This window comes from Gossypium raimondii, chromosome 6, assembly GCF_025698545.1.
Source record: "Gossypium raimondii isolate GPD5lz chromosome 6, ASM2569854v1, whole genome shotgun sequence".
Lineage (NCBI taxonomy): Eukaryota > Viridiplantae > Streptophyta > Magnoliopsida > Malvales > Malvaceae > Gossypium > Gossypium raimondii.
In genome coordinates, this window is record NC_068570.1 from 3,661,658 (window position 1) to 3,731,583 (window position 69,926).

The following is a 69,926-nucleotide window of genomic DNA, read 5'->3' on the forward strand; positions in this document are numbered from 1 at the left end:
TAAATTTAAGCTGGCAATTCTAATTTTTATCAAGTAATATTTTTGAGTGGGTTGGTATAAATTTAAGACATTACAAGTGATTGGACTAACATTTCTTGGACTACCATTTTTGGGTTAGTAGCATAACATATATGAAAGAATAGGAAACTATTTGTCTTTCACGGACTATCATGGAGTTTAACAGAAACCATCAATATATTTATTATTTCTCATACGCGATATCCGTCTAAAGATTCAAACAGAAAGTATGAGCAAATCTTAAGAACAATTGTCAAGTCGGTAGATTTAAGCTTTTGAATTTTTTTTAATTTAGCTAGGTATTTCAAAAAACAAATAACGATCAAAAGTAGAATATTATGTTAATGTAAAATATAAAACCATGAGAAATGCAACTACATTGAAACAAGAAATTGAAGAATAAATGAAGGGCATGGAATGGCACATTCTATTACTGAAAGAGGTAATTTAATTTCTCCATTCAACCAACATTCCACCCACATTCTCAAATAAGAGAATCCATATATCCAGTCAATGAATTCATGATAACCGATGTACGGTCCACCTACATTCCGCCCACATTCCCAAATAAGAGATCCAGTCAATGAATTCATGATAACCGACGTACGGTCCACCATCATTTCTCGAGCGCAGCCCCAGCAGATTCTTTAGCTTTGGGAACATGTCTTTAAGGAACAGATGATCAAGTTCCACTTCCAGGCAACCCTCTATATCCAAATGTTCAAGATGAGGACAACCAGAAAGGATATTGAGAACACATTCCGTGCTGATAAAATGAAACTGCAACTCAAGATGCATTAGCCTTGGCATTGTAGCTGCTATTGCATTCGCCTCATCCTCCGGTTCGACCTTGTCTGCTGAATCCAGAAAGTGCATGTTGCGGCAAAAAGTAACAAGAAATTTACAGTGCCTTCCAACGGCCTCTATAGCTTTGGCACCAATTTTGGGACAGTAACTCAAATCCAAGGAAGTGATTGTGGAAAGCCTTTGGGCTGTTTCTTCTACTACTGAACCACTTATTCCAGTTAGGGGCACTCGTAAAACCTGAAGGGAGCCAGCACTTGCAAAAGGAAGGGGAAAAAGGCCATTTCACATCAATGTTTCAATTGAACAATGATCCCTTATAGGAAATGGTTTCGGATCCAATAAAATCATGAAAGCAATTGCAAAAAAACGTAAGAGCAAATGAAACTTACTTCTCTGTGATGAATGAGAAACTGGAATCATTCTGAAGACCTGCAACATGTAGGCTGAGGAGAGATCCACTGCTTCTTGTGACTAGCAGTCGAAGCATCCGATCGAGATGGTGGGGCTGGCAGCGACAGGTCCATTCATCAAGATCTATATCTTGCCAACAATAGGGACCCGTGATTGCCTTACACCAGGATTTGCAGACACAGGGAATGACCACCAGTAACTCTTGTAGCGACAGGTTGGTGAAGATCAACCCCAATACATCAGGAGGTAGTTGATCCCAGTGTCGAAACTCGCTTTGCTCTTCTTCCATCTGATCTTCATTCAAGTCATGAAGGTCATAATCAAATCACAACAGGAAATAATAAAAAAAATCAAAGATTAGGTGTTACCTTGTATCACTTTCCTTGCCACTATGCAAAACCTAAACACAAAATCAAAGGCAACAAAAAAAGAAAAGAGAAAAGTAGGCATAGAATAAGACAACTGAAGTATCTATATATATACACGTAAAAACATGGTGTTTAGTTGGAAAACGAAGACGAATAGGCATGAAAGGCCGCTACTTAATGCGGTAATTAGATATTTTGTGTGCGTTGAGTGTATGAAAGGTTGGAGATGAGTGATTCCAATGTCCAAAATTAGTGTTTAGAATAAATTTTCAACAATTTTTTCTTTCATATGAAGAGATATTTAATATGTTTTTCTTCCCAAAAAAACCATACTTAATCTTCATTGCTTAATTTATTAAACCACATTATTATTTTCACAATTCCAATATAAATTAACAGTTTTTTCTATATAAATGAAAGTCTATTTCCAATATCTCAGATGATTTATAAAATAATATGATGACGAATTTAAAACTATTTTTATTCAAAAATTCCGAAAAGTTCTTTTTAAACAAATCTTAATAATTTAAAATAATACATATTAAAAATATAATTTTAAAATTTCTCATCGGGAATAGTGCAATATTTTCAATGAAAATCATTAAAATCCAATAAATATGACATTTAATCTTAGATTATTGTTATTATACAAATACTTTATTAATATTAAAAAATATTATTTACAAAAAATTAAAATTCAATGGTAAATAATATTGAGAACACTTCCAAGGGTTGCTAAGTTGAAAAGCTCTAGCCTAGGCATTGTAGCAGATACTTTATTAATAGGGACCCGTGACTGCCTTACTCTAGGATTTGCAGACCTAGGGAATGACTGTCAGTAACTCTTGTAGCGACAGGTTGGTGAAGATCAACCCAATACATCTGGAGGTAGTTGATCCCTGTGTCGAAACTCGCTTTGCTCTTCTTCCATCTATCTTCATTCAAGTCATGAAGGTCATAATCAAGTCACAACAGAAAAAAAGGAAAAGTCAAAGATTGAGGGTTACCTTATATCACTTTCCTTGCAACTTGGATTATTATGCAAAACCTAAACACAAAATCAAAGGCAACCAAAAAGAAAAAGGAAAGACGTAATATAGGAAGAGAAAGGTAGGAATAGAATAAAACAACGTAAGTATCTATTGTTGTAACCCAATTTTGTTCGTAACCCAAACAAAGACAAAATAAATAAAACTCAAATTACAAGCCCAAACCAATACAAAATCCCAAAGCCCAATAGGCCACAACCTAAACTTTTTTTAAAAAAACTGAAAACCCTAGATCCCCTATGCGCTGCTGCTCTTGGCCACATCAGTAGATGCGACGCTTGAGGACTGCCTCCCCTATCATCATTTCACCGAAATGGCAAGGGTGCGACTCCCATCGTCGTTGACCACCATCGCGACTTGCAAAGAAGAAAGAAAAAGACAGAAGCAGAAAAAACAAAAACAAATATTTGTAATCACTCGGCTATAAAAGCCGAATAATCAAATTGCAATAGACACGAAGAAAAAGCAAAGAGATATAAAAATTTCCAGTTCTAAAAAGGTCGTTGAATCCTTGGGGATTCGCTGAAAGGCAGCGTCGAAGGAGAGCCAGGAACCTAAATGTCCCTTTTACTTTTTCGAATTCTGGCTAGATTTTAGGGATTTCGGCCTTAGATTCGAGTTCTTCACGAAACTGAGATAAAAAAAGGGGTTTTTTTACAACTCTGGTCACCGAAGGTTACGCCTACCGTCGCTGATGACCGATGGCCATGACGGAGTGCCAACGGCCTAGTGGGCGAATTCAAGGGTGATTTCAGAGAAAAAAAGAAAAGAAGGAAGCTTTTAAAAAAAAATGTGTAGAAATGTTTTTTATTATATTTTTTACTTAAATAGGGCACATAAATAAAGCCGTTTTGTCGTGGCCCTAAATGCCCCAAAATGATGTCGTTTTGGGGTCAACCCGATGACCCGACCCAGATTCCCTTAAGATCCACATGTTTTTAAAGAGGAGGGTCTAATTTATTAAAGGAACCTTTTGTCCTTTTTTCTTCTGTATTGTAATCACAACATGTGAATAAATATATATTAGCACACAACACTAAAGATAAATCGAATAAAAATGGTGCCAAAACCTCTCATTTAAAAAAAAAATACAATTTCACAAAAAATTAAAGAAATAAATAAACTAGGGTCAGATCGAATCGAACTTAGGTATACTACTAATTTTCGATTTTGGGTTTGGAGAGTGTTAAATTTTTTTTTAAAGTCGGGGTTGGGTTGGGTCAAGGTAGGGCATGGCAGTAGAGCATCATGTCGTTGTCAGGGCAAGTAAAAAATTTCTCCACCCCGTTCCCATCACTAGTTAATCAATGGGTTATAAAGGGCTAAAAATGATTTTTTTAAAAATATTTTTAAATTTTTTAGAGTTACAACTAAATTGAAAAATTTTGTAAATGTTGAAAGTTAAATTTATTTAATTTTTTAGAATTAGAACTAAAATGTCAAATTTTGTAAGCATTGAGGGCTAAAAATTGTTGACTTTTTATATTTAGGATCAAATTTATAGAATGTGTAATCATTAGAGGGATAATTTTGTTATTAGACCAATAAGCAAAAGCCCTGCCAACTAAAATGGCTAAAATATTTAATTTGAAAAATTTAGTGATTAAATCAAAAAAATTAATAGTTGGGTGACCAAATAGAACAAAAGCAAAGTTGAATAGCCATTTTCATAGTTTACCCATAAAAAAAATAATTTTCAGCATCTTCCATTGTAAATAAAAAATCAAACCGATGGGCTAATTTACACTTTTCAAAATGTATAAAGATTAATTTACTAATTTTTTTTAGTAAAAAGACTGAAATATAATCCGCCCCTAAGTACAAGAGTTTATAAAACACATTGATCAAGTTGTAAATTGGAAGATAATGCGCCACATCTTCCCACATTAACATCAATACCCATACCAATTATTTAAATTTTGCTTAACTTCAATTATCTATTTGAGTTCCAATGCTTCACAATCCACCCGTAACTTCAGTTATCAGAAAATTAGTCTATATTAAGTAGATAGTTATCAGAAAATAAAACAAATATTAATTATCAAACCATTCAGCATGAAGCATTTCAATGGAACATGGAAGATTAAATGACAACAAAGATTAATATCATCTATCATAACAAAACACATAAAAAGATACAAGTTTGGTTTGAATTGAAACCCTAACTTGGCAAATTATAATAGAAAGAGCCCACCAGAGACTGCTTTGACTATTGTTGTTCTTCTTCCTCGCGCTTCGCTGCTTCTTTAATCTCATCATCATCCTAATTAATGAAAGAATAATCAATTAAATTATTTTAGAAGTATCAATTTTGTTTTGGGCCAGAAGTATAGGTGGAAATTTTATTGACCTGCATGTCGGAGGTCCACAGAGTGAGATTGTCACGTAGCAGTTGCATGATGAGGGTGCTGTCTTTGTATGATTCCTCCCCTAGTGTATCCAACTCAGCTATTGCTTCATCAAACGCCTGTTTTCCAATCACAATCCAACACGTCAGCTACTCGCCATTTCTGAACTTAAAAAAAAAAAACGAGTAGGTAACCGACCTGTTTAGCCAGTTCGCAAGCGCGATCAGGAGAATTGAGAATCTCGTAGTAGAAAACAGAGAAATTGAGGGCTAGACCGAGTCGGATCGGGTGAGTTGGAGCCAACTCGGCGTTGGCAATCTCCTAAGAAACAGAGAAAGAAGGTTCAGCACGGACATTTTCATTAAAAAAAGTAGTTCTCTAAGAGAATGGAGTCGGAAAGTGGAAACCTGAGCGGATTTGTAGGCAGTGAGAGTACTCTCAGCAGCTTCCTTACGTTCGGCGCCAGTTTTGAATTCAGCCAAATACCTGTGATAATCTCCCTTCATCTTAAGATAAAAGACCTTTGAATCTCCACCGGAAGGCGAAGGGATGAGTGTGGTGTCAAGGAGTTTCAAGATCCCGCCACAGATCGAGGAGAGCTCGGACTCGATCTTAGCCCGGTAATCACGTATAACGGCCACGTGATCCTCGTTACCACGGCTCTCCTCTTTCTGCTCAATGGAGGAGATGATGCGCCACGAAGCACGGCGTGCGCCGATCACGTTCTTGTAAGCAACGGAGAGGAGGTTGCGTTCTTCGATGGTGAGTCCCTCGTTGTCGGCGGCGGAAGCCGAGACTTTCTCCATGAAGTCGACCATTTCCTCGTAGCGTTCGGCTTGCTCAGCGAGTTTCGCCATGTAGACATTTTCTTCGCGAGTGGCGGCGGCCATTGTGGATTTTCGAATCAAGTTAGAGGGAAGAGAAGGTTTTTTGAAAATTTTAGAGGGTGAGAAATGTGGCAGTGATGGGGAAGAAGAAATGTGGAGTGATAGATATAGGAGGCAAAAAGGACAGGGATTAAAAAGGTCAAGTTGCCAAACACGGACTTTTCAGTTTTCTGAGCTGTTTTGAGCATATCAACAGCTGCTCTCTGTTACTTTCTTCTTCTTTTTTGTGTTCAAATATCTCATAAGTCCCTCTACTATTTATAAATTTAAATTTTAGTTATTATACTTTTATTTCTAGGATTTAATCCCTCTACTTTTCAGATTTAAAATTCAGGTCCAACAGTTAATAATGGGAAAATTATTTTGTTAAATTCAGTATCATTACATCACCATTTTTTCATTACATTGTTAACACGGAATTTTTTATTCTTTCAAAACATCACACAACCAAATTTAACAATAAAAATTTAAAAGTATTCGCAATTATCAATTAGAATTAAATTTTAAAAATAAAAATATAGGGACTAAATTTTGAATTTATAAAGAGTATAAAGACGTAAAGTATATTTTTTTGTGTTTTTGCTTTTGACGGTGGAAAGATGAGTTTGAATTTTGAAACTAATGGGTTTGTTCTATGCAATAATTATTACAACTGCACGGGATAGATTTACTGTTTGTTTAGTAAGTTCTTTTAGAAGAAAAATATGTTAAATAAATTATTTTTGTTTTTCAAAAGTATTTTGAAATCAGAAATTAGAGATTTAACCGATGGCATGATTGAAAATGTCTAAAATTGTTTCAATTTGATAAAAAAAAAACAGGAAAATTTGGTTAAAATTTGAAAAAAAAAAGATTTTTTTAATTCTAATAAAAAGATAATGGCAGAAATTAGCTTATACTTTACCAAACCTTCCAAATTTGTGGAATGTGATAGCTGAAAAAAGTTTAGGATTTGAATGGTAGGGATGTAGAGGAGGTACACTGTCATGAGCATGTAGTGGTCCAATGGTAGATGGTGACGGATGATGTTTTTTTTTTTTTGAAACTTCGCTTAAATTTCTGTGAATTTCATTTTTTTGTTGTTTTTGAGGAAATTTAAATTAAGAAAGAGAAATGGTAAGATAACTTGTTCGCTTGGCAGTTTAATAGTAACATATAAATGGTCAACTTTAGGTGTCTTCGTAAATATTAATTTTAATAATAAAATTTTTATTTATTTTTTTTACTTAACAGATATCTGAACTTAAAATCCTTCACACTTTAATATTTGTTAACATGCGATAACGTGACATTGACAATCAATAGTATAACATCCTAAAATTATGCTACATGACAAACATTAATTAATAAAATATAAAACTCTAAAAATATTTAAACAAGTGGGTGTCTAAAATAATTAAATGGATGTATTTTTAGTAATTTTATCCATTTTACTTTTTTTTAAAAATTTGATCTCACGGAAGTAAATGCTTTTTACATTTTATAGTTGATTTTTGAGTTTTTTTTTAAATTTACGAAGTGCTCTCATCAATTTAGCCACCAATTTGATTTTGACAAATATGGTTTTAGGAACTTTTCCTTTAGCTCGCCAGATTTAGGGTTTTTACAAAATAATATAAAAAATTAAAATTACTAAAATGTTATAATTTTTTTATTTACCAAAATATATATAAATTTTTTATTTACCAAAATATATAAAAAACAAAAAACCAAAAAAACACTGGTGATTTGACAACTCCCAGGACAAGGAACAACATTATGCACCAAACAAGGAACCTCATTGGCGGCACCAAACAAGGGAACCTCATTGGCGGCACCAAACAAGGGTTCCTGTTGGCACCACTGTGTTATAAACACGAACTCATCTCAAATTGAAACAAGAAAAATCGAAGAAAAGAAAAGAAAGAAGAGTGTCATGGAAAAAAGAGAGAAAGAGAAGAGAGAAAGAAGTTATTTTTTAAAAAATAATTGATTATTTTGTTGTTATTGTTTTGTATAATTTGTATTTTTTTAGTTTAGTTATTAAAATTAAAATCAATAAAACTCAAATTAATAGTTTTAGTTAGGGTTTTATTATCAAAATATTACAAAAAAATACAAACGTGTTAATGTACAAACATGTGCCATGGGATCTGCATCATGCTGGGCCATGGTTATTGTTCAATTTCTTTTTACCAATATAATTATTTTAAAGTTGCATTATATTAAAGCTTAATTTAAGGTTATATGCCTCCATTTTCGATATAATATTAATAATTCCAAACGCCATATACTATTTTATAACTTAATTTGGATACAATGTAATCATAACCATTTGTATAGTTTTTTATCATTACACATAAAAATTTTACAATATTAGGTCAATTACGACCCGATCCGGACGACTGTCCAACATGAAAGTTTCGGTTAGGGCATTTATTCCGACTATGACCACTTAACCTGCATAATCCACAACGCTTTCCGTCAGACTTCTCCCTGATGTCTATTTCATTACGGATTCTGCTTGACTGCGGACGACCTCTCAGATTCCTCCGCAGCCCTCTGTCTGGGAGAAGCTCGAAAGTAGTCAAAGGCACCTCCCACGTTGATAGGTCAGGCAAGACGGGGAACTCATTTTCCCAGACACGCAATGTGCGCTCCAGCGTGTACACATCATCGACATATTGTTCAACATTGACGTTAACTTTAGCACACGCTGCCACGGCATGCGCACAGGGATAATGAAGTGTTTCGAACCTTCTGCACTCGCACCGTCGGTTTCGGAGATCAACTTCGTAAGACCTAGTTGGTATACCAGGTCGACGACTGATGCTCTCAGTAACTTGAAATGTTTCCAGTCGTCGTGAATATATTTCTACATTCATTGACCTTGCCAACCGACGGTTTACGACCATTGTATCCCTGACATGTTCGACAAACACGTATCCCGCCTCAATCTGGTCGACTTGCTGCTGAGCCATTCTTGGTATCAAAGTAGCTAGCCTGTAGAAAGTAGCAGAAAATACAGATGCAATCGGAAGATGACGTGTTTTTAACAAAACAGCGTTGATCCCCTCGACTAAGTTTGTGGTCATTTGGCCATAACGAAAGCCCTCGTCAAAACTTTGAGCCCATTGCCACGGCTCCATTGTGCCCAACCATTGTCGGAAAGATGTGTTTGTCTGCCCCTCCATGTCACTCTCAAGTCGAATCATTTTTGCCGAACATATGTGGCTCTAACTCAGACTGTTGACATACGTATTAAGAAAAATAAGTTCTAGTAACTCCATAACATGAAACATTACAACTTATATTGAAAATATAAGGTTATCATTTACGCATTGCCACGACTTGTCTCTTCCAGTCTGCATTCTTGTAATCTTTGTGGAAGTTAGCCGCAATGTGACGGATGCGAGAACGGATCTCCACTGCACACCGAACGCTCGATTCTTCGCAATTAAACCCTTCCCTCTATCGGAGATGATGCAAATGTTATCGTTGTTAATAACATACCTCCGTAGGTTTGTGAGGAAGAATTCCCAAGACTCCATGTTCTCTTTATCTACGATAGCAAATGCTATCGGGAGCACGTTTCTGTTGCCGTCTTGAGCAACTGCAAGAAGTAGGATCTGTGTATATTTTCCATACAGCCAAGTCCCATCTACCTGCACAAGTGGCTTGCAGTGGGGAAATGCCCGCACACATGGATTGAACGTCCAGAACATCCGATGGAAAATCCTTTTGCTTGGTACCAGAATCGGTCATCCGGCCGTAATATGGTCTTGTCTGCAACTCAATCACAGTCCCCGGTACATACTCCCGCATAGCAGCTATCCAACCTTGAAGCTCGTTATACGATGAATCGTAATCTCCATACAGTTGCTTCATCACCATCTGTTTAGCAATCCATGCCTTTCGATATGAGACTCGATACTGGAATCGTGCTTGCATTTCGATAATCAGTACCGAAACTTTAATGGTCGGCATGTCCTTCACCATTGGCATAATACACGTACAGATTGTTTTTGAATCAAGTTTTCTATGATCTTCTGTCATACGTGTTGATGTGCATGTATGAGGACCAACAAATTTTCGTATCTCCCACATCTGAGAACTTTTAATGAATGCAGCTCGCACCCGCCAATTGCAGTCTTCCGCTGCCTTTCAACACTCCCCAACATATATTGTCGGAGTAGACACTGTGACTTTATAATCAACTGATATATTCATGATGTATCGTTTGATGGCATATACGCACTCTTCTTTACAGCTGAATCTCTGGCCTATGAATAACTCCTCATCATCAGATGTTACGGCCAGCCCGTGACGATGAACTATTTCAGGGTACTCTGGGAACTCAACTACATACGCTGCGTCGGGGTCTATGAGCGACATGTGTGGCCCAGGATTATTGTGTATCAAAATATGCCGCATCTGCTCCCCGATCAAAGAAGCGTTAATGTCTTCATCGTCAATATCATCAAGTACATCGTCCACATCGGGATCACCGTCACTATCGACCTCTTCATCCCAACGATCACCACCACCTTCTTCTTCGCAACCACATTCTTCTTCACCACCAACCATATCAACATCGGATGTAATATTCACGTCGATACCGATCCCACCTATAGTTGATTCACTATCAACGTATGATATTGGAGCCACCATCCGCGGTTCTTCAGCCCCGTCTTCTTCATCAGATGCATTTTGCTCCATACCGACTAACTCAGTAAATAAGTGAATCGGTGCATTCTTGTCACCCTGCTCCCACAGAGAGATCGACCATTGTCTCAACGTCTTCGTCATCTCGCAAGTTCCATTTCATTTAATTTGACTGGATTTGTAAACCGGAAACTTGTAGAAAATTTTACTATCCTTCTCCCACAACGTCTTAAAATTTTTGCATTAATCCTTGCCTTCATTTCATCAAACGAGACATTTCTATTAAATCTCATTGCTATTTGTTGCTGACATTCAAATACACATCCAACACTTGTTGTCAAGATGACTCCGTCGAAATAAACGCATACAAAAACTTAGCATCCATCTTCAATATTTAATCATCAAAAATAAACAAAATCTCGTAAAACATCTCATACGGATAATAAATAACTTAAATAAAAAATTAATGTTTCAATATTCAATTTTGTACATGAAAGCCATTTAACCACTAATCCTAATAACTAACACAATAATAATATTAATAATTTTATATACAAAATAATACTAACTAAAGTTATTAATAACTAACTATAAAAATAATACTAATTTTTACTAACAATAATAGTAAGTAACATCTTAATAATAATAATAATAATAATAATAATAATAATAATAATAATACTATAAAATTTTTATTTTTTGTAATATTTTGATAATAAAACCTAACTAAAACTATTAATTTGAGTTTTATTGATTTTAATCTTAATAACTAAACTAAAACAAAAAATACAAATTATACAAAATAATAACAATAACATAATCAATTATTTTTAAAAAATACCGATTTTCTCTTCTTTTCTCTCTTTTTCTTTTTTCCGAACCACCTCTTCTTTCTTTTCTTTTCTTCGATTTTTCTTGTTTGGTGGATGAGTTCGTGTTTATAACACGAGTGGTGCCGCCAACAGGGAACCCTTGTTTGGTGCCGCCAACAGTGTTCCCTTGTCCCAGGGAGTTGCCAAATCAGTCCATTTTTTTTCTGTTTTTTTTGGTTTTTTTGTTTTTTTTGATATATTTTGGTAAATAAAAAAATTATATATATTTTGGTAAATAAAAAAATTATAACATTTTGGTATTTTTTAAATTTTTTTATATTATTTTTGTAAAAAACCCCAGACTTATTTTGGATGAGCGTCCATGGCATCAATTACTTTAAGTTAGAATTATTTCTATTGCCACAACGGTAACTATATGCATAAAGACTCATGCATCACAGTTTTATTTCTTTAACAGTTGAGAGTGTCGTATGATTGTAATGATCGTGAAAACATCTTGGAGTCTCTTTTGTCACCTACTTATTAACAAATAAGCTGACTTGGTTTTGAATTGGGTCAAATTTACCAATTTAAAATTTCGAATTCAGTCATCAAAGATTAAAAGCATGATTCAAAGCATTACAAGTTATTTGTTTGAATTATTTCATATTTGAGTGATTTTTAAGTACATATAATTCAAATAAAGCAAATTCAAATAGTTAGGCAGTATTTAGAAAAGTCATGCAATAATTAAATTTGGGTGTAATTGTTTGTAATTACACAAATGTAGTATGTGAAGGTAATCATTGTCATTGCAAGGTCCCATCGAACTAGATGCAGTGGAGCATCCAATTACATTTTTCAATTCTTAAGAGTGAGAATTAGAATAATTACACAGGTAAGTACACCCAAATTTAATTTTAAAAAAATATTATTATACAAGTTATAAAAATTACATTATACTCATGGACATGTATGAGTGTTTGGGATAATTATGGTAAAAAAATTTTATATTATATATCCTAGAAAATCAATTATAACAATAATTTGTGTGTTTTACAAAGTTATAACAAAAAATTATTAGATCTTGATAAATTTTAAAGTTATAGCAAAAAAGTTTATTGTAAAAATAATTTACACAACCAAGAAATATGAATATAACTTATTTATGTATCCATGCTATTTATTCATAAAATAATATGCTTATAATTTTTTTATCTTAACTTATTTATAAAAAATAGTTTTCTAAATTTACCGTAAAAATATTATTTATAAGAAATGTTATGAAAGTTTTGGACAATTTATAATTATTTTGTAAAGATTATATATTATTTTTACTTAATATATGTAATGTTAAAAGGACATGACCTAGTATAAGTTTGTCACCAAATTAAGTTTATGTAAGTTATCATAATTAAAGTCGCATATTATTTAAACTATGAATTCAAATATTATAAGGTCAATACGAATTATGCAAATAGAAAATATTTTCTTGCACCATATTGTAAGGTATAATATCATTTGAGAAAATGGGGTCAGGCACAATTACCATAAGCAACTCAGGAAAACTCTTTAGTTTGAGACATTCAAAATTTTAAAATGTGGTTGAGAAGATATTTATTGTTTTAAAAAAAATAGTTTTCGTATTAACAAAATCACCTTAGTATAGCATAAAAAAATGTTGAATCGTACTAGCATATCACATGTTTCACAATTTTATCATATATGGAATTAAAATAATTCATACTTTGAAGAGTACATGGAAGAAAAAGATATTAATAATCTTAACGATACAGATGCAGATGCAAATTCAGATGATGAGGAGTTCGACCAAGGACCAACAAATGATGATAAGGAGCATATGTTAAATATTAAAAAGAGAATAATCCAACAAATACGCATTAAAACAATTAGATAAAATTGCAAATGATTTTTATTTTTCTTGTTATTTTTATCCGTAATTGTATTATCAATTACCTTTTTAAACCAATATAATTGCATATGATGATTTAATTTTAATTTTTATTACTTATTTAAAAATTATTTTTATCATACTAATAATTTTTATAATTTAAAATATAAAATTTGTAACTCTATAATTACAATTCTCAAAGGTCAAAACTCAGCCTACTATTCTTGTCCACGTGTATGGTAATGATAGAAAGGAAAGAATCATTCCAATGATCCAGTGGAACACATTAAAATTGCTCTACCGTGGGGTTTAAATTAGAAAGAGGGAACTCGTTTTTGAAAACCCTAAGCAGAAGGAAGAAATCGAAGTGATTTGAGCCACCGCCTCTGCTCCGCCGCCAGCCATGAAGGTTCTATCTCTCAACCATGAATGTATCTTGCTTACACAAAAAAAAAAAAAAGCTTTTCGAAGTTTAAAATTTAACCGTGCACCCTTTCTTTTTATTGTTGTTTTTTCCTCTTTGCAGTTCAATATCGCCAACCCCACTACGGGATGCCAGAAGAAGCTAGAAATCGACGATGACCAGAAACTGTAAGTTTCCTTGCTTATCTCTTTATATATTATATGCTTATCTTTCAATTTTCTTTAGCTTTATTTTGGAACTTGAAGTTGGCATGCTTTAAGTGAAGGTAGGTGTTGAACCAATAAAGATAATGAAGACCTTTTGTAACATGTTGATATGGTTTATATTGCTTAAATTTTTTTTTGCATAGGCATTTCTTTCCTGGATAATTGAAATGTTTTATTCCAAAATAATCAGCATTTGTAGCCAATTTTTTAGCATACTAGTGTCTTAGGTTATTTCCGTAACTGACACAAAGAACCTTTTTTTTTTTTTGTTTTTCCCATTTGATTTAATTACTATATGAGGAGAACTAGCTTGAACAGCAGAACCAGTTCGCCTAAAAAGCTCATTTGGGTTTCTTTATGCTTTCTAAAGTTCAATAGGTGGCGTAGCTAACAGTTGTAACTCGTGATTTGTTAATTACAATGTTTGAGTTTGAGCTGGGCAATGACATTTTGAATTTAATTTATTATGAACTTGTAATTTGTGTTTAATGTGGTGTAATGGATAATGATATGGTGTGACTAAGACCATTGCAGGTTATGGGGGAAGCAGTTGGTCTTGTTTAAAGTACTTATGCCTCGTTTGGTTACTAGTGTAATTTGTGTTTAAAGTACTTATAACTCATTGGGTTACTTATGCCTCGTTTGTTCACCATGGATTTCTTGTTTTTATACTGTACAGCCGAGCATTTTTTGACAAGAGAATCTCACAAGAGGTCATCGGAGATGCTCTTGGAGAGGTATGCTTTTTCCAAAATTGGATCCAATGGAGTCTTATTGTTTGTTCTTAGTTTCATAAAAGACGTTTTACTTTTTTGGCAGGAATTCAAGGGCTATGTTTTCAAAATCAAGGGAGGATGTGACAAGCAGGGATTCCCAATGAAGCAAGGAGTGTTAACTCCTGGTCGTGTCCGTCTCTTGCTCCACAGAGGTTGGCCCTTACTGTTTAATGCCATCTGAAGGATTGAACTTGTCTGATGGTAGCAATTTTACTGGCATTTATGTTATGGTCTGTAAGTCATAGTTTTTTCTCTCCAGGGACCCCTTGCTTCCGAGGATATGGTAGGCGCAACGGAGAGAGGAGGAGGAAGTCTGTTCGAGGATGCATTGTGAGTCAAGATCTCTCTGTTCTCAACTTGGTAATTGTGAAAAAGGGGGACAATGATCTTCCTGGGCTCACTGATACTGAGAAACCAAGAATGAGGGGTCCCAAGAGGGCATCAAAGATTCGTAAGCTCTTCAATCTCTCAAAGGAGGATGATGTCCGGAAGTACGTCAACACTTACCGTCGATCTTTCACGACAAAATCAGGTAGGGTTTCAAGTATTATCATCTCTTGTACGATTAATGTTGACAGTCGATCTTTAAAGGGGTCGAGCTATTTCAAGCTAAAAATGCATGCGTTGTTTACATTGCCTATTGCAGTGGTGTTTATGCCTATTAGATACTTGATTTTATATTTTTTCTCCCTGCAATACAGGAAAGAAAGCCAGTAAAGCTCCCAAGATCCAGAGATTGGTAACTCCATTAACTTTGCAGAGGAAGAGAGCAAGAATAGCTGAGAAAAAGAAGAGAGTTGCAAAGGCAAAGGCCGATGCTGCGGAGTACCAGAAGCTACTTGCCCAGAGATTGAAGGAACAGAGAGAACGACGTAGCGAAAGTTTAGCCAAGAAAAGATCCAGACTTTCTGCTGCATCTAAACCGTCAATTGCAGCTTAATTTCAGCTCACTTAAAACCCAGTCAGATTATGATATCGTGTTGAAAACAAATCAAAAGGAACATGTTTGATTTTAGATTTTTCATGTTTGAAAGGTTTAACAACTCTGTTTGGAAGTGTGCTCTGACATTGCTGAATTTACACTATTCTTTGATTCAAAATTTGACAATTCACTCAAGGCAGCAATTTACACTAATATTTGATTCAAATATTAAGAGTTCAAATTCTTATTAACAAGCACATTGCACTCTTGAAGGAAAGATTCAAGTTTGAACTTTGGAGATACATTGATGGAAGGGGCAGCCACGGAAATGAAGAATATTAAAAAAATAAAATTTCTTATTATTTGTTAAAATATCAAAAAATAAAATTTCTTATTATTTGTCAAAATAATTGCATTTAACATTTATACTAGGACGTATATATATATAATTGAAATTCAAGGAAAATATGAGAATGGAACAACAAATTTCATAGTGGTAAATAAAATAGAAACAAGTTCCACATGATCATCCCAACTATTCTTCTCTAGAATAGGTCTCCAAAGCTTTAACTTGGGGCACTTTTGTTTAAGGAACTGATGATCAAGTTCCACACCAATGCAACCTACTATATCCAAAAACTCAAGCTGGGGACACCCAGAAAAAATGCTTAGAACAATTTCAGTGCTGATAGGATATAAACCCAACTCGAGTAGGTGCTTTAGCCTAGGGATTGTTGTAGCTATTGCATTCGCCTGATCGTCGGTTGGGAAAGTGATAGCCGAATCCAGTAGGTGCTAGTTGCGGCAGAGTGACAAGAAATTTACAGTCCTTTCCAATGGCCTTTATAGTATAGGCATCTATTTTGCGACAGTAACTCAATTCTAGGAAAGTGATTGTGGAGAGCCTTTGGGCGCTTTGGTCTACTATCCAACCACTCATTTCACTTCGTGGCAGTCGTAAAACCTGAAGGGAGCCAGCACTTGCAGATGCAAGGGCAAGAAAGAAAAGCATCATTTCACATCAAGGTTAATAATTTAATAGCGTAAAAGGGTGTCATTAATGAGCTGAGACTCACTACATTACTGAGAAAAGCAATTGTGAAAAAGGGTAAGAGCAAGTAAAACTTCTTTGTGATGAATGAGAAAATGGTATCATTCTGAAGACCTGAAACATGTAGGCTGCGGAGAGATCCATTGCTTCTTGTGATTAGCATTGGAAGCATCCGATCAAGATGGTGGGACCGGCAGCGACGGCTCCATTTAGCAAGGTCTATATCTTGACGACAATAGGGACCTGTGATTGCCTTTCTCCAGGATTTGCGGACGCAGGGAATGATTGTTGGTAACTCTTGTAAGGACAGGTAACTGAAGATCAGCCCCAATACATCAGGAAGTAGTTCATCCCAGTGTAGAAACTCGCTTGCTCTTCTTCCATCTTATCTTCATTCAAGCCATGAAGGTCATAATCAAATCACAACAAGCAGCCTCAGTCTAGATATTCACACCATGCATTTATGTCTTCTTCAACTAAACGTTTACTGTGAGCTTAAGTCATCAGATGTTTTGTGTGCGTTCAAGGAACAGAGTATTTGAAAGATCATCGTGGATCATTGCTGAAGGTGAAAATGGAAAAGCTGATACGTTGGACATGAGTCATTTGGTATTTTGTGTTTAGAAGGAAAGGTTGAGCTTGGGTTTTTTTTAGAAGTTTGACAAATATAATATACCACAATTACAAGTACAGGTACAAATTATAAATTCAAAACAATGGTATCTAAAATAAACCAATACAATTTAGAGGACAATGAATCGAACAATGTCAGATAAAACCTACCCATAGCATATGCATATGGTGAGAGAGAGACTTACACATTATAAATACAGATGGTGAGACTTAAATTTGGGCCTTCAACCTCAACCTTTGTCAATAATATCAAAACCTCGTTGATAGTTAAATTTATATATATATATATATTTATCTTATAAAGCCTACAAAATTATCATGGGTTTAGGGTTATAAAAATATTTATAAAACAATGATGTAAAAAACAGTTAAGGTGTTGGTTGAAATGGTGAAATGGAAGGTAAGGTATTACAGAGGCTCTTTGTATTAGGAGTTAGATTGCATTTTGTCATTTTTACTAAAAACGGGTAAATTAGTTTTTGTACATTAGATCAAAGAGTAATATGGTCATTCTATTAAAAATTTCATTCATTTCTATTGTTAAAAACTAGTCCTTATACATCAAAATGAGGTAAACGTGACACTATCTGATTATTTTATCAGCTATGCTAGTTTTTGACAGTAGAAATGAATGAAATTTTCAATGAAAAAACTAGTTTACTCTTTGATCTAACATATATAGATTAATTTGCCTACTTATTGAGTAATGGGTGCAAAATGCAACTAGACTCCTAATACATGCGTTTCTGTGGTACTTTTACTTAAAATGGAGATATTGATAATTATAATGTTTTAGAGGTTCAAATCTCATTATGTACATGTATTTTTCTAGATTCTATATAAAAATACAAAACACCCTTATAATAATATTTGTTAATTTATTAATATATTTTTCTTTGTAATTTCTCAACTAAATTGGAGGAACACGATTGATAGGTGACACTAACTTTATCAACCACTTAAAGAATAATATATATATTGTTGATACAAAGTACAACACAGAAGAACAATGAGAAGATTATGGTGGCCTAAATGAGGAGATGAGGAGAAGGCTATGAGGATAGAGGAAGTTTTGTTGTAAAGAGTACTCAAGGACTGATTAAGGGCTAAAAAGATTTTCCTCATTGCTTGGGAGGATATTTATAGGAGATGATCTTTTGTCTGCTAGTGTGACGTGGCGAGTTGTTACAATGAAGATGGTTGTCACGGAGTATGTGAAGTTATTCTTTTAAAAACTATGAGTTGGTTATGCCCAAGTGAATCCCATTGGTTGTTGAAAGAAGTGTTCACACTTGAGAATGTTTACAATGAAAAGCAAGTTGCTAAGGTCAAAAGGAGGAAGTGTCACCCATATTAGCTGATGGTACGTAGTAGGTGATCAGACCAAGAGGTCACTCATTTGGAGGTAGTCGGATGATCGAGGAGTATGAGTCACTCTTTCTTGTCTAGGTTGAGTCTTCAAGGTATGCCACGTGTCTAGCCTGAGTGGTAGGATAATTTTTTTATCCACAATCATACCAAATTAACATAATTCAATTCTTGATTCAAACACATATTTTGGCAACAATTCAAAATATTTAAATTTAAATTTCTAAAAGTATTAAAAAGTGATTTTTGTTGTGAAGGTGTAAGTTTATTAGATGTGACATGATCAATAGACCATAATATTTAAACATTGGGATGAGAGAATGTTGCACAAAAAAAGTTCATACGTATCTCTTAAATGCATTGTGTCAAACTACTTAATCATGATTTAAGAATAAAGATCCATTCCCATACTTATCACGCTATTTAATCACGAATAAAGCCACAGATTCAATCCATGCAAAGACGCAGTTCCTATATAGGTTAAAGGTTGCTCACAATATGAAGATGTTGAAAGCTGATTTACATATCTAAATACTCATCATCATCGGATTCATCAGATTCGAAGAGAATGACCAGATACAGCAGCAGAATCTCTAACTTTGGGTACTTTTCTTTAAGGAACTTATGATCAAGTTTCTCACTCAAGAATTCATCTATTTTCAAATGCACAAGCTGTGGACAGCAAGAGAGGAGGTTGAGAACACATTCAGTGCTGATACAACGATAAGCAAACTCAAGTTGCTTTAGCCTTGGCATTGTAGATGCTATTGCATTCGCCTCATCCTCCGCTTCGACCTTGTCTGCTGAATCCGGAGAGTACATGTTGCGACACAGAACTACAAGATGTTTACAGTGCTTTCCGATGGCCTCTATAGCTTGGGCACCGATTTTGTGACAGTAACTCAAATCCAAGAAAGTGACTATGGAAAGCCTTCGGGCAGTTTGTTTGACTATCGAATCACTTATTAAACTTCTTGGCAGTCGTAAAACCTGAAGGGAGCCAACACTTGCAAACGCAGAAAACAAAAAAACATCATTTTATATCAAGTTAATAATTTAATGACGTAAAAGAGTCTGATTAATGAGTTGAAACTCACTACATTACTCAGAAAAGCAATTGTGAAAAATGGTGATACCAAGTGGAACTTACTTCTCTGTGATGAATGAGAAAATGGAATCATTCTGAAGACCTGAAACATGTAGGCTGCGGAGAGATCCATTGCTTCTTGTGATTAGCATTCGAAGCATTCGATCGAGTTGGTGGGACAGGCGGCGACAGCTCCGTTCATCAAGGTCTATATACTGCCAACAATGGGAACCCGTGACTACCTTACTCCAGGATTTGCAGACGCAGGGAATGACTGTCAGTAACTCTTGTATGGGCAAGTTGGTGAAGATCAGCCCCAATACATCAGGAAGTAGTTCATCCCAGTGTCGAAACTCGCTTTGCTCTTCTTCCATCTGATCTTCATTCAAGTCATGAAGGTCATAATCAAATCACAACAGGAAAGAAAAATAAATCAAAGATTAGGGTTTACCTTATATCACTTTCCTTGCAACTTGGATTATTATGCAAAACCTAAACACAAAATCAAAGGCAACCAAAAAAGAAAAAAGAAAGAGGTAATATTGAAAGAGAAAAGTAGGAATGGAATAAGACAACGTAAGTATTTATATATATACATGTAAAAGCATGGTGTTTAGCTGGAAAAAGAAGACGACGAAAAGGCATGGAAGGCAGGGGTAGCTTTAATTGCGAAAACAGGGCTACTTAATGCCGTAATTAGATATTTTGTGTGAGTTATAAGGAACAGAGTATATGAAAGATCATGGAAAGGTTGAAAGGTTGGACATGTGTCATTCAATTGTCCACAATTAGGCTTTGAGTATCTAAAATCTGAAGTTTACTCTTTATTGTTTAGAATAAATTTTGAACTTTTTCTTTCTTTCATATGAAGAGATATTTAATATGTTCCCCCCCTTAAAAGCTAAATTTATTTTGTTACAAAGGATATTTATAGGAGAGTTCATTTTATTTGGTAGTATGATGTGGTGCATAGTAGGACTCGTTCTGCTTTTTTAGACAATACAAAATTACTATGTCCAAATAAATCTCATTAGTTGCTAAAAGAAGTGTTCACTCTTGGAAATGTTCACAGCAAAGTCTGGTTACTAAGTGATAGTGAACGGTTCGGTGAGTCCAAGGAGAAAGTGTCTCTCATATTAGTTGGTGGTCTTTAGTAGATGATCAGATTTAGAGGTCGCTCATTTGGGGGCAGCAAATGAGTCACTTTTTGTTGTCCATGTGGAGTCTCCATGGTATGCCACATGTCTAGCGTCAGTAATAGGTATATATATTTTGAAGACTTTTTCTTTAATGTCACTGAAATTTAGCTAAATGTTTAAAGTGATACTTATATTAAAAAAAAAAAAAGTGATAAATCAACATTTAGAGTGTGTTTGATAAATTAAAAAATTAAATGAAATTGAAAATTTAAGTTACAAAATCTATTTAGTATATAAATTAAAATTAAATGTGGAATTCATTATCTTATTAATATGTTGTTATTTATTTTATTTTAAATAATTTTGAATCAAGTCCAATATAAAATTAGAATATATTAATTTTCAATTTTAAAAGAGGCGAGACATTCCAATTCCCTAAATTTGCCCTGAGTCTCAATTCAAGTCAAACCACTTTACATACCTCCTAGATATCCAGACATGCTAATTAATCACGAATAAAGCCGCAGATTTAATCCATGCAAAGACCAAGTTCCTATAGAGGATAAAGGTTGCCCACAATATGAAGATATGTTGAAGGTTGAATTACATAGCAAAACACACATCATCATCGGATTCATCATCTTTGCCAAATAAGGTGATCAAATATTTACAATTTAATTCCCGCCTTCAAAGATTAAATCTTCAGAATCTGTCACTGCTTAAGACCGGAGTCATCCACGAAATCTCTAAATTTGGGTACTTTTCTGTAAGGAAGTTACGATCAAGTTTCACACTCACGCATACATTTTTAATCAAACGTTCAAGCTGATGACAGCGAGAGAGGATGTTGAGAACACATTCAGTGCTAATAAGATGAAAACCCAAATCAAGATGCTTTAGCCTTGGCATTGTACCTGCTATTGCATTCGCCTCATCCTCCGCCTCGACTTTGCCTAATACATCCAGAAACATCATGTCGCGACACAAAGTTTCAAGAAGTTTACAGTACTTTCCAATGGCCTCTAAAGCTTGGGCACCGATTTTGGGACAGCAAGTCAAATCCAAGAAAGTGAGTGTGGAAAGCCTTTGTGCAGTTTGTTTGACTATCGAATCACTTATTAAACTTCCTGAAAGTCGTAAAACCTGAAGGGAGCCAGCACTTGCATATGCAAGGGCAATAAAAAACACCATTTCATATCAACTTAATAATATAAAGAGGTAAAAGAGTCTGATTAATGAGCTGGCACTCACTACATTACTCGGAAAAATATTTGCTAAAAAGGATAAGAGGAAGTGAAACTTACTTCTCCGTAATGAATGAGAAAATGGAATCATTCCTAAGACCTGCAACATGTAAGCTGCAGAGAGATCCACTGCTTCTTGTGACTAGCATTCGAAGCATCCGATCGAGTTGATGGGGCTTCCAGCGAATGCTCCATTGAAAAAGATCTATATCTTGCCAACAACGGGAACCCCTAACTACCTTACTCCAGGATTTGCAGATAGGGGGAATGACTGTCAATAACTCTTGTAACGACAGGTTGATGAAGATCAGCCCCAGTACATCAGGAAGTAGTTGGTCCCAGCGTCGAAACTCGCTTTGCTCTTCTTCCATCTGATCCACATTCAAGTAATGAAGGTCACAATCAATTCACAACAGGAAAAAGCAAAAGTCAAAGATTGAGGGTTACCTTATATCACTTTCCTTGTAACTTGGATTATAATGCAAAACCCAAACAAAAAATCGAAGGCAACCAGAAAAGAACCCCCAAAACTAAAAGAAAGATTTAATATAGGAAGAGAAAAATATGAATGGATTAAGACTAGGTAACTATCTATATATACACGTAAAAAGCTGGAAAAAGAAGGAGACGAAAAGGCATGGAAGGCAGGGGGTAGCTTTAACTTCAATTGCGGGAATTAGATAATTTGTGTGCGTTACAAGGAACAGAGTAAATTGAAAGGTTGAAACGTTGGACATTAATTTCAATCTAATTTATAACATTATTTGACAATGAATTTCCAACTATTTTTTATTCATTAGTTTCCAAATATACTTTTCTAAATATTAATAATTTAAAGTAATGCATATTATAAAATTTATTTTAAAATGTCTCATCCAAATCTGCAATATTTTCAATGGAAATAATTAAAATAAAATAATTATGACATTTAATCTTAAATTATTTTTATAAAAATATTTGATTAATATTAAAAATTATAAAACAATTAAAAATCAATGATACCAAAATTTTAAATAAAAATATATTGCTCTATGAATATTTGACATATTCATTATTCATCAACATTTTACGTTGTAAATTTTTTATTAAGAATTTTAACTGGAAAAAACCTTATTAAAAAAATAAAAAGCAATTAAGTCTTAAAAGAAGAAATAGTTCATCTTATTACACTTTTAATGACAAAAAATTAACTAAACCCTTCGTTAATGAAACTATCGTTGATTAGAGATAAAACGAGATAAAAAGTAAAATAATAAAAAAAGACAAATAAAATATTAAGAAATGATAATGAAATATATAAAAAAATTATTATTTTGGTTTTATGATTATAAATTATGTGTATGTTTATGAAACAAAATAAAATGTAAACTCTAGACCCAATTAAGAAAATAATTTAAAATATAATAATTTATATTAATATAAGAATAATATTGATATCTATTGATTCGAAACTAAATTTAAGCCGGCAATTCCAATTTTATCGAGTAATATTTTTGAGTGAGTTGGGATAAATTTAAGATATTACGAGTGGCTGTCATGGGCTAAGGTTTTCTAGACTATTATTTTTGAGTTAGTAGCATAACTTATATGAAAGAATAGAAATCTATTTGTCTTTCAAGGCTTATCATGGAGTTTAACAGAGACTATCAATATATTTATTATTTCTCATACGTGAGATTCGTCTAAAGATTCAAACAAAAAGTCCGAGCAAATCTTAAGAACAGTTGTCGAGTAAGTCGGTAGATTTAGGCTTTTGTATGTTTTTTAATTTAGCTAGCTATTTAAAAAAAAACAAATAACGAGCAAAAGAAGAATATTATATTAATGTAAAATATAAAACCATGTGAAATGCAACTACAGTGAAAGAAGAAATTGAAGAATAAATGAAGGGCATGGAATGGCACATTCTATTACTGAAAGAGGTAATTTAATTTCTCCATTCAACCAACATTCCACCCACATTCTCAAATAAGAGAATCCATATATCCAGTCAATGAACTCATGATAACCGATGTACGGTCCACCTACATTTCTCAAGCGCAGCTCCAGCAGATTCTTCAGCTTTGGGAACTTGTCTTTAAGGAACTGATGATCAAGTTCCACTTCCAGGCAACCCTTTATATCCAAATGCTCAAGATGAGGACAACCAGAAAGGATGTTGAGAACACATTCCGTGCTGATAAAATGACAACGCAACTCAAGATGCTTTAGCCTTGGCATTGTACCTGCTATTGCATTCGCCTCATCCTCCGGTTCGACCTTGCCTGCTGAATCCAGAAAGTGCATGTTGCGGCAAAGAGTTACAAGAAATTTACAGTGCTTTCCAATGGCCTCTATAGCTTTGGCACCAATTTTGGGACAGTGACTCAAATCCAAGAAAGTGATTGTGGAAAGCCTTTGGGCGGTTTCTTCTACTATTGGACCACTTATTTCACTTCGGGGTAGTCGTAAAACCTGAAGGGAGCCAGCACTTGCAAAAGGAAAGGGGAAAAAAGCCATTTCACATCAATGTTTCAATTGAACAATGATCCCTTATAGGAACTGGCTTGGGATCCAATAAAATCGTGAAAGCAATTGCGAAAAAGCGTAAGAGCAAATGAAACTTACTTCTCTGTGATGAATGAGAAATTGGATTCATTCTGAAGACCTGCAACATGTAGGCTGCGGAGAGATCCACTGCTTCTTGCGACTAGCATTCGAAGCATCCGATCGAGTTGATGGGGCTGCCAGCGAATGCTCCATTGAAAAAGATCTATATATTGCCAACAAAGGGGACCCATGACTGCCTTACTCCAGGATTTGCAAACACAGGGAATGACTTCCAGTAACTCTTTTAAGGACAGGTAACTGAAGATCAGCCCCAATACATCAGGAAGTAGTTCATCCCAGTGTCGAAACTCGCTTTGCTCTTCTTCCATCTGATCTTCATTCAAGTCATGAAGGTCATAATCAAATCACAACAGGAAAAAAATAAATAAAAAATCAAAGATTAGGGGTTACCTTGTATCACTTTCCTTGCCACGATGCAAAACCTAAACACAAAATCAAAGGCAACAAAAAAAGAACAGAGAAAAGTAGGCATAGAGTAAGACAACTGAAGTATCTATATATACACAAGTAAAAACATGGTGTTTAGGTGGAAAAAGAAGACGAAAAGGCATGAAAGGCCGCTACTTAATGCGGTAATTAGATATTTTGTGTGCGTTGTAAGGAACAGAGTATATGAAAGGTTGGAGATCAGTCATCATTCCAATGTCCAAAATTAGTGTTTAGAATAAATTTTCAACATTGTTTTTCTTTCATATGAAGAGATACTTAATATGTTTTTCTTCCCAAAAAAACCATACTTAATCTTCATTGCTTAATTTATTAAACCACATTACTATTTTTCAGGATTCCAAAATAAATTAACATTTTTTCCTTTGATTTTTTCTATATAAATGAAAGTCTATTTCCAATATATCATATGATGACGAATTTAAAACTATTTTTATTCAATAATTCCGAAAAGTTCATTATTAAACAAATCTTAATAATTTAAAATAATACATATTAAAAAATGTTATTTTCAAATTTCTCATCGGGAAGTGCAACATTTTCAATGAAAATAATTAAAATCCAATAAATATGACATTTAATCTTAGATTATTGTTATTATACAAATACTTTATTAATATTAAAAAAATTCTATTTACAAAAAATTAAAATTCAATGGTAAATAATATTGATTATTGAGAACACTTCTAGGGGTTGCTAAGTTGAAAAGCTCTAGCCTAGGCATTGTAGCAGATATTAAATTTGCCTACTGCGTCCAGAAAGTAAATAATAGTGCTTCCTAATTTGCTAAGAAAATTAGTATAACAGACTTGCATTTATATAGGAAAGGAATTTAGAAGAGAATTGAAAAAAAGATGTCCAATTAGATTGAAATTGTGAAAAGTGATTTACATAAAACCAGAAATAAGAAAACCTAATAAATGTAGAGAGAAAAAGGGCAATGATACCCTCACAATCCCCAAATCAGAGCTGCTGGAAATAATTCTGCCATTCAACTTCAAATAAACATATATTGCAAAACTCAAATTCCATGCATGAAGCTTTTTAATAGAATCTCCAAACCACAACAACTTCATATTGAAAAAAAAGATGATACTGTAACATAAACATGGTTCAATAGTTGGAAGCATCTTTCTGTGTGAACTACAACAGGAAGATATAGCTGAAGCAGCATGGACACAAAGAAATATACCCATGGAGATGCAGCCAACTAACCAAACATTCCACCATTTTCACGTAATCATTCAGCAAGTTCCATTGCAATTTCTTCCATCATTGATTCGAAGAAATCATCATCGTAGAAGTCCTGATCAATAATTGCTAAGTCTAAGTTCTCATAGTCTTTAAACACCTTCTCTAAATGAGGTCCCACAATCTTTAACTTTGGGTACTTTTCTTTAAAGAACTTAAGATCACGGTTCACAGTCAAGCAACCATTTATATCCAAATGCTCAAGCTGAGGACAGCTAGAGATGATGTTGAGAACACATTCAGTGCTAATATTATGGAAACCCAACTCAAGATGCTTTAGCCTTGGCATTGTAGCTGCTATTGCATTCGCCTCATCCTCCGGTTCATCCTTGCCTGCTGAATCCAGAAAGTACATGTTGCGGCACAGAGTTACAAGAAGTTTACAGTGCTTTCCAATGGCCTCTATAGCTTGGGCACCAATTTTGGGACAGTAACTCAAATCCAAGAAAGTGACGGTGGAAAGCCTTGGGGCGGTTTGTTCTACTATTGAATCATTTATTTTACTATGCGGCACTCGTAAAACCCGAAGGGAGCCAGCACTTGCAAAAGCAAAGGGCAAAAAATGTCATTTCACATCAAGGTTTCCATTGAACAAGGATCCCCTATAGGAACTGGTTTCGGATCCAATAAAATCGTGAAAGCAATTGTGAAAAAGGGTAAGAGCAAGTGAAACTTACTTCTCTGTGATGAATGAGAAAATGGAATCATTCAGAAGACCTGCAACATGTAGGCTGAGGAGAGATCCACTGCTTCTTGTGACTAGCAGTCGAAGCATCCGATCGAGATGGTGGGGCTGGCAGCGACAGGTCCATTCATCAAGATCTATATCTTGCCAACAATAGGGACCCGTGATTGCCTTACACCAGGATTTGCAGACACAGGGAATGACCACCAGTAACTCTTGTAGCGACAGGTTGGTGAAGATCAACCCCAATACATCAGGAGGTAGTTGATCCCAGTGTCGAAACTCGCTTTGCTCTTCTTCCATCTGATCTTCATTCAAGTCATGAAGGTCATAATCAAGTCACAACAGAAAAAAGGAAAAGTCAAAGATTGAGGGTTACCTTTCCTTGCAACTTGGATTATTATGCAAAACCTAAACACAAAATCGAAGGCAACCAAAAAGAAAAAGGAAAGAGGTGGTATAGGAAGAGAAAAGTAGGAATAGAATAGAACCACGTATCTATTGTAGTAACCACCAAACAAAGGCAAAATAAAAACAAAATAAATAAAACTCAAATTACAAGCCCAAACCAATACAAAACCCCAAAGCCCAATAGGCCACAACCTAAACTTTTTTTAGAAAAATTGAAAACCTAGATTCCCTATGGGCCGTTGCTGCTGACCACATCAATGGATGCGATGCCTGAGGACTGCCTCCCCTGCCATCGTTTCACCGAAATGGCAAGGGTCCGACTCCTATCATCGTTGACCACCGTTGCGACCTGCAAAGAAGAAAGAAAAAGACAGAAGCAGAAAAAACAAAAACAAAAACAAATATTTGTAATCACTCGACTATAAAAGCCGAATAAACAGATTGTAATAGACATGAAGAAAAAGTAAAGAGATATAAAAATTTCCAATTCTACAAAGGTATATTTTTACATCGTATACATATAAAAAAACAATAAATAAAACACGAAACTTTTTTTTACCTTTGCCGCCACTGTCGATATCCCCTTTGGCTTGAAAGGCCATCGAATCCTTGGGGATTCGCTGAAAGGCCGCGTCGGAGGAGAATCGGGAATCGAAATGTCCCTTTTGCATTTTCGAATTCTGGCTGAATTTTAGGGATTTCGACCATAGATTCGGGTTCCCTGTGAAACAGAGATAAAAAATGGCTTTTTTTTTACAACTCCGATCACCGGAGGTTACGGCCGCCATCGCTGATGACCGGTGGCCATGACGGAGCACCAACGACCTAGTGGGTGAATTCAAGGGTGATTTCAGAGAAAAAAAAGAAAAGAAGGAAGCTTAAAAAAAAGGTGTAGAAATGTTTTTTTTTTATTATATTTTTTACTCAAATAGGGCACATAAACAACGTTGTTTCATCGTGGCCCTAAATGCCCCAAAACAATGTCATTTTGGGGTCGACCCGATGACCCGACCCAAAACAACGCTATTTTTTATTATATTTTTTATTTATTTTCTTTTTTTGCAATACATACCTTAAATGTTGTTCAAATTTCGATTTAATCCCTCTTTTATTTAATGTTGCCTCTTATTTCACTATATCTTTTATTTTAACATTTTAAAATTTTTGTTATTTATTTATTTATTTATTATGCATTTTTATTTTATCCATTTTATTACTATTATTATTATTTCTATCATTCATATTAATATTATGATAGTAATCATAACATGATATTGCTGTTATTACCATAAATTGATGTTTTTACTTTCATTATATTTGCATTATCATTACTCACTAGCATAACATTTTTATTTTATTATTCATTTATTTATTTATCTATCATGCCAATATTATCATTTTTACCCGCTACTATGTTACTTCATTTTGCTAAAAATCCATGCCGTGTATTATGTTAAAATATATTTATCCATTTTATTACTAGGCCTAGACAAATTAAAATGCATATTGATTTAAAAGACTACATTCATTCTGCCTAAAAAAGGAAAATTTTAAAACTAAGGCAATGTTCTTTGTTTAGGGATTTGAGAAATAATGCCCTAACTCATGGGGTATGGCTTTCTCCTTTAACCAAGATAAACGAGCATCCTTTTAAATTTTAAAATATATAAGACTTCGGTAATAATCAAATAACGAGAATCCTTATTTTCGAGGATTTGAGATATCGTGCCCTAACTTATGAGGCATGATCCTTTTCTCGATTGACTCGAAATAAGGGGGCTCTTTTCATAAAATTCAATTAAATTTGCAATCATGTAAGAAGTGGATCGTATTTTCTTTGAATTTTAATTCTAGACACTAAGACATCAAGTAATCAATCAGGGACCAATTTTGGGCGTTATAAGGGTGCTAATCCTTCCTTATAGGTAACCTACTCCCGAACCCATTTTTTGAATTTGTAAGACCAAATATTAATCTAACGAGTCTTGAGGTGATCCAATCACACCTAAACAAAAAAAGATTAGTGCCAACTCTATTTTCGTTTTTTAAAATAAAAAAAAATTGATTTCCAAAAAGGTTTCGACATCTATATATACACACACGTAAAAAGATGGTGTTTAGTTGGAAAAAGAAGAAGGAAAGGCATGGAAGGCAGGGGTAGCTTTAACTTTACCTGCAAAAAATTAGATAATTTGTGTGGGTTACAAGGAACAGAGTATTTGAAAGGTTGAAACATTGGACATGGTTTACAGTTTAGTGTTTAAAATAAATTTCCAACTTTTCTGTTTCATGTGAAGCTATTTTCCTTTCGTATGAAGAGAGATTTAATATGTTTTCCTTCCCAATAAACCTAACTTAATATGCATTCTTCTTCATTAATCCAATATAAATTAATATTTTAGTCATTTATGTTTAAAATGTTACGTTTTAGTTACTTACATTAATATGTTGTAATATTTTAGTCACTAAGTCATTAACAATATAACGGTAAGCTGACGTTACACGTTAAATCATCATTTCAAACAAAAATTTAGGTTAAATTATACAATGGGTCTCTATATTTTTTCGTTTTGAGCTATTCTCTTCGCTTCTTCATCTCTTTTAACGTAGTTTTTTGTATTTTCATTTGTTAAATCTAACCCTATACTTTTATTTTTTTGAACAATTTATATTTTTCTTTTCTTTTTCTTTTTAATTTTCCTTTTCTTCCCCTCACCCTTATTTTTTCTCTTCTCATATTTTTCAATGTAGAAACATAATCTTTGCCCACAAAACAAAATGTCCTACAATTAAAAAAAAGGTTTTATTTTAACAAATGGAAAATATAGAAAAACTATGTTAAAAGAAATGGAGAAAGGAGGAAAATAGAGGAAAAGAAGAAGAGAATGGAAAATAAAGAACAAAAAGAAAGTTCAAAGAATATAAAAGTAAAAATTGAATTGCTCAAAACAAAAAAAATATAGGGACCAATTCTATAATTTAACTTAAAATTTTCATTTGCAATGATTATTTAACATGTCGCATTAGCTTATCGTTTTACCGTTAACAACAATTAACGTCCAGTGATTAAAATGTTACAGCACGATAACGTAAGTGACTAAAACAGAATATTTCAAACATAAGTGGCTAACATGTAACCTGAGACAAACAAAAATGACTATTTTGATAGTTTACCCTTTATCCAATAGTTTTGAAAAATAGATTTCTAAACAAAATAATTATAAATATTAATAATTTAAAATAATGCATATTAAAAATTATTTTAAAATTTCTCATCCAAGTGCAATATTTTCGATGAAAATAATTAAAATCATATAAATATGACATTTAATCTTAAATATATTTGATTAATATTAAAAATGTCTATTTACAAAATTAAAATTCAATGATACAAAAATTTAAATAAAATTTATTAGTGTAATTGTATTATCCCTAATAAATTATAGGTAAAGCTAAAATATTATATAACAATATAATACGATGTTAACAAAAAATAAAAATATTAACACGATCAAACATTATGCAAAATCCGACTCAATCTAAGTACATATCATATATTAAATAGAAAGGGACTATACAAGCATTGTTGGGTCAAGGACCACAAATTAGAAGTTAAAATCACCTCTTGAAACTTCGAGATCCACCTATACATGCACACAAAATAAATCAATTAACCATGTGTTGAGCGATAAAGCTCAATGGTACTTTCATGATTCAAGATAATACAGTGTTAACATTAGCAAATAATCACAAGCAATTTGTGCTCAATGTCTAACCAATTTACATCCTTTCATGCCAAGTAATTCGAGTACCATTAAAAATATAATATATATGTTTACTATCAACAATAGTTTGAAGGCTTTTCTAATGTCCTATTTGACCTTTGAAATTTAACAAAATGTGGAATGGAATGCTTATATTAAAAATAAAGAATAAATAAACATTTAGGGCATATTTAGTTAAATGATAATTTAAAGTGCTAAAAAATAAAGAATAAATCAACATTTATCCCCATGTCAAATGCTTCAATGTTGAAATCATTTTTCGTAATTTGAGATTCATCTATACCCTCATACGGAATAAACAAATTGTAGGTTAAACGATAAAGTTCAATGGTATTTTTATGATTCAAAATAAACAAAAATTCATGCTCAATGCCTAACTAATTTACATCCTTTCATGCTAATATCATTACCATTAAAGAATAGTTTATATATACACATTTATTTATTTATTTACTGCCAACAATAGTTTGAAGGATTTTCAATGTCACATTTGACCCTTGAAATTTAATAGAATGTGCAATATGATGCTTATATTGAAAAAAGAGGGTAAATTAACATTTAGGGTATGTTTGATAAATTAAAAAATTAAAGTACTAAAAACTAAGTACTGAATTTTCTAAGCAATCGAGTTTATATTATAAAATTGTTTGATATATTAGATATTGTTTGATAAATTAAAAAAATAAGTACTAATTTTTTAACAAAATCAAATACTAAATTTAAATTATAAAATCTATTTGGCATATTAATTAAAATTAAGTACATGAAGATTTTGAAAAATTACTTATCATAATCAACACTTTTTATTTAGAGTTACTGTCCTGGATTTGAGTTACTGTCCCAAAATTGGTGCCCAAGCTATAGAGGCCATTGGAAAGCATTGCAAACTTCTTGTAACTCTGTGCCGCAACATGTACTCTTCGGATTTAGCAGGCAAGGTCGAACCGGAGGATGAGGCGAATGCAATAGCAACCACAATGCCAAGGCTAAAGCATCTTGAGTTGGGTTTTCATCTTATCAGCACTGAATGTGTTCTCAACATCCTCTCTAGCTGTCCTCAGCTTGAGCATTTGGTCATAGATGGTTGCCCCCAGGTGAAACTTGATCGTATGTTCCTTAAAGAAAAGTACCCAAAGTTAAAGGTAGTGGGACCTCATCTCGTGAAGGCTAGACCGGAGAAGCGCTTCATCTTTGGAGTTCAACGGTACCCAGTCAATGACTCCTTTTCTGGAACACTATGGACGAAATTGATAGAATTGTGACGATGGTGGAATGTTTGGTTTTTAGGAAAAGCTACGAGACTAATATTGACACAAAAAAGGTCCAGGTTAATAAAATTTTTCAAGTTCAAGGGTATGTTTAATAAACTATTGAAAATTTTTATTTCACAGAAAATGAAAATTTTCAATGTTTAATTTTTAATTGTGTATAATGATAATAAAATTCTCTAAATAAAAAGTGTTGATTATGATAAGTAATTTTTCAAAATCTTCATGTACTTAATTTTAATTAATATACCAAATAGATTTTATAATTTAGATTTAGTATTTGATTTTTTTTAAAATTAGTACTTATTTTTTAATTTATCAAACAATATCTAATATATCAAACAATTTTATAATATAAACTCAGTGCTTAGAAAATTCAGTACTTAATTTTTAGTACTTTAATTTTTTAATTTATCAAACATACCCTAAATGTTAATTTACCCTCTCTTTTTCAATATAAGCATCATATTGCACATTCTATTAATTTATCAAACATACCCTAAATGTTAATTTACCTCTCTCTTTTCAATATAAGCATCATATTGCACATTCTATTAAATTTCAAGGGTCAAATGTGACCTTGAAAATCCCTTCAAACTCTTGTTGGCAGTAAATAAATAAATAAATGTGTATACATAGACTATTCTTTACTAGTAATGATATTACTTGGCATGAAAGGAAATTGTTAGGCTTTGAGCATGAATTTTTTGTTTATTTTGAATCATAAAATATCATTGAACTTTATCGTTTAACCTATAATTTGTTTATTCCGATGAGGGTATAGATGAATCTTGAAATTACGAAAAATGATTTCAACATTGAAGCATTTGACATGGGGATAAATGCTGATTTATTCTTTATTTTTAGTACTTTAAAATTTCATTTAATTAAATATGCCCTAAATGTTTATTTATTCTTTATTTTAATATAAGCATTCCATTCCACATTTTGTTAAATTTCAAAGGTCAAATAGGACATTAAAAAGCCTTCAAACTATTGTTGATAGTAAACATATATATTATATTTTTAATGGTAATCGGATTACTTGACATGAAAGGATGTAAATTGGTTAGACATTGAGCACAAATTGCTTGTGATTATTTGCTAATGTTAACACTGTATTATCTTGAATCATGAAAGTACCATTGAGCTTTATCGCTCAACACATGATTAATTTATTTATTTTGTGTGCATGTATAGGTGGATCTCGAAGTTTCAAGAGGTGATTTTAACTTCTAATTTGTGGTCCTTGACTCAACAATGTTTGTATAGTCCCTTTTATTTAATATATGATATGTACTTAGATTGAGTCGGATTTTGCATAATGTTTGATCGTGTTAATATTTTTATTTTTGTTAACATCGTATTATATTGTTATATAATATTTTAGCTTTACCTATAATTTATTAGGATAATACAATTACACTAATAAATTTTTATTTAAATTTTTGTATCATTGAATTTTAATTTTGTAAATAGACATTTTTAATATTAATCAAATATTTTTAAGATTAAATGTCATATTTATATGATTTTAATTATTTTCATTGAAAATATTGCACTTGGATGAGAAATTTTAAAATAACTTTTAATATGCATTATTTTAAATTATTAATATTTATAATTATTTTGTTTAGAAATCTATTTTCAAAACTATTGAATAAAGGGTAAACTTTCAAAATAGTCATTTTTGTTTGTCTCAGGTTACATTTTAGCCACTTATGTTTGAAATATTATGTTTTAGTCACTTACGTTATCGTGCTGTAACATTTTAATCACTGAGCGTTAATTGTCGTTAACGGTATAATGATAAGCTAATGTGACATGTTAAATAATTCAATTTGTACTTTTATATTCTTTGAACTTTCTTTTTGTTCTTTATTTTCCATTCTCTTCTTCTTTTCCTCTATTTTCCTCCTTTCTCCATTTCTTTTAACATAGTTTTTCTATATTTTCCATTTGTTAAAATAAAACCTTTTTTTAATTGTAGGACATTTTTTTGTGGGCAAAGATTATGTTTCTACATTGAAAAATATGAGAAGAGAAAAAATAATGGGGAGGGGAAGAAAAGGAAAATTTAAAAAAAGAAAGAAAAATATAAATTGTTAAAAAATGAAAGTATATGGGGTTAGACTTAACAAATGAAAATACGTAAAAACTACGTTAAAAGAGATGAAGAAGGTAAGAGAATAGCTCAAAACGAAAAAAATATAGAGACCGATTGTATAATTTAATCTAAATTTTTGTTTGAAATAATGATTTAACATTTTTTAACATTGTCATCCTTTTTCAATTTCAGTCATTATCACATCAAGTTGTCAAATTTTTCACATTTTCTTTCCTTTGTTTTCATCAATTAGTTTTTTCAATCTGGCCTTGAGTTCAACCACTACCAATGACTTTTTGTGTCAATATTAGTCTCGTAGCTTTTCCTACTAACCAAACATTCCACCATCGCCACAATTTTATCAATTTCGGCCCATAGTGTTCCGTAAAAGAAGTCATTGATCTGGTACCGTTGAACTCCAAAGATGAAGCGCTTCTCCGGTCTAGCCTTCACGAGATGAGGTCCCACTACCTTTAATTTTGGGTATTTTTCTTTAAGGAACTTACGATCAAGTTTCACCTGGGGGCAACCATCTATGACCAAATGCTTAAGCTGAGGACAGCTAGAGAGGATGTTGAGAACACATTCAAGGTCGATAAGATGAAAACCCAACTCAAGATGCTTTAGCCTTGGCATTGTGGTCGCTTATTGCATTCGCCCATCCTCCTGGCTCGACCTTGCTGCTGAATCCAAGAGTACATGTTATGCACGAAGTTACAAGAAGTTTGCAAAAGCTTTCCAATGGCCTCTATAGCTTGGGCACCAATTTTGGGACAAGAACTCAAATCCGTGAAAGTGACGGTGGAAAGTCTTGGGGCGGTTTGTTCTACTATTGAATCACTTATTTTACTATGCGTAGTCGAAACTCAAGGAGCCAAAGACTTGCAAAAGCAAAGGGCAAAAATGCCATTTCACATCAAGGTTTCCATTGAACAAGGATCCCCTATAGGAACTGGTTTCTGATCCAATAAAATCATGAAAGCAATTGTGAAAAAGGGTAAGAGGAAGTGGACTTACTTCTCTGTGACGAATGAGAAAATGGAATCATTCTTAAGACCTGAAACATGTAGCCTGCGGAGAGATCCACTGCTTCTTCTGACTAGCATTCGAAGCATCCGATCGAGTTGGTGGGGCTGCCAGCGACAGCTCCATTCGTCAAGATCTATATCTTGCCAACAATGGGGATCCCCAACTGTCTTTCTCCAGGATTTGCAGACACAAGGAATGATTGTCAGTAACTCTTGTAACGACAGGTTAGTGAAGATCAACCCCAATACATCAGGAAGTAGTTCGTCCCAGTGTCGAAACTCGCTTTGCTCTTCTTCCATCTGATCTTCGTTCAAGTCATGAAGGTCATAATCAAATCACAACAGGAAAGAAGAAAAGTCAAAGATTGGGGGTTACCTCATATCACTTTCTTCCAACTTGGATTATACTGCAAAACCTAAACAAAAAATCAAAGGCATCCAGAAAAAGATAAAAGAACCCCAAAGATTTAATATACTAAAAGAATGATATGATACAAACGGATTATTATAAACAATGAGCTATTGTTAGCTTGGTATAGATTAAGTTATAAATAGACGAGATTGAAGCCTATCTTCAGTTAAAAAGAGATTTGTGTAATCTCGTACATTATAATATCAAATCTGATGAGATTATATATTTTTAAAATTATTATTTTTATTTAATTACCAAAGTAACTTTAATTTTCCGTATTAGGCCAACAATGCTTCAAATAGATAAGTTTCGTGTCAAATGAGTCTCATTTAATAGATTGACTTTCATGAAACGTTTTTTGTACAATGGTCATGGGTTTCGAACCATGTAACTAAAAAAATGACGTTGCAATGGACTTAAATTAATAAAATAATTTTAAAAGTATAAACAATTGGACCTAAATATTGAAATATGAAAAATAGATGGATTCCTAAAAAAAATAAAATTACAAATACTAAATTTTAAATTTATAAAGAATTCAATGAGTTATATGGTATATTTTAACTAAAACAATTGTGGCTGAAAATTGTATTTGAAACAAGGACTTATAAAAAATACAAGGACTTACATTGTATATTTTTATTAAATTCCATGCATGAAGCATTTTAATAGAATCTGCAAGCCACAAACTTGATATTGAAACAAAGATGATAATGTAACAAAAACATGGTTCAATAGTTCCTACATGAACAATCTTTTAATGCGGGAATTAGATATTTTGTGCGAGTTACTTGATCTGTTTAATTTTTTACTAATGTGACATGCCATGTTAGCCGTGTTAGTACCATTTGCGACGTTAACAACGTTAAGCGATGTTAACAATGCAAATTAACATTGTTAACGATCAAATTAATAAACAAACAGTTTTTATTAGGAAAAATGTTTAATTAATTTTTTTTTGTCATTAAGGTTTGATTGCTTTTCTATTTTTTTACTAAGGGATTTTTTTGACTTTTATATCTTTTAAATTTAATATTTATTTATATTAATTTTCTTATTAACATAATTTTAGTATCTCTATAAGATTTATATGATGTGCATGAAATCAAATATAATTCATAATTTTATCTTAAATTTCTTTTAAAGGTCTGTTTGATTGACGGAATTGATTTTCTGGAAAATCATTTCCAACTTTTCCAGCGTTTGATTGGCGGAAAACATTTTCCATTTGGAAAATGAACTCCAAAATAAGGGAAAATGGGTTACATTTTAGGGAAAATGTCTTACCCTTTCAATTTCCGTAAGACATTTTCCGTGTTCTCCTCTCTATCGCCTCCTTCATTCCTTCCTTCATTTCCGTAGAAATCGCTTCGCTTATCGATTTTCCAAGAACTTGTTTTTTAATTATTCAATACTTTTTTAACACAATTACAAATAATTTATTTGATATTAGTTTTTTCAATTTATAACGATTAATATTGTAGCTTAATAATTAAGTATTATTATAAATAAATCATTGCAATATATGTACAAATAATTTAAAATATAAAAATTTATTAATATATATTAATATATGTAAAACAACTTTTCCGAAAAATATTTTTAAAAATCTGCCAAGCAGTAGAAAATATTTTATATGATTCAATCAAACACCAAAAATATTTTCCAAGAAATCATTTTACGTAAAAGTAAAACATTTTCCGAAATCATTTTACGGAAAATATTTTACGGCAATCAAATGACCCTTAGAGATAAATTAGTCCAATTAACAACACTATTAACAATTCATCAATTTATTACTAATGAATTAGCAAAATTAATAATTTGTTGAGCATTCAGTGTTGATGTTACAAAAAGCACTAAAATATTCGATAAAATAAAAGTTCGAGTACCAACTTAAGTCGAATTCATACTTTTGCAATATTAACAAAAATTGAAAAAGGATTTTTATCACTCAACCAGTAACTTTCATAATTTAACCAAAATGAGTCTTCATTTTCTTATTAAATTAAAAAGTAAATTACAGTCGAAAACCAACATGTAAAAGTTTTGAGATGTCAGGTACTCAATCTATCCATTTCCATATTTATCATGCTAATGAATCACAAATAGGTTTATTCGCAGTATGTAAGATATGCAGAAAGCTTAAAAGTATAGAGCAAAAACCTCACCTAAATCAATGCAAAGGGGCAGATAGTCAATAGAGTTGCCATGTTTGATGCAGGAGATCTCACTATGTTCTATGATAACATATCTTAAATTACCCATTTTCCAGTTAGGTTCTGATTTTAATGGTATAGTATGGTATCTAAATATCTTTAACATTCCACAATAAAAAAAAATTATGCACTACTACTTCCCATAAATATATATTGCAAAACATAAGTTCCATGCATTAAGCATTTTAATAAAACCTGTGACCTTTCATCCAAAAAAAAGAAAAAAAAGGAAAAGAGGTGGGGGGTCAGTGACAACACCTGTATAGCTAATTAGAATGGGCAGAAACATCTAAATAAATTCATGGTACTATAGAATGATAATAGGATAATTTTCTAATTCTACAACTGTTGATGAAATCAGGTGGAAAATAGTATTCTCTTGGTTCCACAGCCTGTGTCCATAAAGATGATACCAAGATCATTCCCTGGGAAAATTCATAACAGAAATTAGTTACATGTTTAACATGCTTACCCTGTTAATTATAACCATAATGTTATAGCAGCGCAATACAGTGTCACGAAAACAAATCTAATACCAATAGCACCTATCTTAAATACAAGCAAAGCATAAACAACATGCCAGAATTATTTCATAGTAGTGGTGAACCCAAAATGAATGGAAGGTTTACTTGAAGGCGACCCAAAGCTTTGATAAATCAGTTTAACAGAGTTCAACAGATAAGCTTTATCATGAATACTAATCATTTTATAGAGGTTCATGCATATCAGCTTCACCGCAATATGAAGGGCAACCAGAAAGTATAAAGGAAACAAGAATTCAATCTTGAATAGCTTTAGATGAAGACATCCCAAATGAAAATAAATAAATAAATAGGAAGATAGGTCTGAACCAATATTCATCATCTCTTGCATAAGTCTGAAAAGATTATTTCATGTATCACTCTGAGAAAATCTTAAATGAGCTTTCCAAAGCACCTCAATTGAACGAAAAAATTGCACAGAATCGAGTCTTCATCACCCATATCATATGGTAAAAATATGCTATATTATAGTGAGGAAATTTTAAGCTGATATGCATTTATATGGGTGAGAGTAAGGTTTAGTTGTATCACGATCCCAATAGATGGCAGGTTCTTTTCTGGCCTCTCAAAATAGTTCTACTAGGCATGTTAGAGTGCTCAGACAGCGATTCATACTACAGGTAACCGTTTATCATTTTCATGAATACAGAGAATTTATTGGCTTTCAGAACCCAAGAGTAGATGATCTCTATACAGCATAAGTGCATCACGAGATGCATGACATTTTACATTCAACCATATGGCTTAATACATGATGAATATACAGACAAAAAGAAATAAACAAATGCATATTCCTGGATGAGGACAGAAATTGTTTTTACTAGAAGTGTTAAACATACAGTAAAATATTATTACTACAACAATCAAAGATTATCAGAATAATCCAAGCACAAAGTAATTTGTAATCAATTATCAAAATGAACCATGCTAGTTACTTTGTTTTTGTTCCATCATACCCTACAGAAACTAAAGAGGAAAGACTGATCATTGGGCAAATAGTATGATATCAGTTAGTAATGGTATCAACTTGTGAACGGTTCTCTGAGGTGGCTCAAAATAGCTTAGCCATGTGGCCAAAGTATTCACATTGCACAGACCCATACCAAGGCATGGCTTTTGTAAAACATGCAGCTAACAATAATGCCATCTTTCAAAGTCACCAAAGATCGCATGAACTCTTTATAGTAACTTAGGTATTAACAAAGGCATATTAGACACAGAGGGTGTTCTGAGGTGCCATTTCCAAGTAATGGCACCATCCTCATGATAGCAGTCATCAATCATTACATAGCATTTGTAAATGCAGGGGCATTTTTTCTATACAGACTCATGTAAGTTAGCATAACTTAACATCAGACCGGTACTAAAAAACAGAGAATCGTTAACTATGATACTATAAACAATGTCAAAGCTGGCACTGGTATGAATCTTGCATAAAAGGAACATGTCGCAAATTACTATTCTATAAATAAAACAATTAAACCCCCAAAAAACTTACCACTTAATGAGCCAGCCAAAGAGGAAGTGCTGCATAATAGGAACCTTTTCGAGCACCTCAGCTTTATACATTTTAAGCATCCCACTATTCACCTTCTTCCAATTAGGCACTGCACTGATATCATCCAACAGTGGCGAATGCTCTGCAAACGGACCCTTTTTCACCTTCTTTATAAACCCAATACACGAAAGATACATATACTCACTCGAAAAGTTATCCAAAATATCCTCATTGTGAATCGATTTCGGCTTCATATACTTATGATCAATCAACTGCGAACTCCCAAATATAAATGGCAAAAAATGATAATCATCTAAGCCCCATACCCCGTGAGACCCCGCCGGTTCCAAGCAATAAACAAGCTGAAGCTTCCTCATTAAGTCTAAATATTTGACAAAAACCCTAGCCACCACTGCTTGGTAATCTTCTTCCTTGATTATTCCCATTCTGGCTAAGCAATATAACCAGGCTGCGAAATTGGTTTCGTGTCCCGTTCCATAATCGATTCGGCTTGAGTTCCCAAAGCTGTCAGTGAAGTAAGGGACGATTTCAATAGTGGAGGGTTTGAGATCCTCGGGGAGGAACTGTAGCATGAAGGATTCGGCGTTTTCGGTTAAGCGTTCGTGCCAGGTTCGATAAGAGATGTTACCGTAACGAGAGGACTGTTGAACGGGTGGGATCTGATCGACCCAGAGACTCAGGTTTTCGATGATAGAGACGATATTGGACACGGTGGCAGATTCGTGGCAGGGATCGGAGATTTTACGGCCGCGGATAGATTCCGACAAGGCGACGATGAAACCCAGGAAGTTTTTAGAAGTAGGGGAGTCGTGGAATTTGCGGATATCATCAGGGGAAGTGATTTTTTTGGATGGGATTTGGAAATGGAAAGGAGGAGTAATGGTGGGGACTTCTTGGGATTGAGGGACAGGAGTTAGGATTATGGCTTGGGTGTTGTTTGGAGGGAGGTTTAAAGCGGGGGCTCGAATCGGTCGGTATGCAGGGGGAGAGGAAAGGTCAGGCCAGGAAGTTGGGGATTGGGACGGTGGGGCGTGGGTCGTGGCACCACCGCACTTGCAGCAAGTACCAGTGGTGGGGATGGAGGTGGATGAATGAGAGTGAGTATGAGGGTGTTCGTCTCGAGGGGATTGCGGTGGCGGTGGTTCCATTGCGGCGGAGAAAACTGTGCGATGATCGTCAGATAATTACGCCTTTGGGGGTACACAAATCTTTGTTTCGAAATGAAAATGTATTGCTTGCGTTGCGATGGCGAGTTTTCTAGAGCAGAGGCGCGTGGATGATGTAGACATATTGGGCTCTTTTAGGTGGAGTGTTGGGCTTTGACAATGGAACCATTTATGATTTTCTGAGCCCAAAAATCAAGTGTTGGATATTTAATAGGGCTTCGTAAGTAAAATCATCCATGACTATGAGTAGGGGTGAGCATTTGATCGAATCGAATCGAATCGAATCGAAAATTTTTGAGTTAATCGAGTTTTTGAATCTCGTTTTATCATCCTAACTTTATTTTAAGTTTTCTCGAATCGAGTCGAGTGAGATGAAATTCGAATCGAATCGAATATATTTGTTCAAGTTAAATTTTAAAAAATAATTTTGGGTCCTTGTAACCGTTGTCACCCATCGTAATAAAATTTGTCCACCTTAATCAATTTTTTTATTAACTTTCATCACCTCATAATTTATTTATTAATTTTTTATATACTGGTTAGCTTATTTGTTTGCTTAGTTGTTTCAATTATCTTGATTCTTGTCACTATGTATTTTGGAATTAAAAATATATTAAATATAAAAATATGATTTTTAATAAAATTTATTTTAAAAAATGTGAAATTGATACCAATATAAAATTTTAACACGAATATTTTATGGCATAATTAAGAATTCAATTTTAATATAAATATTCAATATGACTAAACAATTCAATAATATAAATAATATAAAATATGAAATTTAATTTAATAATATAAATCGTATATATAAATAAAATTATTACTATTTATGTTTAGTGATTTTTGTTTGGATAATTTTAATTTTTTATTTGAGAGTAAAGGGTGAGAAGTAAAAGTCTAGGGGAAAATAAAAGTTTTGGGAATAAAAGTTTGAGGAAAGTAAATAGGGGAGTAAAATTTTGGAGGGAAAATATTAAAAAAAAATTTGGAGGGGGGAGGGTTTGGGGTAGATGGGAGGTGGGATGGGAAGAGAATAAAAGTTTTAGGGGAAAGTGGGAGGGAGTAAAAGTTTTGAGGGAAAAATAAAAAAGTTTGGGAGTTTAGGGTAAAAATGTAAAATATTATAGTTTGATATTCGAATTATTCGAATTATTCGAGTTATTCGAATTCGAAAACTCAACTCGATTCGAACTCGAAATTCGAAAAAAAAAATTCGAGTTGATTCGAATAACTCAATTAACTCGAATAACTCGATTTGTTTAACTCGAAATTCAAATTTTTTTTCAATTTTTTCGAGTCGAATCGAGTTTTGCTCACCTCTAACTATGAGTGCTAATTTGGAAGATTTTAAGCCTAGTTAATAGGAAGGAGAGGCTGTTGAGACCAATAAAAATAAAATCTACGAAATTTTGTGGTTAATGATGAGTAGGGAAGAACCCACAAAGGACGATAGTAATTTTATTCCTTCAAATAAAACAAAAAAGAAAAACTAAATAAAAAGGGGATTAATCATTGGTACAAAGATAAATTTCAATGTTCTTTAATAAATTGATTATAGTTACAGATGATTACCTAGCAATCTAATCTCTTCTTATCTTCTCGATAACCAATACAATCACCATTAATTACTCCCCTTGTTGACAAATTAATCCTATAACGATCACTTACAATTTAATTTATCAATAGCATTAAGGGCGAAAAGGACTCCATTCTAACCAACAAACACACAATTAGGGTTCATTTAAGTTAGATCGCATGCTTGCACTACACAAACGACGATGTAGCTTGTCACAAATATTAGAAATCAATCAATTGATAAATCCTTAATTGACAAAGCAATTGTTCTAAGTTATCAAATATTGGTCGAATATTTAACAAACCTGAAAACATTCAAATACTAAAGAGCAGTGAAAGATTAAAAACAATTTAATCTCACAAACTTTTTAGAATCAAAACTTTTTAAAAACCTTTTAAAAAAATAAAACTAAGAGTGGCTATATCTTTGTCCACCGCCAAGTCTTAACTTAATAATATTTATTTATAGGGAAAAAAAATAATATAATGGAGAAAATACAAAAGTGCCATTAATTACATAAAGCAAAATTTTTCTAGGCTTTTTGATCATTTTCATGCCGAATTTCTTGGTCATTTTTGGGTTTAATTCATAAATAAATTTAGCTAGATACTTCAATTCTCTTCAAATTGATATATTATAGGCTTCAAACGGAGGTCTGTAACTCAACTTATGACCAGAATACTAAAGTTGCACTGTATTGAAAGTTCAATATGCAAAAAACTTGCCAAAAATAAACTTCAAGCTCACATACATACATTGTTGACTCATCAAATCCTAAGAAATTTGTTGGGTACCACTAGAACGTGAAGACAAAGAGTCTAAGAAGACTCTAGATAGTTGTACTCTCATAAGAGAGAGAATGGAAAAATGGACTCTACCAAGTAAAGGTCGATGGTGTTGAGTGATCGTAAACATCCTTTAAGCTACCTATGTTGGAAAAAAACTTAATTTTCTAAAAAAAAGAGAAAATAAAGGGATGAGATAAAAAAATATAGGAAGGAAATAAAGGAGAAAGGAAAGGGGATAGGATTTAAGTGAGGATAAAAAGGAAATAAGAGGCAAGAAATGAGGAGAATAGAGAAAAGGGACATATTGTTGTAACATGCCATTAGGTCACTTTATAACTTGCTTCAAGCTTAAGGGAGACATATTGTTATACCGGTTAAAAGTAACGCCTCAAGCCCAAAATAATCAATTAATCTTACAACTAAAGCCTCAACAAGTTGACAAGTAGCATAAGGTAATTAGGCAACATTACTCTGAAAAAAATCAGACAGCAGGGCTAACAAAAAGATACATGCTAAGGACCAAAGTAAAGATGTGTCCAATTACTTGTAACACCCCAAAAATACATATGGTTAGAATTAATAAAATCACCAAGAAATGAGCCTTAAAATTCAACCTCATATTCTGCCACAGATTTGTCTTATTGTTTTAGCTCGATAAACTCGATCCTGCGGGTTTCCAAATATCTAATGCCCACGTACTTCTTTTGAAAGGCCTTTTGAAAGTACACCCAGTTTATCCGATCAGACTGTGTACCGCTTACAACAGTCTACCACCAGCGATAGACCTCCTTTCTAAGCAAGGACATAGTGCCCTTCAGTTTTTGCTACGAAGTACATGCTAAGTCCTTCAAAATTCTCTCAGTCAACTCCATCTAGTATTCAGCCATAATGGGAGTCGTTCCAGCAATACCCTTGAATGTTTCTGCCCATTTGATCGGAGTCTCTCTGTAATAGACCCATGACTTCTTAATCTAATTTAGGCTCTAGCAACCATTTGCAACAATCTCAGCATTGCCTACATCACAGCATCATCGTCATTCTCATAGCTTTCACCACCATTGGTGGTAGAATTCTCAACATAGTCCTCCTTAAGGATCATGTTTTCTCTCTGGACAGTGGGCAGCTCTACAGGTGCAACCCCTACATGGCCTACCCTTACCATGTCTACCTTGGGTGTTCATAGCTAATCTCGTGAAAATTTTAGAGTCTAAAGTATATCTACAATTTTCATACAAATGTTCAAGCATTAGTGATCCTCCTAAATGTTCATAATCTAAAGGTTATAGTCTATCTAAAGTTTCAAAAGTAACAATAACTAAAGTAGGACCAGCATCGGAGTCTCGAATTTAATTTCCTACAGAAAGTCATTTTTTTCAAAAACTTGTGGCATGGTTTTTTTCCCAAAATACCCTTTTAAATTCATGCATGCAAGTTTATTCAAATTTTTACAGTCCAAGTTTAAAAAACCTAAGCTTTGATACCATCAAATGTAACCTCCCCAACCCATCCTAAAGGTTAGACCCAACGTCGAAAGATTACATTAGCCACCGAAGTGCCCAAGTAAGCTATCGGTGTTTTGAAAACAATCATTTTAAAACATTTGTTTATCTTTGGAAGAAAACTTAGTTAATTACCAATTTATTTATTACTTGAAATCTTAATTACAATTTAGTAGCGAAAAAATGAAAAATATTTTTTTAATAAAAGTCAGGGTTCAAACATAGTTAATTAATAATCATAACTTGATATCCTAAAATTTAAATTAAATGTCATACAAAATAAAAACAAACCCAAATCCTAATACCCATGTCACAATTCAAAAAAAAAAAAAAACAACAACCTCTGAATGATAAAATATCAAATATTAAGCATAAATATTATAGAAAACAAGCCGATCCGAGACCCTTCAAATGACGTGTTCACATCCTAACCTGGTGAGTTATCTGAAAAGATAGAAAAAAAAGGGAGTAAACTATGAAGTTCAGTGTGAGTTCCATCACAAGATAATCAATGCAACCGATTAGCATATAAAATCACATCACATATAATAATTTACAATAGCATATTTGAAATATCAGATTAACAATCAACATCATACACATATATACCATCTCAAAAATCTTCAAAATCATTTACACATACTTTGCAAATGCAATACAACTTCAAAATTTACAGAAAAGATCCTACCCACCACTACACACCATAATAAGAGTTTTGTAGAACTCGTCCATCCCTACACACCAGGTTGTGGATAAACCATAAAGTTGTAGGATAATACCTTGCTAGATGGTTATGAATACATAACAAGTTTGCAGATAAGAGCTGCCAGATAATGGATGGGCGAACCACCAGTGTTGCAGGTTAATATGCTGTAAATGCAGATGGAAGCTGCCAAATGTATATGGATAAACCACCTGCGTTGCAAATTTATATTCTGCTGGAACTTCCTCCTTTTCAAAGCATCCTTCCCATGTAATGTAATATAACATGCTTATAACAAATAAAATGGGAATGAACAATATGATTTCAACAGATCAATTTGGTAGCAATAAATATGCTCTTATTTAATCACTACAACATCAAAACATGCTTATCATGGATTTGAATTAACGATAAGATTAAGGCATGTTGTACGCGTAATCACCAATATAGATACAATAGGCATATATATTTAAATTATTCACAGTTCATGCATAATAATTCAATCAATAAGAGTATGGGTCCTAACATTATCCATACCATCAATGGCTCAATTGATTAAAATAAAACACTAAAAATAGTTCGGGAACCATTCAGGGACTAAACAAAACAAAACATAAAATTCTAGGCCAAAATTATAAAATCTAAGAAACAGGGGACACACGACCGTGTGGCTGGACCGTTTGGAAAGCCCTGGACTGTGTGGTTAGACCGTGTGACAGATTGTGACCTTGTGGTATTCGTCAAATCAACCTACATGGGGACATGACCGTGTGGCAAGCCGTGGCCATGTGGAAGGTTCTAAACTATTTGAGAATCAAATTTCCTAAGGTTTGAAGGGAAACATGACCATGTGAGGGGGCCGTGTGGTCCACACGCCTGTGTAGCTAACTATGTGGCACTATCTTGAGACACGATTTGTCCCGATTCACCTGTCTCTAGGATCTCAAATGACGTTTCTCGCACTTAGATCTGGTCCGGGGTACCTAAATTGAGTCCTTCAAACGAAATTAATAATGAACTTACCAATTCTTGGCAAGGTTAGAGATTAAATTGATGTTAGGAGGCTGCAAGGTAATTTCCCCTTCCTGTTGAAATTAAAAGGCATGGCTTGAACTTGGTTATGCTAGGGGAGAGAGTGGTATGTTAACCATTGGGCTATTACCCATTTCTTATTATGTTTTTACATCAATTAATATTTATTTTGAAGTGACTCTCATCCTATTTTGTTGAAAATAAAAAGAAAAGAAATGAGAGGGGTGAATAAAACCTGAGATCTCTAAGAAATGCACTAACTATGTAACCATAAAAACTAAATCATTTCTTGGTTATTTATTTCATTCAATCTTATATATTTTGGGTGTTACATTTTGTCTATTTGCATAAGACCAAGATTCCAATGAAACCATCAAACATATAATACACAGAGGGGGAATCTAAGGAGGCTGGCAACCTCGACCCCTAAATCCTTTCATTCTTATTAAGCCTATTTTTATATTTTACATTTTCGTTTCAATTTTGATATAACTAGTTTTCAGTGTCTCTTGCATTGCACGTGATTTTTATATTTATTAATTTTATTTTTAAAATTTTAAACATTTTATACGGTATGTAATTAGATAATTTAAATGAGAATGAAAATGTAATTGAAATACAAAGTGTATTTTAATATTTATTAAATTTCAAACTCATTTAAGTTTTTATTTAATTATTTTAATATGACAATAAAATAGTAATATATGAAATGTATCCTATCTAAACACTTTGACTTTGAATAAAGTTACAAGAGTAACCCTATCTTTATAATTCGTATAAATATCTTAAAAATAAAGAGTATTTTAAGCATTCAAAAGTTGATTTAATTTGTAATTCTTCATCAATAATAGATAAAATTAATTATGATTTTAATTTATTAAAATTATCAAATTAAATATTAATATTAATATTTAAATTCAAAACATTAAATTTTTAGTCTTAATATAAAAATATATTTTCTAATTTAAAATTACATATAAAATTTATTAAATAAAACTTAAATTTAAATTGAATCAAAAGTAAAAATTCAAGATCTTTGTATTTTGCAAACCGAAATTATAGAAAATTATCGATGTTGAATTGGAATCATCGATCGGATTTGAGAAACACCACAATGATTAATTTCTCTTGACCTTTTCTTTTAACACACAAATCTTAATTGACGGAGACTATAATTTTCCATTAGTTTTGAATGTAACCCTAAGCAATTATAAAATTATAAAAATAAATAATAAATAATAAGAATTTATCATTATAAACTAAAACTTTTTATAAACTATAATTATAATGTCGAAACCGTTTTTTTGAAAACAAAAATTTTGGTTGTCGACTTAAAAAAGAACAAAAACTGGAGTCGCCACTGATCCTTGATTGGGGTGACTCCAGTTTTTGTTTTTTTTAAGTCGACAACTAAAATTTTTGTTTTCAAAAAAAACGGTTTCAACAGCTTGGCGACTCCGCTGGGGACTAAGAGAGTCGAGCCATGACTTGGTTATATTTTGTCTTTGTGTCGAAAATTATAAGTTTTTTTAAATCATGATTTCCTTTCTCATTTTTTTGGTTTTCATTGTGGTTCATTCCCATGGTTGAACCAAGCTGGTTGACCTATATTTGCATTTTGCATTTCATAAGTTGGTCAGTTTTACCCCTTTAAGTGAGAGTGAGAAGCTAGTCCTTCGTGAGGTTTTCACCTCCGTACAGGGTAGTGGGCCGCTTCTGGGATACATCCGTACCTATGTCTTCGTGAGATTTTCATCTCCGTGCAGCCATAGGGAAATGTATCCCCCTGAACTGAACTCGATCCACATGAGCCTATAATGGGTGAGGATCGAGGAATCTGCTGGTTCGGGTACCCTTACTCTAGAAACTAAGCCTCATATAGTGAGCTTTAGGAACTTGCCCTAGGTAGAGCTATACCAAACCCTAGTGGATTCCTGAATAAATGTTCTTGCTATTTAATGTTTGTATTGGATTATATCTTTTTGGTGTGATACTGACTTGGGTTTATTTTGTTTTGATTACATGACATCATGATTGCATTGCATTTGCATCGTAGAAAAGAGATGTTGATTTGAGTTCGATTACTAGATTAGAAAGCTTGTTATGGAATACGGGTTTCTTGATAAGGTGGAAGATAATACGGTGGTCCGAAGAAAACATGGCACGAAAAGCCGAACAAGAGGAGTATACGACTTTACTGCATGACTTGAGGATCCAAATTGTCAAAGTTTATTCAAAAGTCATCAAAGGTCCCAATCTCATAAAGAAGCTAATGAACGTGAATGAGCAATAATTTACAACCTAGATCAAACAAAAAGGAGGTCAAATTCGTGAGATGTATCTTAACATCTGAATGGTCAGTGTCTTTACTGGGAGTACAAGGGCAAAGCCGTATATATGTGTCCGCTTTATGTAAAGAGATTTGTTTTCTAGTAAAGCTTTCTAATAAAAAAATTGAACATGAATCAACGTCTCTTTTCGCATTCATTTCATGCATTTGCATTTCATTACATCATATGCATTAAACACAGTTAAAAGATCCTAATTAACTAAAATCAATGCTCAGTTAACCTGGAAACCAACCAATTGACCAAGCACCGTTACGGCACTCGAGCAAAGATTAAGGACATGGATCAGAGATTGGAAAAACTCGAACAGTGTCAGAAGGAGATGCAAGACCGACTTCAGCTACAGGTGCAGGAGTGGTTAGATAAGAAGCAACAGGATATGTCTGAGAAGATGCGAGAATTCCAAGATGATATGATGGCGAAGCTAACCAAACTGTTGACTGGGGGATGTGATAAGGGAAAGGGTCCCATGACTGATGTCGAAGAGGGTAATGAACCACTCTATCCTCCAGGCTTTACTCCTCCACATGTTCGAACTCAAGCTAAATATCCGCACAAACTCACTGTCACAATCAGGCCTCAGCAGTCCCAGGCCAGTGCTTCGAACTTTCAAGCTAGATTGGGCTCTAACCCCGAAAATTGTCCTGTTAACTCTGCCATTCCTAACTTCGATGAAGTGGCTGAAAAGGAAAGAATAAATGAGGAGTTACCAAAGCAGCTAGAGGAAAGGTGCAAATGGCTCGAGGAGAAATTTAGGGCGATGGAAGTCACTGAAAGCTGTCGTAGGATTGACGCTAAAGAGCTGAGCTTAGTTCCTGATTTGGTACTCCCTCATAAGTTTAAGATGCCGGAATTCGAGAAGTACAATGAGACGACTTGCCCAGAGGCTCATATCACCATGTTCTGCAGGCGAATGGCTGGATACGTTAACAATGACCAGCTATTAATACACTGTTTCCAAGATAGCCTAGTAGGGGCAGCATCTAAGTGGTACAATTAGCTGAGCCGTACCACGATTGGTTCATGGAGGGACTTGGCACAAGCATTCATGAAACAATATAGTCATGTGATAGACATGACTCCTGATAGAATTACCCTTCAAAACATGGAGAAGAAGCCGAGCGAAAGCTTTAGGCAGTACGCACAAAGATGGAGGGAAGTCGCAGTCCAAGTTCAACCACCGCTCTTAGAGAAGGAAATGACGATGCTTTTTATAAATACATTGAAAGCCCTGTTCATCACACATATGTTAGGAAGTGCCACAAAAAGCTTTTCTGACATAGTCATGAATGGTGAAATGATTGAAAGCGCCGTAAGGAGCGGGAAAATTGATGCAGAGGAGAGTAACAAGAGGTCAATCTTAAGGAAAAGAGAAAATGAGGTGAACAACACGAGTTACTCTAAACCAGTTATTGTGAGTCAGCCAAGAAAGGTGGCTACTAACCAACAAGGTTTATTAAGACAAGAATCTAGAATGAAACCAGGTACTGAGAAGCTCCAGTTCACACCAATTCCGATGTCATATAAGGATCTGTATCAAAGCTTGTTTGATGCGCATGTTGTTGCTCCTCATTACTTAAAACCTCCACAACCTCCTTATCCTATGTGGTATGATGCGAACGCGCAATGTGACTACCATGCGGGAATTACGGGGCACTCAATAAAGAATTGCATTACCTTCAAAAAGCTAGTTGAAAAATTCATCAACATGGGTATTGTCAAGTTGGGTGACTCATCAAGTGCAGAAAATCTGTTACCCAATCATGATTGAGGATGGAGGGACTGCAATGTATGAAGAAGTGGTGAGAAGTTTGCACATCGATGCCATATATGCAGACACAATTAAAAGGATCCCTGTTAGATATTCGCCTTAGAGGTGTTCTAAATAATGAGACTGTAGAGGAAACCCCTGAAGTATTTAAAGTCTGTTAGAGTAATGTTCAGAACACACTTGTTGCTTTTAGCCTAGAAGCAATAAGAACTTCTTTGTGAAATAGGCTCATGTCTAAACATTATTTTAACGAAATACATTATTGCAATCATCTTTGAGCAAATGTTCTTTCATTCTTTACGATTTTTTTTCTCATTCTTTTGGATTTTTTCTGCCAAACCATTCATTCATTCATTCATATTATTCTTTGTATATCCTTTAGCACCTACAATAGGTCCTTGGATATCAATGACATGAGTGACGCTACTACAGACTTAGAATCTCCTTTTAAGTGAGATATGTGTTTAGAGGGATCTCATGACTTTGGAGATGTCATAAATTGTAGCTTATCTCCTGACTTATTAAGGATGGTAATGCAATAAGAGAAACAAATGAGACAATAGAGGCCGTGACCTTGAGGGAACATGCATGACCAAAAAAGTAAAGCAAGACGTTGTTGAGTTACTTCAAGCATTCAAAGATGCATTCGCATAGTCATACCAGGATGTGCCCGATTTAAGCGCTGTCATTACAATCTGAACAACAGCACGATATCAGAAATTTGTAGCATGTTCAAGGTGAATATCATGAATGGTGCAATGAAAACTCTACCGGGGCAATGCCACTCTTTCCAGTTTATCACGTTTTTTTCATTGAAGTTGAAATTCTTTCTCTTCGAGTTTTGACTAAGCTGAAGTAGGATGAAGATCCAATCCTAATACGATTAGTTGAATTAGTTGAAGAAAAATGCTAGAAACTATTCATCAGGGTCAGATGTACCAAGAAATGAACGATGCGAGCCTATAGCAAAAGGTTTGTCCCAGAGAATCCCACAATGGCGACCTAATGCTGAAGAAGATCCTCACTCTACAAAAAATATAACGGATGTCAAATTGGGAAGAAACTTATGTTATAGAGAAGGTCTTTTCCAAAAGAGCTTTGATTTTGAGCGAGATGGATGATAAACCTGCAAAGTCCTGCAAACTCAGATTCAATCAATAAATACTTCGCTTAAGAAGAAGAAGGAACCAAGTTGAAAACCTGCAAAGGGCGTTTTGATTTCTAAAAAAAAAGGGGGGGCCAAGGTGAAAACCCGCAAAGGGTGCTTTGAGTCCAAAAAAATAAAAAGAGAAAAAGAGAAAAAATGGAGAGGCCAAGGTGAAAACCCGCAAAGGGCACCTTGGGACCAAAGGGGATTCGAGTTGAAAACCCGGAAAGGGCGGCTCAGATATGACCAGAATGGGGCATGCATTGGTCTTGCTATACCTGAATCAATAGGAAAGGGTAGGCGACATTTTGGGGCATCGACAAAGTACTGTAGATCTCCTAAACACATGTTAAACTCAGAATGGTCTTCAGAAAGTTTGTACAGAGAAGTTCAAGCTGCGATATTTGGGGAACCTAATCCTTATACTATTTTTGTTATTCTTGGAACACTTTATTCATTTCCAAGATACGCATTCCTAAATCAATGTCTTTGTTATCCATCTTTATTATCTTTGATAAATTTTTCATTTCGAGCTATGCTCAGAACCAATTCAATTTTATCCATCATTTTGTTCTCTTTGTAAGTGTGTTGCATTAGAGTAATGATTAATAGACTAATAAAACTTTCACAAGGGAAGTTTTGCATATTACTTTTGAAATTTCTAAATAATATAGGAACCTCAAGCAGGACTATTGTTTAGAATGCACCAGGTTAAATGTTGGAAATCTAATAAGGAAGAGTCTAAATTAAGACTATCCCTTTGAATTTTGTTGTCTAAATGGCGATATGTCGTGTTGGTGACAAAGCTTAGATGAACAAGCAAGCAATGATCACTGAATAATAAGAAGAAGTTCTTGGAGAGGAAAATTCTTCATTTGTGCATTGAGCATTTGGTATGACACCCTAGGAATGATGCAAGAGACCAAAGAGTTTCACATCCTATATTCTTGAATTGTGATAGCAGAGGATTGAGAAAAGGTCGAATCTTTTTACTCTTGGGTTACAACGGGAGAATATGGTACAAATTTTGCATTCCAGTAGATTAAACTTGGAGGTTTATAGTGGGGGCAATCTGGTCAAGTGTTTCTCTGGAGATGCTAGTCGAGCAAAGGCGCTATAGCACATTAGCGATAAAACCTTAATAAACTTGGAGTAATAATAACTCAAGCGTTAAAATATCATTTTCATGACATTCTGCATTCATTCAAATGTCATTCATACATGTCTAGTTAGGGGCATTTGATTCATTCTGATCATGACATCCTAATCACTAGGTATAATAAGGTTCATAAAATGAATCATACAGGTCATGTTCCATAGAGAGTAGATCGGTGAAATCATAAGCCTTATCTCCCTGATCAACAGTGGAGCAGGTTAAAAAGAAGCAGATCTTGTCTTCATGTATTGGCGTGAAGTAGATTGAAGATTACAGATCTTATCTCCCTAGGTAGTAGTAGAGTAGATCGAAGATGGCGGATTTTACCTCCCTGAGGTTACAGTGGAGTACATTGAAGCTAGTAATTCTATCTCCCACGGTAGCAGTGGAATAGATTGAAGATTACAGATCTTATCTCCCTAAGCAGTAGTGGAGCAGATCGAAGATGGTGGATTTTACCTCCCTGAGGTTACAGTGGAGTACATTGAAGCCAGTAATTCTATCTCCCTGGGCAGCAGTGGAATAGATTGAAGATTATAGATCTTATCTCCCTAAGCAGTAGTGGAGCAGATCGAAGATGGTGGATTTTACCTCCCTGAGGTTACAGTGGAGTACATTGAAGCCAGTAATTCTATCTCCCTCGGCAGCAGTGGAATAGATTGAAGATTACAGATCTTATCTCCCTAAGCAGTAGTGGAGCAGATCAAAGATGGTGGATTTTACCTCCCTGAGGTTACAGTGGAGTACATTGAAGCCAGTAATTCTATCTCCCTAGGCAGCAGTGGAATAGATTGAAGATTACAGATCTTATCTCCCTAAGCAGTAGTGGAGCAGATCAAGGATGGCGGATTTTACCTCCCTGAGGTTATAGTGGAGTACATTGAAGCCATTAATTCTATCTCCATGGGCAACAGTGGAATAGATTGAAGATACCAGATCTTGCCTTCCTGCATTGACAGTGGATCAGATCAAAGATGGTGGATTTTACCTCCCTAAGGTTACAGTGGAGTACATTGAAGCCAGTAATTCTATCTCCCTGGGCAGCAGTGAAATAGATTGAAGATTACAGATCTTATCTCCCTAAGCAATAGTGGAGCAGATCGAAGATGGCGAATTTTACCTCCCTGAGGTTACAGTGGAGTACATTGAAGCCAGTATTTTTATCTCCCTGGGTAGCAGTGGAATAGATTGGAGATTACAGATCTTATCTCCCTAAGCAGTAGTGGAGCAGATCGAAGATGACAGATTTTACCTCCCTGAGGTTACAGTGGAGTACATTGAAGCCAGTAATTCTATCTCCATGGGCAACAGTGGAATAGATTGAAGATTACAGGTCTTATCTCCCTAGGCAGTAGTGGAGTAGATCGAAGATGGCAGATTTTACCTCCCTGAGGTTACAGTGGAGTATATTGAAGCTAGTAATTCTATCTCTCTAGTCGGCAGTGGAATCGATCGAAGAAAGCAGATCTTGTCTTCATGTATTGGCATGAAGTAGATCGAAGAAAGTAGATCTTGTATTCATGTATTGGCATGAAGTAGATCAAAGAGAGCAAATCTTGTCTTCCCATACTGGTGGCGAAGTAGATTGAAGATACAAGTCTTATCTCCCTGAAGTTGCAGTGGAGCAGACAGAAATAATCGGTCCTATCTCCTTGGAGTTGCAATGGAGTGGACTAAAACCGCATATCTCATCTCTCTGAAGTTGCAGTAGAGCAGATCGCATCAGATTTATCTTTAAGTTGTAGCAGAACAAATTGAAGCTACAAGTCTTATCTCCCTGAAGTTGCAGTGGAGCAGGTTAAAGATAGCGAATTTAGTTTTTTTGAGAAGCTACAACGTGTGAATCCTATCTCCTCGACATTCCAGTAGGGTAGATTGGAGCACCAGTTCCTATACCTCTGAAGATGCAGTAGGAAGGAATGATGCTACCTGAAGAAAAGAAGCACTGAAGAAGTCGAGGCTTAGTAAAACCGGGCACAATTGGGTATTTTAGTCTTTGCTCTGTTCCCGTTACACGACAACGAGCAAAGAGGGGCAGCTGTAATACCCAATTTTTCTGCCCGGGCCCATACAAAATAAAAACACAGCAGGCCCAATTACCCATCTACAGACTAAACCAAAAAATTCAGCCCAATTACATTAACCCTAGCCCAGTCCAGAAAACTCTAGCCTAGGTAGCACCAGCAGCCGCCTCTACCACAGTAGCCCGAGTCCTTCTCCGCGTAAATCGTGCCTCTACGACCGCCATACCTGCAAGGAAAACGGATTCAACGCAACAATAGCAGAAAATAATGATGTTTTTTTGTATTTTGTGGGATTTTATTTGTTTAATTTTCGGTTATAAAAACTTGTGGAAAAAGTAAAAAGGGGGATTTTTGAATGTAAAGGATAGAGACGAAAATAGAGGAGAAATACAGAGAAAATACAGATCGAACTTGTTTTTTACAAAGGTTTTTACTTTGCAGTGCCCATTCTTTCTATTTACATATATATGTTTTTTTTATTTTCATTTTACTTCATTTTACATATAAAGAAAGGCGAAGGACTTACCTTAGTCATCGGAGTCGTTGAGTCGACACCACCTCCGTCGCAATCGAGGTCGGGGCATAGGCGGAGGCCAAGGGACGGCCTTGACTGAGAGTGGCGGCAGAGAAAACAAAGAAAACCCTAGTTAGGGTTAGTTTGTGTTTTAAAAAAAGAAAGCAGATAGTGATTGTTTTAGGAATTTTTTAATTTTATAACAAAATTGAAACGACGCTGTTTTAGGGGGGAGGATCCTCGCGTCGACCCGACCCGGTTCTAGGATCCGCGCGTTTTCCTTTAAATGGTCCATTTGTGCATTCGGTCCCTAAATTTTTAAAATCGTTTTCAAATCAAGTTTTTGTTTCTTTTTAATTTGGCCCTGCATGTTTCTGCCGTTGTTCAATTCAGCCCATATCACCGCACACCGTTTTGGAGAGGCGGATTATTTCCGATTTGGCCCTCCATGTAACTCGCGTGTCGCGATTTGACACGTTATTTTGCCTTTCATTGATTTCTAGTTTTTTTTAACTATTTGGTCCCTTTTTTACGATTTGTTTTTTTTTTAAATTTATTTTCTCCCATTATTTATTATTATTGTTATATTATTTATTATCATCATTATTTTTTTTATTTTTATATTTGTACATTCGCGTAGTTTTTATATAATGTACACATGTGCATTTTTGTAATATACGTTTTTTTTCATATGTTTTTATTTCAATTTTATTTCCTAACTTCTATATATATACTGTTTATTTTTTCCTTAAAAAACCCTTTTTTGCCTTTGTAAATGTGTATATACGTGTATATATATATATATATATATATATATATATTTTCACATGTATATTATCCTTCATTTTTTCATATTCATACACTATTTTAAAATTATTGTAAATATATTCTCCACATTTTGTATATTATATGTACATATTTTTAAGCTTTTGTAAATACGCGTATACTTCTTCCTAACTTCTATATATTTTGTATTTTATATATACACATATTCATTTTATAGCATACACACTTTTCACATACTTTTATATCTGCCTTTTATTTTATTCCCATAGTTTTTACATTCATATATTTATTTTCACGATGTTCAAATACATACATGCATTTTTTATTAGTTTTTTATTGATGTGTTCCATTCCATTTTTTATATATGTATGCTTATATATGTGTTAAATATACATGCGTATACATATTTTTAAATTTACTTGTATGTGTTTATATATATATTTTGTAAATACATATACATGTATAATTTAAATAAAAATAATGGTTTCATGTTATGCATTAATATTTTATAATACTTTTAAAAATATATATTTTGATTTTGTCAAAGTATTTAAATCATCCTATTTTATAAATTCTTGAATATTTGGCATCCATGATTCTCGAGAAAGATCGTATCCTAACTTACTGGATTGCGATTATTTTTTTGATGAATTTAGAAAACCAAGAATTTATTCTGTAACAAATTCGTAAATTTTAAATAAAAGCTTATTCTTGGGAGTTCAAAATGTTGGGTCCTAACTTACTGGTCCTGATATTTTGACTTCTCGAAATAAGAATTTTCAAAAGCAAAAGGCAATATTCGGGTATTTTGAAGATTTAAAAATATTGTGCCCTAACTCACTGGGTGTGGTGTTTTATTTCTTTGAAATAAGAATGTCTTACTATTTTGATTCATTCACGAGATAAGAAGTTGTCTTTTAAAATCTTTTCAAGTTTTCGACACCAAGACATTAAATAATCAATTTGGTACCGATTTTGGGCGTTTCGAGGGTTCTAACCCTTCCTCGTGCGTAACTGACTCCCGAACCTGTTTTCTCAAATTTCGCCGACCAAAATTGTTTTTAATGTGAGCCGATCACACCCCAATCAAGGATCGGTGGCGACTCCAGTTTTTGTTTTTTTTAAGTCGACAACCAAAATTTTTGTTTTCAAAAAAACAGTTTCGACATATAATATTAATTAAAAATAACCTAACATATCATTATTTCCATGGAAATCATTTTCGAAAAAGCTTTTCTAACTTATTAATAATCCTTTTAACTTTTTCCATTCCTTTGTTCTTTACAGTAGTAAAGATTATTTATATTACATCTTAATTTTAATTTTTAAATGGTATAATTTTATACTATTATTTAAGCTCCTAATTGAGTTGGTGTCACCCTCAACCGAATCACTAACTCGATTAGGAAGTTACAAAAATGCTCTTCCGTAACTAAAATAAGTAATACTATTTGAGAATATTTTAGTCTTTTCACTTAAAAAATAATAAAATATTCATGTGGTATGTCAATTGTTGCATTAGTAAAATTTTAATTCATATTAGTCAACTAAAGCTTTATTTTGATATTAGTATACATTTTAATTTTATTAACTATATCGATTGTTATTAATATATACAGCACCATGGTAAACAATTAATACATTATTTTCATTTTAATAACGTACATATTTTATGTGTTATTATTAATTAGTTTTACACCATACGTTTCATTATTTATTATATGTTCTTTTAAGCAGATATCGTATTTTAAATTTATGATTTTTACACGCCTAAGTGTGTGACAAGATTTCTAGCTAGTATTTTTAATGTCAATTTAGTAATATAATAAACAATAAAGAATATTTTCGTTTATTTAAAAAAATCAAACTCATAATTATATATATTATAGATTATAAATTAATTTTGACTCCTAAAATTTTCAACTAAATTTAACCTTGTTTATTTGTTTATATTATATTTAAATTCTTATCTAAATTAGTGTCATGAGTAAGCTAAACACTAACTCAATTATAAAATAATTAAAAAATCCAGTTATACGTACCAACATCCTCAAAGCAACTTCAACCAAAGTTTAATTTAGTTTTACATAATTTTTATAAATATATTTAATTTTTACATAAACTTGTTTACTCACGATAAGTGTGACATAATTTGATATACATTATACATTTACTTAAATTTTGAAAAAATACTCTTCCTCCTATCTCTCATAACATCTTTTTCTTTTTAATTTGATATCAATTTTAATTAAGGATTAGTATTTAGTACATTGGTAGCGTATTTTTTTTATTCCACAATCAATCTTAAAATATTGTCATGTGACTTTTTTAAATATATATTTTTAATATTATACTATATTCTATAGGACATGTATCAACTCCTCGCTTACTTGTGGAGTTTAAAACTCCACATGTAATTTACCAAATATTATTCCTTTAATTTAAGGGTAGATATTTGGTACATTGACAATGTATTTTTTTAATTTCACAAATACTATTTTTAATATTTTACTATATCTCTATAATACACTTGTAAATCCCTTAACATTGTGAAGTCTAAAGTACACAAATTCAGGAGATTGATAAGCGTTTTATAGAGGTATAATAAAGTATTTAAAAAGTACATGTCAATTTTTTAAGATTACTTGTAAAATAAAATAAATATGTTGCATGTGTAACAAATATTAACTCTTGTTCATAAATGAAAAACAAATTAAGTTAAGGTAGGTTTTGCAATATTAATGTGATGACTCGACTCAACTTGTTGGGCATGGGTCTTGCCTTCAAGAATTGGGGTGAAATTAATTTTTTAGTTCGAATTTAAATAATACATTTTCAAGAGAGTTAAAAGTGAAATTGTGTAGTTGTATTAGTGTAAAAATAAACAATTTTTTAAAGAATTAAATTATAAAACTTTTATTTTTGGAGAAATTATAATTAAAATTTAAATTTAGAAGGGCCAAAATACAATTTCATCATTGAATTAACATAAGATCTTACTAATTTTAAAGGGATTAAAGGGGCAAATTTTCTTTTTAGGCCCTACCTACCCCTCTAGCTCCACCCGTACTTGAGAGTATAAGTCAAAGTTGTCCTCTTTAAACGTCCATAATTCTCTAGAGATGCATTTGTCAAAAAAAAAAAAAAATTTCTCTAGAGATGCACTTGAGCGTAAAAATCAAAGTTAATTTCTTTAAACATCTATAAATCTTTTAAGATATTGTCGCTCTCGAGTGCAGAGATTCAAACCTACCTCACAACACACAAATGAGTGTATTGTGAAGAACAAATATCAATTTATCTAGTTGTACAAACTGCATGAATTTGTGTGTCGTATTGTGAATTAGAATCTCTAGAGACAGATATGAGCATGGCAAAACCTTAAGGGATATGTGGAGCCCAAGAAAATAACAATTTTAAATTATATTCACACAACAAGGTTCATGCCTTGCGAATTAGATTGAGTTGTGACAATTAATACAATAGATAATATATAAATTCAAATATTTTCAAACTATGTTATTTATTGTCCGATCATGCTAAACTTGGCTCCAAAATATGATGTAACCCATGCAACTTTTGAAACATTTCTTAATATGCTTTTAAATAAAATGGTTGATACAACGGTATTAATAAGAGTGGAGAAAGTGGAGAGATAAGATGGTACTAAGGAAAGCCAATTCACTCTTGTTAGGGATGAGAGCTGAAAAAGTAGGGGACTCAAGTGGAAGTGAAAGAGAGCTTATCACATTAGAATTTTAAGAGACGAGAAGAGTGAAAAAAAAAGACCCTTAGTTGATACCTTAAGGTAGTCATAAGAAAGTGATAGTTCGTGGGTGGTCTCTCTTCTTGAGAAGAAGATACTTAATAATAGCAAGTGACCTAATAGAGGCATGCAAGTAGTATAGTAATGATATAAGGCAAAAGATCACTCATGGGTATTTCTCCAATCGATTCTCATGTTTCCACGTGTCCCCAGTCAAATAAAGGTATAACAAAAATTAAATAAAATATTTTTAGGTGTTTCTCAAATTTTTTATGTTAAAACTTTTTGATACATAACCTTCCTTTAATCGAACTTTTTGGCCTTTCTTTTGTCTTTATCTATCAAGGATCCATCCCATTACAAAATTTAAAACTATAAATTAATATAATGGTTAAAAGCATGCAATATTTATAATTTAATTTTAGTCCTAAAAAGTATTCTTTTTCTTACCTTCAGCATATATGTGCTAGAAATATAGGACTTTCCTTCTTCAAAATATTAAATTTATCAAGTACAAATAAAAAATTTCAGCAAAACTTGGATTATATTGGGCGTATGTATATAATTTTCAATAAGAATCCTAGACCCACCTCTGCAACAACTGGAATAACAGCCGCACACATAAGACCACAGTGTTTTTGCCACTTTGTGTTTGAAGGGGCAGTGAATGTCTTACACTTCATGATGCTTTTTGTTACGTCAAGAATCCAATGTTTTTTTCGCTTACAAGATGATATCCTATTGTTCTTGTTTTGTTAGCTAAACATAGCACCCTTCCAATACATATCATTGTCTGTAGTTTATGTCTCAGTTCTCCTTCAACATTAGATACCCTAATAATGTTACCCTATATGTTTTCATCTTTACGTTCTTGTTCTCTTCCCCCTTTCTTGGATGTTTATATTTTGGACTCATTGCAAATGAATAAGCAAATCATCATTTTGTGTTTGAAAAATAATGAGGCTGAGGTTTTGTTACTTTTAGTGCTCAAGTTCGAGTCACATTATTAATGTTTGAAATACGATTGGGGAAAAGAAGTAGTAGGATGATATATATATTTTATTAGAAGTTTGAAAATGAGGGAAGTTTTCAGACATGTAGGGAAGAAGCAGTATCTTCAAGTACCTCAACCCCATCAAATGATGGAGGAAAAGGACCATGACCAGACCCAAATGCCTTGATATGGTCTTTGAGTGATCTCTTATGCTTGAAATCGGAACCACAAACACAAAGCCAACGCTTGCCACAGTTCTTTTCATGGGTTCTCCAGTCACCTTTCACCGCCAAGAACTTCCCACACTTGCGGCACATGAAGGGTTTCAGCCCATGTTTCCTCTTATAATGTGTTTGCAATGTTCTGAAATCTTTTAATGGCTTTGCCCTTGGGTGTTCTATGTTGTTCTTGCACCCTTCAGCACAGCAGTAGCATGGAATGCCTAACATGGCTCGAGGTTGAGTTCCTTTGAGTGACTCTGGTCCTTTACGATATTGAGAACCATGTCCCCACATGTGCATCTACCATTGAAATCATTGAATATAATATCAGTCAAACACACACACACATACATACATAAAATAACATGGTATATAGAGTGATTGCATTGCACCTGAAGATTATTGTACCGGTTGAATGTTTTAAAGCAGACATGGCAAGAGAAATTTGTGAAACCAATGAGGATTTGTTCAGGAGTTGGGATCCAAAACTGTTTACCACCTCCATTTGCAATGTTTTCCTTGCTACTGTTGGTATTAGAGCCATTGGAAGGGTCAGGGAGACCAATATGCAAGGCCACAGTGACATCCTCTTTGTCTTCTTCACTGCATGGTTTAGGGTTTTCATAACTCAGCAATGGCATAGGCTCGAGTGACTCATGCATTGCACCTGGAAACAGATCAAGTGGCTCCATATCAGTATGGTAATTGGTACTAGAAACAAGATCAGAATCACATGAAACATCTGAAGGTTCCATGAGAAAAAAGAGCACAAGGAAGAATGTGGGTTTATTTTTATTAAGCTTTTGGAAAGGCTTTATAATTGGATTTCCAAGGCCAATTGAGAGAATATTGAGGGAAAAGAGGTAGGGTGGCTGGAGAATAATGCAGTTGAATGAAAACAACATTTGTTGAGGGGCTCATAAATATCTGCTGCTTTTTATGTTTATCTACTCTTGGGATGGAAAGGCAAATACCTTAAATCCTGTGGCCCAAGGCTTCTGACTTTAGCAAGAATTGCACTACAGAAGGTTCAAATTCTATGGCAATGTATTATATAGTCTGGTTTGCTCTCTCACCACTAGTCAACACCACACAACACACCCTTTGGCTATTAGATTCACAATTCCTTGTAGGGATCAATTGTTTCTATTTTTACTCGGGGACTATGACTTCTGAAAACTCCATTTTTTTTTCATTTTTCTCTTTATGTATACATAAAAATTACAAACATTTATTTCGAGTTTTAATCCAATTAAAAAAATGGTATAAAACAAGTTTTGAGTTCGAATCTCAATATATACAAATCTTTTATCTATCATTTGTAAGATAAGAAAAACAGGAAAAAAAAGTAGGTTTGACAGTGAATTAAGGTATAGCCTTACTTTAAAAACAGGTTTTCCTGTGAGCACTGATGTGCCTGGTATGCTTATATACAAGGACTTAGACAAATGACGACTAGTCAAGTCCACTTAGCATGAATTCAAGCTAGCTAGCTATGAGCTACCTGTGACAGGCAATGTCATATTGCCATTGTCAGGAAAGTATTCAACTCTAAACCTTAAATTCTAAATTCTAAACCAGAAACTCCGGATAATTTCGAATATTGATAGCCTTTCCTTAGATATGTCTATGATCTAATTATTGTCATTCTATTCAACATATTGTTATGCAATGCATCAATGCTCTTGCCTATAAGCATGGTTGTAACTGCGACATCCAATCTAAGGTTCGAATGAGTAATATTTTCGTTTATCGTAAGGGCTTTGGACTCCATTGTACTAAAATATAAAAGCATGCTGTATTTGGAGACATTTCATCAAATGTGTGTAGTCCTAACAATAGAGTGATGGATATATAAAACTGAGCCAGTGTGCTATGAACTCTCATAAGTCATAACAGATATAGTTGATTAATGGACTATATAACTAACCTCCATTAAAGCATTGTTATGAAAATTGAACAAGTTTGATAAAAGTATAGGCCATCATCCTCCAAGGAAGATAGCTTTTTCCATAACCATAGTATGAATATGACTTTTATGTTGAAACTCTGGTATTTCATTTCCCTAAACAAATGAAATATTGAAAAAGTGGAAAAAGAAATGCCTTGCAAACTAACACTAACTAGATAATTTCTGAAAAAAGGACTCATTTCCATTTCCCCCTATTTGTATTGGATCCTATCAAGGGGCATATATTTGTTGAATAATGCCACCATGCAAAGGAGGGTCTGTCTTTGAAGTGTTATAAACCAAATCTTCTCCTTATATTTTCTGGACATTAACACCATGCAAAGAAACCATAAATGGAAAGAGCTAGTATGGATTTCCCAGATTTACAGTTTCTTGAAATCCTTGATAAAAAGGAAACAAAATGATGTTGACAGATGAAATTTTAATCAAAATTTTGTTTATTCGGGGGGGGGGGATGTGCTTCCCTCCTTTTGTTCATCATAATTCATACAATTCAGTAATGGATGTTAAACTCTTAATGAATGAATCACTTGAATGAAAATTTTTGAGAAAAAAGAAGAAGAATGTTTCTTTTTTTCCTTAAGAATTAAAGAGGAAAAAAGAAAATCAGCATAAGGTGGTTGATTAGTCCCTCCTTTTTCCTGCCATAGGTAACCCACCTATTGCTAAATTGTAGAGAATATAAGAGTGAAATAAGGTGATAAGAACATAATCTTATCAAGATTATACAATTTGAAGTTTTTGGCAGGGGATGTGTCCTTCCCTTTAGGTTTTTGGACTTTCAGAAGTAATGGCCCCAGCTTCTGTTTCTGTGGAGGTATGCTGTGGAGTCTGTGAATCTGAGATGGAAATCAGTAAAAGGATTTCTGATGAGCATAGAGATATACAAACATATATATATATATATGTATGTACGTGAAAGAAAAAAAAAATCAATTTAATGAGATACATGCAGGAGTTTTAAGTTAAAAAGTGTGTGTATGTATATAAAATATATATATATATATTTCAATGGTTACAGAAACAACACCCCTGGAAGTGATGTTTCACTGAGAAAAACAGGGGCCCTCTGCCTGCCTAGCTTCTATGTTAAGTCCTTATACATCAGCATTGGACTTGGGGCATTGTAAGTTTTGAAATCCAATAGATATGCAACAATTACAGTGATAGTTACTCTTTTACCAAACAATGATAAAGCTCTCAATTATCAGTATCTCAGCATATAAAAAGAAGATAATTTTGGTTGATAAAGTTAAACTTAACGTGTTAGTTTCTTCCTCAAATTACTTAGCCATAGTTGCAAAGTCATTCTGTAATTGCTTTTAACCAGTCCAAGTAGAAATATAAAACAGTGGCAGTGGATAGTATGGTTAGTGGGCCTCAATGATCAGAATCAACTATCATCCTTGATACTGAAACCACATGGAGTCACTATTAGTTTACACTATGCACCCCTGTCATGATTTTCTATTGATCCATCATTTTGGACATTGCAATAATCATTCACATGTTTGAGGTAGCCCATGTGCCCTCCCCCCCCCCCTCCCATTTGGCGCATGCTACCCTAAACCCAAATACTATAAATTATCTGTGTCAGAAAGTTTATATGAACATCAGAAGAGGAACAAAAGCACTATAACATTTGGTTTAATGACTGATACATTCCTTCGTGGTCTTGAAAAAATCATCTTACTTATAGCATTGGAAATGTAGAATGAAAGGTAAAAAGAGAGTAAAAGTTATTTACCTGTGGAAGAAGGAAAGAGATGCCTAGTGAATTGAAAAGGGGGGGAAGGATACATGGAGAAGGACCCCTCCATTTGAGTAGGGTAGTAAAGAAAGGACGGTCCGGGGATACGTTGAGCCTGGGGTGCAGAAAATGTTCCCCTAGGAGCCTGCAAAGAATAGCCATAATAATATGGAGACCCCATTGTGGTAGATGATGATCCATATAGTTGATGATAGTATTGTTGCTGCTGAATTTGTGGATTATAGACAGCCTGCATACCAATTCAATTACATTCCTCACTAAATATTGCTGCCTTTAATTTGAACTATTTGCTTAACATTGAACAAAATGAAACTTACTTGGTGAAACCCATATTCAGGACTGTAAGTAGGGTACCTGTAAAGGTAGAAAATTCATCATTAAAGAATAAAAGAACTTTCCCTTGGAAGTAATTGCAAGAAACAGCATCCTTGTATAGAAAAAGGAATCAATGATAGCTAAGGTAGGGGACTTATTTCAACATGGTCATAAGGTCCTACATTGATAATACTTGTTAGTACCAAGGACAACATTCGCTTAGGTAGGTACTGGAAATTAATTTAAGCTATCCATCTAAATCTAATAATCAAGTTTTAATACTCCAAATTATCGAGGTTTGATTTCGGGGCCATTAAAACTAAGAGTCCGACACTCTATCAACGAACTATATATTACTAATGCTGCAGCTAACTATAGTTAAACATAGGTGAAAAGATGGGTATGCATTACCATGATCTTAAATAGATGTAAGTGAAAAGGTAGCTGAAGCTCTACAGATAATAAAAATACAATCACATAAATGTTAGCTGTAAATGAGCTGGATCCTTGAAATTATCTTTGCAGATGAGGCCATTGATCAATAATTTAATTACTATAACCTTATTTTTATTTCTAATTTACTTTTTATTTCTTTACTCTGAGTTGCCTGGGATTATAAGAGAATAGAAATAATATAATACAGAACATACTAATTAGCTGCCTAAAAATGGAACCCTTTGCTTAAAACTCATATATCAATATCATATCTGGGACCACTTTGAGATATATATGCATAAGGGCACTACAAAGCATTGCCATAGTTTCTACTAATCTTACTGGATCCCAATTTGATTAGCTGGCTTAATCTTCACATACCATAAGAATTAATTAAACTTGAAAATATGATTATTCATTATAAGAGATTACAGGGCACAAATGTATATTACGATCAGTAAGGAATCTGCTCCTCTGGTTAACCTTTTTCATTTGTTTTTATTATTATTTTTTCCCTAGCTACAGCAATGTATGCCACGTTATATCATTGACTGCATAGGTATTGTAAAGGTTTCTTTTTATTTTCCATTAATATTATTTTGGTAATGACAATGTTGTATGGTCAAATGCATTATTGAGTTACAATATATAATCTGATATACCAGCTGTATTGAGAAATGGAGTGAAAACAATAGAGGATACTCACCCATAAGGTGGTGGATACATGACAGGAGGTGGTGGCGGCGGAGGCGGATGTGGATGCACTGGTGCTGCAACTCCACTATATGGTGCACCTTGCTGTGCAACTCCTTGATAAGGACTGTTATTACCTCCTGCATTAAAATCCACCATATCCAACACCCATTATTATCATCATCTTCTCTATTATTTCAATAATTGAATGGTGAAAAGTGTAGCTCGTATCAAAGAGTATGGGGGGGACCTCGTGGCTGTAAAGGCCTAGGCCTTCCAAATGAAGCAATGTTACAATTTGCTCTTCTTCCACCAATTACAGGATTTGGATCAACACAAGCTCTCCTAGCTGAATCAGGATCACGGAAAGTAACCTATACAAAACATTTGAGATATTTTTACAAACACCTTCATGAACTAAAAACTTTAAACATTCATAATAAGGGGAAAAAAAAAAGAACTTACAAAGCCATATCCTTTAGATTTGCCCGTGACTTTATCAGTGATGATAACAGCTTCAAGAATCTCTCCAAATTGCTCAAAATATCGACGCATTTCCTCTGTTGGTGTCTCCCAAGGTAATCCCCCAACGAACACTTTTGTAAACGTTGTGTCACCGAATGGTGATCGATAATGTGGATAAGCCATGGCATCTAAACAAACAAAAAGAAGAAGAAAAAACTGGGGTTTATCTATCCTTTTGCATGAAACTTGAAACTTGTATAACATCCACAACCCTTTTGGCCATTGCTTTCATTGCTCTACTATATATGATTGTGTCTAATATACATTCCCAAGGCACCCTTCACACATTACCACAAAGGAATCATTGAAAGAGTGACAGAGAGTGAGATGCAGGCTTGTTTATGATGTCATAGAAGTTGTTGCTTGTTGGCTGTTGTTAATTATTTGATCGGTTGGTTAATAAAAGAAAAGCCAGATACAAAAAAGAGCAAAAAAAAAAAAAAAACCCGACAGCTGCAAACTCTAATTTGCTGTCTATTGAGAGAGAGAGAGAGAAAGGGCCAAATAGCAAAGAGAGCGAGTTGGGTTTTTGTAATATCGAATGACAGCTCCGCGAGTGAACGCACTTGAGCTTGTCTTCCCTGTCTTTGCATTAATATAGTCTCCCAAGTCCCAGGTCCTTGTGTTTTGTTATGTGTGTTGTCTTTTGAGTTTTGCCTCAAATAAAAAAAATGTTAGCTTTGTAATGTTTATTTATGCTTTGACTGGTAGGATTAGTTGTTTTTTTTTATTATAGTTTTTTATATTCAAATGAATGTTTTGCTATCTGCATGTTAATCAAAACCAACTGGCAGATAATTTTATATTGATATTAATTAATTTGGGTTTATAGAAAGAAATTATTTAATGTGATTGGTGTGTCTTCAACCAAACATGGAACAAATTAAATTTTTGAATGGGGACTTAAAAAAGGGAAAAAAAAGAACCCCCAAGTGTTTTAGCCAATGTAAAAGAATTGATTATTACTTTCAAAAAACCAAATTGATTATATTCGCAATCAATATTTGAGATAGGAGGAAAAGTTAGTGATGATAAGAAGATCGGTTCATCTAGACTTGCAGAGAGCTAGAAAAGGAAGAGAGTAGGAGAGGAATAAGGTAACTATGAAGGCAAAGGAGACCGAGTGTTATGCATAAGTGCTTAGGGTTGCTGAGAGGGTAAAGATCTTTTCTTCATCATCCTCTAGGATATTTATAGAAGGGAGGTCTCGTGCCTGGTAGTGCCAATTCACTGATAGTATGGGTGGTGGTCCTCTCATGAGGTCGACCAGGTGGCAAGTCGATTGTTCCCAAGTGCGGTACCACTATGACATTCTTTTAACTAAGGTTGTCGAAACCCTTTTTTGGAAATCGACTTTTATTTTTAAAAAACAAAAATGGGAGTCGCCACCAATCCTTTTTATGAGGTGTGATCGGATCACCTCGTAATTTGATCGTTTTAATAAAATGTTTGATTTACTAAAATAATAATTTTTGGTCTACAAAATCTAGGAAATGGTTTAGGGGGTCGGTTACGCACGAGGAAAGATTAGCACCCTCGTAACGCCCAAACTTGGTACCTAGTTGACTAATTGATGTCTTAGTGTCGAGAATAGAAAATTTGAAGAGAATTTAAACACGATCCCACCTTGCATGATGATATTTCTAATTAAAATCACTTAAATAAATTAAAACGTATGTAACAGACCTTCTTATCTCGAGGTAACCAAAAAGGTCATGTCCCGTAAGTTAGGAAACGACATCTCAAATCCTCAAAAATAAGCTTGCTCATTATTTAATTACTATTTGAATCTCACATGTTTTAGTTTAAAAAAGGGATGTTCGGTTATCCAGGTTCAAAGAGAAAGTCGAACCCCGTAAGTTAGGGCGTGACTTCTCGAATCTCCAAATACAGAACATTGCCTTGATTTTAAAATTTTCCTTTTTTATGCTTCAAGTAAAAATGGATGTAACATTTAAAGTAATATGCGTTTAACTTATTCGAGTATAGTATAGAGATGGATAAATATATTTAAACACGGTTCGTGGCATGGTTGTAGCAAAAATAAAATAGAATAGAAGAATAACGGAATGCTTAGCAAAAATGAAGTTGCTATACGAGTTCAAATAATTTTATAAATATAATATAAGGAATGAAATAATGGTAGCGATAGCAATAATGATGTATCATGAACAATATAACTATGATAATAATGATGATAATTTCGACCGGTAGAAATAAGGTTCACGATACCATACTAGATATTAAAATAAATAAGATAACTCAAAAGAAAAAATAGATGCTTAATTACGAAGGTAAATATAAATGACATAAGAATTATAAAAGAAATGA

The 69,926-nt window shown here is 33.6% G+C and overlaps 10 protein-coding genes and 1 pseudogene across 16 annotated transcripts; 1 reads left to right on the plus strand and 10 right to left on the minus strand.

The window, feature by feature from the left end:
• Nucleotides 1-418: 418 nt before the first annotated feature.
• Nucleotides 419-4,167, minus strand: LOC128041908 (F-box protein FBW2-like). 2 transcript variants are annotated; one of them, XM_052632696.1, is made up of 3 exons: nt 2,612-4,167; nt 1,215-1,525; nt 419-1,078 (listed from the first exon to the last, which is right to left on the minus strand). In XM_052632696.1, the coding sequence occupies exons 2-3, from the start codon at nt 1,523-1,525 to the stop codon at nt 538-540; spliced, it is 852 nt and encodes a 283-aa protein (XP_052488656.1). In that variant the 5' UTR covers nt 2,612-4,167; the 3' UTR covers nt 419-537. The 2 variants fall into 2 exon arrangements, with proteins under 2 accessions (XP_052488656.1, XP_052488655.1); XM_052632695.1 differs by lacking the exon at nt 2,612-4,167 and adding an exon at nt 1,605-1,757.
• A 498-nt stretch (nt 4,168-4,665) lies between these two features.
• On the minus strand, nt 4,666-5,997 carry LOC105772873 (14-3-3-like protein). Its single transcript, XM_012594353.2, has 4 exons — nt 5,409-5,997; nt 5,200-5,322; nt 5,004-5,120; nt 4,666-4,916 (listed from the first exon to the last, which is right to left on the minus strand). Exons 1-4 carry the CDS (start codon nt 5,889-5,891, stop codon nt 4,863-4,865), a joined length of 777 nt encoding a protein of 258 aa, XP_012449807.1. The 5' UTR covers nt 5,892-5,997; the 3' UTR covers nt 4,666-4,862.
• A 7,543-nt stretch (nt 5,998-13,540) lies between these two features.
• LOC105772875 (40S ribosomal protein S6) lies at nt 13,541-15,779 on the plus strand. Its single transcript, XM_012594356.2, has 6 exons — nt 13,541-13,665; nt 13,783-13,847; nt 14,566-14,623; nt 14,706-14,814; nt 14,922-15,194; nt 15,364-15,779. The coding sequence occupies exons 1-6, from the start codon at nt 13,660-13,662 to the stop codon at nt 15,600-15,602; spliced, it is 750 nt and encodes a 249-aa protein (XP_012449810.1). The 5' UTR covers nt 13,541-13,659; the 3' UTR covers nt 15,603-15,779.
• Nucleotides 15,780-16,040: 261 nt separating this feature from the next.
• LOC128041900 (F-box protein FBW2-like) lies at nt 16,041-17,422 on the minus strand (annotated as a pseudogene).
• Nucleotides 17,423-18,996: 1,574 nt separating this feature from the next.
• Nucleotides 18,997-20,422, minus strand: LOC105772872 (F-box protein FBW2). Of its 2 annotated transcripts, none has more exons than XM_052632507.1 (3): nt 20,175-20,422; nt 19,787-20,102; nt 18,997-19,642 (listed from the first exon to the last, which is right to left on the minus strand). In XM_052632507.1, the coding sequence occupies exons 2-3, from the start codon at nt 20,095-20,097 to the stop codon at nt 19,156-19,158; spliced, it is 798 nt and encodes a 265-aa protein (XP_052488467.1). In that variant the 5' UTR covers nt 20,098-20,102; nt 20,175-20,422; the 3' UTR covers nt 18,997-19,155. The 2 variants fall into 2 exon arrangements, with proteins under 2 accessions (XP_052488467.1, XP_012449806.1); XM_012594352.2 differs by having other exon boundaries at nt 19,787-20,097; nt 20,175-20,420.
• Nucleotides 20,423-21,293: 871 nt separating this feature from the next.
• On the minus strand, nt 21,294-27,613 carry LOC105772874 (F-box protein FBW2). 4 transcript variants are annotated; one of them, XM_052632506.1, is made up of 3 exons: nt 27,479-27,585; nt 22,167-22,477; nt 21,294-22,021 (listed from the first exon to the last, which is right to left on the minus strand). In XM_052632506.1, exons 2-3 carry the CDS (start codon nt 22,475-22,477, stop codon nt 21,565-21,567), a joined length of 768 nt encoding a protein of 255 aa, XP_052488466.1. In that variant the 5' UTR covers nt 27,479-27,585; the 3' UTR covers nt 21,294-21,564. The 4 variants fall into 4 exon arrangements, with proteins under 4 accessions (XP_052488466.1, XP_052488464.1, XP_052488465.1 ...); XM_052632504.1 differs by lacking the exon at nt 27,479-27,585 and adding an exon at nt 22,554-22,677; XM_052632503.1 differs by lacking the exons at nt 21,294-22,021; nt 22,167-22,477 and adding exons at nt 26,007-26,953; nt 27,092-27,402 and having other exon boundaries at nt 27,479-27,613.
• On the minus strand, nt 23,903-25,252 carry LOC105772870 (F-box protein FBW2). 2 transcript variants are annotated; one of them, XM_012594351.2, is made up of 3 exons: nt 25,107-25,252; nt 24,714-25,024; nt 23,903-24,576 (listed from the first exon to the last, which is right to left on the minus strand). In XM_012594351.2, the coding sequence occupies exons 2-3, from the start codon at nt 25,022-25,024 to the stop codon at nt 23,961-23,963; spliced, it is 927 nt and encodes a 308-aa protein (XP_012449805.1). In that variant the 5' UTR covers nt 25,107-25,252; the 3' UTR covers nt 23,903-23,960. The 2 variants fall into 2 exon arrangements, with proteins under 2 accessions (XP_012449805.1, XP_012449803.2); XM_012594349.2 differs by having other exon boundaries at nt 24,714-25,029; nt 25,107-25,203.
• Nucleotides 27,614-34,952: 7,339 nt separating the features above from the next.
• Nucleotides 34,953-35,998, minus strand: LOC105771661 (F-box protein FBW2). The gene is given in 3 exon segments (XM_052632631.1): nt 34,953-35,365; nt 35,368-35,551; nt 35,684-35,998. Coding segments are annotated over 3 exon segments (912 nt in total).
• A 2,444-nt stretch (nt 35,999-38,442) lies between these two features.
• Nucleotides 38,443-41,624, minus strand: LOC105773506 (uncharacterized). Its single transcript, XM_012595480.2, has 2 exons — nt 40,370-41,624; nt 38,443-38,754 (listed from the first exon to the last, which is right to left on the minus strand). The coding sequence occupies exons 1-2, from the start codon at nt 41,536-41,538 to the stop codon at nt 38,748-38,750; spliced, it is 1,176 nt and encodes a 391-aa protein (XP_012450934.1). The 5' UTR covers nt 41,539-41,624; the 3' UTR covers nt 38,443-38,747.
• A 20,074-nt stretch (nt 41,625-61,698) lies between these two features.
• LOC105774871 (protein TRANSPARENT TESTA 1) lies at nt 61,699-62,795 on the minus strand. Its single transcript, XM_012597438.2, has 2 exons — nt 62,277-62,795; nt 61,699-62,184 (listed from the first exon to the last, which is right to left on the minus strand). The coding sequence occupies exons 1-2, from the start codon at nt 62,787-62,789 to the stop codon at nt 61,759-61,761; spliced, it is 939 nt and encodes a 312-aa protein (XP_012452892.2). The 5' UTR covers nt 62,790-62,795; the 3' UTR covers nt 61,699-61,758.
• Nucleotides 62,796-64,362: 1,567 nt separating this feature from the next.
• On the minus strand, nt 64,363-68,158 carry LOC105774306 (uncharacterized). The gene is made up of 6 exons (XM_012596755.2): nt 67,536-68,158; nt 67,321-67,444; nt 67,084-67,210; nt 65,945-65,981; nt 65,604-65,856; nt 64,363-64,695 (listed from the first exon to the last, which is right to left on the minus strand). The coding sequence occupies exons 1-6, from the start codon at nt 67,797-67,799 to the stop codon at nt 64,622-64,624; spliced, it is 879 nt and encodes a 292-aa protein (XP_012452209.1). The 5' UTR covers nt 67,800-68,158; the 3' UTR covers nt 64,363-64,621.
• Nucleotides 68,159-69,926: the final 1,768 nt, after the last annotated feature.

Coding starts and splice junctions, on each gene's coding strand:
- LOC128041908 (XM_052632696.1), bottom strand. CDS start 1,525: ATGGAAGAAGAGCAAAGCGAGTTTCGACACTGGGATCAACTACCTCCT. Junction 1,079..1,214: donor TTCTCATTCATCACAGAGAA/GTAAGTTTCATT, acceptor TCCTTTTGCAAG/TGCTGGCTCCCTTCAGGTTT.
- LOC105772873 (XM_012594353.2), bottom strand. CDS start 5,891: ATGGCCGCCGCCACTCGCGAAGAAAATGTCTACATGGCGAAACTCGCT. Junction 5,121..5,199: donor CTTGCGAACTGGCTAAACAG/GTCGGTTACCTA, acceptor ATTGGAAAACAG/GCGTTTGATGAAGCAATAGC. Junction 4,917..5,003: donor TGTGGACCTCCGACATGCAG/GTCAATAAAATT, acceptor TTCATTAATTAG/GATGATGATGAGATTAAAGA.
- LOC105772875 (XM_012594356.2), top strand. Junction 14,815..14,921: donor CCGTCTCTTGCTCCACAGAG/GTTGGCCCTTAC, acceptor TTTTCTCTCCAG/GGACCCCTTGCTTCCGAGGA. Junction 15,195..15,363: donor ATCTTTCACGACAAAATCAG/GTAGGGTTTCAA, acceptor CCTGCAATACAG/GAAAGAAAGCCAGTAAAGCT.
- LOC105772872 (XM_052632507.1), bottom strand. CDS start 20,097: ATGGAAGAAGAGCAAAGCGAGTTTCGACACTGGGATGAACTACTTCCT. Junction 19,643..19,786: donor TTCTCATTCATCACAGAGAA/GTAAGTTCCACT, acceptor TGCGTTTGCAAG/TGTTGGCTCCCTTCAGGTTT.
- LOC105772870 (XM_012594349.2), bottom strand. CDS start 25,188: ATGCCTACTTTTCTCTGTTCTTTTTTTGTTGCCTTTGATTTTGTGTTT. Junction 25,030..25,106: donor GGCAAGGAAAGTGATACAAG/GTAACCCCTAAT, acceptor ACTTGAATGAAG/ATCAGATGGAAGAAGAGCAA. Junction 24,577..24,713: donor TTCTCATTCATCACAGAGAA/GTAAGTTTCATT, acceptor TCCTTTTGCAAG/TGCTGGCTCCCTTCAGGTTT.
- LOC105772874 (XM_052632503.1), bottom strand. CDS start 27,402: ATGGAAGAAGAGCAAAGCGAGTTTCGACACTGGGATCAACTACCTCCT. Junction 26,954..27,091: donor TTCTCATTCATCACAGAGAA/GTAAGTTTCACT, acceptor TGCTTTTGCAAG/TGCTGGCTCCCTTCGGGTTT.
- LOC105773506 (XM_012595480.2), bottom strand. CDS start 41,538: ATGGAACCACCGCCACCGCAATCCCCTCGAGACGAACACCCTCATACT.
- LOC105774871 (XM_012597438.2), bottom strand. CDS start 62,789: ATGTTGTTTTCATTCAACTGCATTATTCTCCAGCCACCCTACCTCTTT. Junction 62,185..62,276: donor ACCGGTACAATAATCTTCAG/GTGCAATGCAAT, acceptor TTTCAATGGTAG/ATGCACATGTGGGGACATGG.
- LOC105774306 (XM_012596755.2), bottom strand. CDS start 67,799: ATGTTATACAAGTTTCAAGTTTCATGCAAAAGGATAGATAAACCCCAG. Junction 67,211..67,320: donor TAGGCCTTTACAGCCACGAG/GTCCCCCCCATA, acceptor ATTTTAATGCAG/GAGGTAATAACAGTCCTTAT. Junction 65,857..65,944: donor CTGAATATGGGTTTCACCAA/GTAAGTTTCATT, acceptor ATTGGTATGCAG/GCTGTCTATAATCCACAAAT.